This window comes from Salvia splendens, chromosome 14 (assembly GCF_004379255.2).
Source record: "Salvia splendens isolate huo1 chromosome 14, SspV2, whole genome shotgun sequence".
NCBI classification, from domain to species: Eukaryota; Viridiplantae; Streptophyta; class Magnoliopsida; order Lamiales; family Lamiaceae; genus Salvia; species Salvia splendens.
The window spans coordinates 9,656,154-9,714,517 of record NC_056045.1 but is presented as its reverse complement, the minus strand read 5'-3'; the positions used below and the strand labels follow the sequence as shown (position 1 = coordinate 9,714,517).

At 34.5% G+C, this 58,364-nt stretch overlaps 1 protein-coding gene across 1 annotated transcript; it reads right to left on the bottom strand.

Moving 5' to 3' along the window:
- Positions 1-15,841: 15,841 nt before the first annotated feature.
- LOC121764156 (protein FAR1-RELATED SEQUENCE 5-like) lies at positions 15,842-33,719 on the bottom strand. The gene is made up of 6 exons (XM_042160217.1): positions 33,624-33,719; positions 32,814-32,954; positions 32,596-32,702; positions 16,883-17,223; positions 16,735-16,822; positions 15,842-16,448 (listed from the first exon to the last, which is right to left on the bottom strand). The coding sequence occupies exons 1-6, from the start codon at positions 33,717-33,719 to the stop codon at positions 15,842-15,844; spliced, it is 1,380 nt and encodes a 459-aa protein (XP_042016151.1).
- Positions 33,720-58,364: the final 24,645 nt, after the last annotated feature.

Here is a 58,364-nt window from a genome sequence, read left to right as displayed (position 1 = left end):
CCTAAAAATTTTTACTGACCGCTTTGTCCGTCACTAAAGTTACTAACCCACTCAATGACGTATAGCGTAGGCGGCTGCCATGGTAAGTTTCGCATCAGTGACGGACTTATCTGTCACTAATTAGTGACTGACGCTTTCAAGTCATTTATCCGTCACAAGTTCTTGAGCTGTTGGTCGCTATCACTAATTCCATCACTATGAGCGTCTTTTTTTTGTAGTGCAAGAGCCGACGATTCTCGCCAAATGCTCATTGTTCGCGAACATGCCAATTCATTGAATAAATGCCCTCTATTTGGATATTTGGACCAAGCAACGTGAGAAATTACACCCTAAAACAATTGGAGTCGCATTGCTGACTGATTTGAGGACTCGAAGAGAGTTGGGTGTGAGATAGAAGCCTTTAATGTTGGGTAATTTTAGAATTTTAATTATGTAACTTTTTATTTTTACAATATTAAATAATTGTGTATTTTAGTTAACAAAAATAAAAAGTGAAACCTATGGAACAAAATAATTAAGTGAATCAATGATGAAATGTGAGTATTATTTCTTAAACAAAGAAGCGATAAAAACAAGTACTTCCTCCGTTCAATCGAAGATGGCTCAATTTCTTTTTTATTTATTTTAACAAAGATGATCAATTACTAAACAGAAATAGCTTTATTTTTATTTTATTTTATTTCATTGTTCTTACACTTTATTCTATTTATTTAATATATAAATAAAATTGCATAAATAATGTATCGTCTAAGGAAGATATCATTTTTCTTGGAACCAAGATTTATTATAAAAAGGATAAAATCATATGAAAATTTTTTAATTATGGATTACTGATCCGCGGACTTTACACTACCCATTATTTAATGTTAGACGTTCGAAGAAATAATAATTAATTAGAACGCATATCACATCGTATGTCGACATCGAACTTATAACCCCTATCGATTTTGTTTGGACTACAAACAATAAATTATTGCTTTCATTCAACGATAAAAAAAATACAGTAGTAAAAATTTTGTAGCACAAAATACTATTCCGTCCTTTTCGAATAAGATGATACAATTATTTTTTGTTTTTGTCAAATAAAATAATACGTTTCTATTTTTTGAAAATAATAAAACAACTTTTTTTCATTCATTAATACGTTCAACCACTCTTTTTGTTCTCTCTCCAATTAAAATATTCAACTCTTTTTCTCTTTTTATTTAGTTACACTACACATTTACATTTTTCTCTCAGTTTGCTTTAGAAATTTTAGAAATTCTGTATTTAGTTATTTGGACTAAATAGTTAAGAGATTAATTACTTCAGGTTTAACTGAATCGGGAGATTCAATTATACTGGGTCTAACTAAATAAGATTGTTTAAATCAGGTTGTTTAATTTATTGCAGCTTAATTAAACTTAAGAGTTTATTCAATTGGGTTTAATTAAATCCGAAATCAAAGACAAGAGAAATGGGCGGCCCACTCCAGCCCATTAAAAGTTAGAACTCGGCCCAACTCGGATTATCAAGGAAGAGGCACAAGTCTTATTTTGTGAGGACAGACCCGACCCGACCCGACCCACCCATATCTAATTGCCTCATTCTCCTAAATCCACTCTCTTCTCCATCAACTCATTTCAGTTGAGTCGTAATCCTTTTTGTGCACTTGTCAACAAAATTGAATTAGTAGATAATGATTGGTATGTATCTACACCATTTTGTGGTCAAATAAAGTTTGTGCTCGTGGAATTGTGGAACCATGCCACATGGTAATATCTTGATAACAATATCCTCTGTCGACTTTCACATGGATATACCATGTGGATTTCGTTAATTCTTATGTACATTAATTAATCCCTAAAGTTTGGAGAAATTAACTTCACCACATATAACACCTGTACAATGAGACCTTAGACTATCTTCTCAAAAATAACATATATAAACCTCATTAATTTTATAAAACTGTTAAATCTCTATTAAAACCAATTTTAAATTGTTGAATATTTTTCAATATATATCATGTATTATTAATAGAAATGGGTGAGACAGAAATCAACCCATAACATGGGGGAAAAATAGCATAAAAAAAGATTTTTTTTCATTTTTTTAAAAGATAGTAAAATACTAAAGAGAATAATATGACGTAGAAAACATTATGACGTAGTAATGAGTCGAATCATCATAAATTTAAGGGTTATTTGTCTATAAAATTATAATATTTTCGTAATATTTTGATTTTGCATAAAACTTATATAAAAATTACTACTAAATTATTGATTTGTTCTGATTTTACAGTCACTCAATATTTTCGTGATAAAAAGTTTTAGAGGATGTATGCAAAAGTAGAATTCCATAAAAGTCTAGGAATTTAGAAGCCAGTTACTATAAAATTCACGAGTGGAGTGAATCAAAATTAATTTTGAATTACAAGACAGTCTCAGTCAGTTGTCCCTTAATTAGGCAAATTCAGAGATAGTATGACAATGTATAAATGATTTGCTTGCCTATCATTATAGAACATGAACTCACATGCAATCATTTCTTCATGTTGTAGAGAAAAAAATTAATTTGACACTGATTTCTGAGTAATACCGAAAGGCTTACAATAAGCATGTTCCACAAGGGCCCAAGCCCCTATCAAGGTAAATAATTTTTTTTATTCTCTTAAAATTACTACTAAAAATTTAATATAGGAATATTAGTCCTAAAACTATAAACTTTGACCAAAATTTGGTATTTCCCATGAATTTTAAAATTGGTATAGAATATCACAAACTTTGCACTTTGTTTTATATTTCCCACGACATGTCTATCACCATATTTGACTAACTTACGAGGCTTTTTTTTTATCATACTTGACACAATTAAATATCAAACAAAGTGCAAAGTTTGTGAGATTCGAGACCAATTTTAAAGGTCGTGAGAAATACCAAATTTTAACTAAAGTTCATGATTTTAGGGACCAATATCATTTAGTATATTACCGAGTATAAATTATTATGCACAATCTTTCAAAATAAATCATAGTTAAGTTTTTCTTTAAAGATTACGAATACAAATTTCTATTCTACCCAAAAAATGTTTTGTGGCCGCACTAAGTTTGTCTCATTAAAGCATTTACTACTCTCATAGTATGATTTACGCATTTTATCTTTATTCTTATTTTTATAAAAATAAAATTCTTATTTTTATCAGAATAAAGATAGTTGTAGATAAATTATACATTTATATAATATTCTTAAAAATTATGTAACATCTGATGCTCCAGATTTCCTGCATGGAATTTAAATATTTTATAGTTTTTGGTGGAAAATTATATGGCCAATTTTACGGTTTAGTTTGATAGCTGAGCATGTTGAGATAAGATTATGGGCCCAACATTGCTCCCCAATTATTGTGGCCCGATTCATTAAAATGAGGCGAGAATCAGGGTCATGGCTGTTGTAAAATTTATAAATCTAGACAATAATAAATCAATGATAAGTCTATGTCTGGCATTATCCTCAAATTCACAGTCCTTTAATTATAGTATACTCCCTCCGTCCATAAAAAATAATTCTATTTATGAACGATACGAGTTTTGATAAGAAATTAATAAAGTAAATGAAAAGATGAGAAAAAGTAGGTAAAGTAAGAGATACGAGGAGAAAAAATGGGTAAAATATAAGAGAGGAGAAAAAATGGAAAAAGGATGAGAGAGAAACTTTCTATTTTTAAAAATGATACTATTTTCTTATAGACATCCCTAAACGGCAAAATGAAAGGAGTATGTGTATTTCTGTTTTTTTATTTGAAACAATTGCCATGTCAATTACTTCATTCGGTCCCATTGTTCTTTTATAGACCAGTGCAGGTTTAAAAATACACACTATTGTTGATCTGTAAAATTATGGATCTAGTTTTGATATTTCATATGAACTTTAAAATTGATCTAAAATATTACAAATTTTACATTCTATTTATTAGTTTTCAATCAGGCCCATATAAGATTTTTTCAGCAAAATGTCTTCTATCGTTGGTAACAATGATACATTTATGATGCTTTTGGCCTCTTTTTAAATTTGTAGAATGTGGGATAAAAAAACCTCATAGAAAGCCACGTTAATATAGTAGTGCCAAGTAAGATTAAAAAAAAGAGACATGTGTTAGTATGATATGGTTATTGAACTGCCATTAAAAATAACATACATAATGTAAAGTTTATGATATTTTATACAAATTTCATAGTTCGTAATAAATACCAGACTTTGGCTAAAGTTCATGGTTTGACTTTGTAAAAAAAGTGGGAGAAAAACGATAGTGGAATGTAGGTTTTACTCTTATACACTCCCCCCGTCCCACTCTAAGTAACATATTTTCTTTCTTTGGATATATCATTCTAGTTGACATATTTTCTAAAATAAAAATATCGTTATCTCTACGTAATTCTTTCTTCTACTTTATTCTCTCTCTACTAAAATTATAAAACAAAACTACCTAAAATCTGGTGCCAAAGAGGGGTGGGTCGGTACGGTATACCGTGCCGACCGTGCCATACCGCATACCGTACCAAAAATCACGGTATGTCAAAATTCCATGCCGATACCATACCGAATTTTTGGTATATCGGAATTACGGTATACCGGAAATTCGGTATGATAATTTTTGATACCGTTACCATACCGTAATAACGGTATGCGGTATGGTAACAGTATACTGAAAAAAAACCTATTGTATCCAAAATATTTATAAACGTAAAATATATATATATATATATATATATATATATATATATATATATATATTACATTTAAATTTTTTTAAATTTTATTTTATATATATATATATATAGAGGGGTGCGTTATAATGATAACCCCAATTTTCGTAATAACCCTATAACTAAATCTGGAACACACATTTTTATAATCACACGGTCCAGATTCAAACTTAGATTTACTTCATAAAAAAAAGCGCGGGGGTAAATATGTCATTTCGCTCATGATAAAATTTGCGTATACAAATTTCGCTCATTTAATTTCTGAATTTCGCTCATTTTATCATTTTATCAGTCAAAACTATCATTCTATGAATTAAACCCATCATTTTATCACAAAGCAGTAAACGTATCATTTTATCAACTCAGAGTATCATTTTTATAAGCTAACTGTCATTTTATCCGCTTAGATTATCATTTTATAAGGTAAAAGTATCATTTTATTAAACCAAAATGTCATTTTATACACCAAAAATACCTATCATTCTATCGGCTGAAAGTATCATTCTATCGGCTGAAAGTATCATTCTATCTGGCAAAAGTATCATTTTATCAGTTTTATGTCATTTTGTCACGTTAAAGTATCATTTTATCAGCTTATATGCAATTTCTCCAGCTAAACTATCATTTGTATAAGCTAACTATCATTTTATCTGCTTAGATTATCATTTTATAAGGTAAAAGTATCATTTTATTAAACAAAAATGTCATTTTATACACAAAAAATACGTATCATTCTATCGGCTGAAAGTATCATTCTATCCGGCAAAACTATCATTCTATCGGCTGAAAGAATCATTCTATCCGGCAAAACTATCATTTTATCAGTTTTATGTCATTTTGTCACGTTAAAGTATCATTTTATCAGCTTATATGCAATTTCTCTAGCTAAACTATCATTTTTATATGCTAACTGTCATTTTATCCGCTTAGATTATCATTTTATAAGGTAAAAGTATCATTTTATTAAACAAAAATGTCATTTTATACACCAAAAATACCTATCATTCTATCGGCTGAAAGTATCATTCTATACGGCAAAACTATCATTTTATCAGTTTTATGTCATTTTGTCACGTTAAAGTATCATTTTATCAGCTTATATGCAATTTCTCCAGCTAAACTATCATTTTTATAAGCTTACTGTCATTTTATCTGATTACATTATCATTTTATAAGGTAAAAATATCATTTTATTAAACAAAAATGTCATTTATACACAAAAAATAGCTAGCATTCTACCCGGCAAAACTATCATTCTATAGGCTTAAAGTATCATTCTATCGGGCAAAGGTATCATTTTATCAGTTTTATGTCATTTTGTCACGTTAAAGTATCATTTTATCAGCTTATATGCAATTTCTCCAGCTAAACTATCATTTTTATAAGCTTACTGTCATTTTATCCGCTTAGATTATCATTTTATAAGGTAAAAGTATCATTTTATTAAACAAAAATGTCATTTTATACACAAAAAATAGCTAGCATTCTACCCGGCAAAACAATCATTCTATCGGCTGAAAGTATCATTTTATCCGGCAAAAGTAACATTTTATCAGTTTTATGTCATTTTGTCACGTTAAAGTATCATTTTATCAGCTTATATGCAGTTTCTCCAGCTAAACTATAATTTTTATAAGCTTACTGTCATTTTATCCTCTTAGAATATCATTTTATAAGATAAAAGTATCATTTTATTAAACTAAAATGTCATTTTATACACCAAAAATACCTATCATTCTATCGGCTGAAAGTATCATTCTACCCGGCAAAACTATCATTCCATAGGCTTAAAGTATCATTCTATCGGGCAAATGTATCATTTTATCAGTTTTATGTTATTTTGTCACGTTAAAGTATCATTTTATCAGCTTATATGCAATTTCTCCACATAAACTATCATTTTTATAAGCTTACTGTCATTTTATCCGCTTAGATTATCATTTAATAAGGTAAAAGTATCATTTTATTGAACAAAAATGTCATTTTATACACCAAAAATACCTATCATTCTACCCGGCAAAAGTATCATTCTATAGGCTGAAAGTATCATTCTATCGGGCAAAAGTATCATTTTATCAGTTTTATGTCATTTTGTCACGTTAAAGTATCATTTTATCAGCTTATATGCAATTTCTCCAGCTAAACTATCATTTTTATAAGCTAATTGTCATTTTATCTGCTTAGATTATCATTTTATAAGGTAAAAGTATCATTTTATTAAACAAAAATGTCATTTTATACACAAAAAATACGTATCATTCTATCGGCTGAAAGTATCATTCTATCCGGCAAAACTATCATTCTATCGGCTGAAAGAATCATTCTATCCGGCAAAACTATCATTTTATCAGTTTTATGTCATTTTGTCACGTTAAAGTATCATTTTATCAGCTTATATGCAATTTCTCCAGCTAAACTATCATTTTTATAAGCTAACTGTCATTTTATCCGCTTAGATTATCATTTTATAAGGTAAAAGTATCATTTTATTAAACAAAAATGTCATTTTATACACAAAAAATAGCTAGCATTCTACCCGGCAAAACAATCATTCTATCGGCTGAAAGTATCATTTTATCCGGCAAAAGTAACATTTTATCAGTTTTATGTCATTTTGTCACGTTAAAGTATCATTTTATCAGCTTATATGCAGTTTCTCCAGCTAAACTATAATTTTTATAAGCTTACTGTCATTTTATCCTCTTAGAATATCATTTTATAAGATAAAAGTATCATTTTATTAAACTAAAATGTCATTTTATACACCAAAAATACCTATCATTCTATCGGCTGAAAGTATCATTCTACCCGGCAAAACTATCATTCCATAGGCTTAAAGTATCATTCTATCGGGCAAATGTATCATTTTATCAGTTTTATGTTATTTTGTCACGTTAAAGTATCATTTTATCAGCTTATATGCAATTTCTCCACATAAACTATCATTTTTATAAGCTTACTGTCATTTTATCCGCTTAGATTATCATTTAATAAGGTAAAAGTATCATTTTATTGAACAAAAATGTCATTTTATACACCAAAAATACCTATCATTCTACCCGGCAAAAGTATCATTCTATAGGCTGAAAGTATCATTCTATCGGGCAAAAGTATCATTTTATCAGTTTTATGTCATTTTGTCACGTTAAAGTATCATTTTATCAGCTTATATGCAATTTCTCCAGCTAAACTATCATTTTTATAAGCTAAATGTCATTTTATCTGCTTAGATTATCATTTTATAAGGTAAAAGTATCATTTTATTAAACAAAAATGTCATTTTATACACAAAAAATACGTATCATTCTATCGGCTGAAAGTATCATTCTATCCGGCAAAACTATCATTCTATCGGCTGAAAGAATCATTCTATCCGGCAAAACTATCATTTTATCAGTTTTATGTCATTTTGTCACGTTAAAGTATCATTTTATCAGCTTATATGCAATTTCTCCAGCTAAACTATCATTTTTATAAGCTAACTGTCATTTTATCCGCTTAGATTATCATTTTATAAGGTAAAAGTATCATTTTATTAAACAAAAATGTCATTTTATACACCAAAAATACCTATCATTCTATCGGCTGAAAGTATCATTCTATACGGCAAAACTATCATTTTATCAGTTTTATGTCATTTTGTCACGTTAAAGTATCATTTTATCAGCTTATATGCAATTTCTCCAGCTAAACTATCATTTTTATAAGCTTACTGTCATTTTATCCGATTACATTATCATTTTATAAGGTAAAAATATCATTTTATTAAACAAAAATGTCATTTTATACACAAAAAATAGCTAGCATTCTACCCGGCAAAACTATCATTCTATAGGCTTAAAGTATCATTCTATCGGGCAAAGGTATCATTTTATCAGTTTTATGTCATTTTGTCACGTTTAAAGTATCATTTTATCAGCTTATATGCAATTTCTCCAGCTAAACTATCATTTTTATAAGCTTACTGTCATTTTATCCGCTTAGATTATCATTTTATAAGGTAAAAGTATCATTTTATTAAACAAAAATGTCATTTTATACACAAAAAATAGCTAGCATTCTACCCGGCAAAACAATCATTCTATCGGCTGAAAGTATCATTTTATCCGGCAAAAGTAACATTTTATCAGTTTTATGTCATTTTGTCACGTTAAAGTATCATTTTATCAGCTTATATGCAGTTTCTCCAGCTAAACTATAATTTTTATAAGCTTACTGTCATTTTATCCTCTTAGAATATCATTTTATAAGATAAAAGTATCATTTTATTAAACTAAAATGTCATTTTATACACCAAAAATACCTATCATTCTATCGGCTGAAAGTATCATTCTACCCGGCAAAACTATCATTCCATAGGCTTAAAGTATCATTCTATCGGGCAAATGTATCATTTTATCAGTTTTATGTTATTTTGTCACGTTAAAGTATCATTTTATCAGCTTATATGCAATTTCTCCACATAAACTATCATTTTTATAAGCTTACTGTCATTTTATCCGCTTAGATTATCATTTTATAAGGTAAAAGTATCATTTTATTAAACAAAAATGTCATTTTATACACCAAAAATACCTATCATTCTATCGGCTGAAAGTATCATTCTACCCGGCAAAACTATCATTCTATCGGGCAAAGGTATCATTTTATCAGTTTTATGTCATTTTGTCAAGTTAAAGTATCATTTTATCAGCTTATATGCAATTTCTCCAGCTAAACTATCATTTTTATAAGCTTACTGTCATTTTATCCGCTAAGATTATCATTTTATAAGGTAAAAGTATCATTTTATTAAACAAAAATGTCATTTTATACACAAAAAATACATATCTTTCTATCGGCTGAAAGTATCATTCTATCGTCTGAAAGTATCATTCTATACGGCAAAACTATCATTTTATCAGTTTTATGTCATTTTGTAACGTTAAAGTTTAATTTTATCAGCTTATACGCAATTTCTCCAGCTAAACTATCATTTTTTTAAGCTTACTGTCATTTTATCCGCTTAGATTATCATTTTATAAGGTAAAAGTATCATTTTTTTAAACAAAAATGTCATTTTATACACCAAAAATACCTATCATTCTATCGGCTGAAAGTATCATTCTATCGGCTGAAAGTATCATTCTGTCTGGCAAAACTATCATTTTATCAGTTTTATGTCATTTTGTCACGTTATAGTATCATTTTATCAGCTTATACGCAATTTCTCCAGCTAAACTATCATTTTTATAAGCTTAATGTCATTTTATCCGCTTAGATTATCATTTTATAAGGTAAAAGTATCATTTTATTAAAAAAATATCATTTTATTCACCAAAAATACCTATCATTCTATCGGCTGAAAGTATCATTCTATCGGCTGAAAGTATCATTCTATAGGCTGAAAGTATCATTCTATCGGGCAAAACTATCATTTTATCAGTTTTATGTCATTTTGTCACGTTAAAGTATCATTTTATCACTTTATATGCATTTCTCCAGCTAAACTATCATTTTTATAAGCTTATTGTTATTTTATTAGCTTAGATTATCATTTTATAAGGTAAAAGTATCATTTTATTAAATAAAAATGTCATTTTATACACCAAAAATACCTATCATTCTATCGGCTGAAAGTATCATTCTATACGGCAAAACTATCATTATATCGCTAAAAGTACCATTTTATCTACTCAGAGTATCATTCTATCAAGCAAAACTATCATTTTATCAACTCAGACTATCATTTTATCTGCAAAAGTATCATTTTATCAACTCAGAGTATCATTCTATGAAGCAAAACCATCATTTTAAGCAGTAAACCTAAAATGTATAAGCTAAAATTATCATTTTATCAAGTGCAACTATAATTTTATCAATTCTAACTATCATTTTACCTGATTAAACTATCATTTTATCCCCTCAAACTATCATTTTATACCCTGAAACTATCATTTTATCGCCTGAAAATGATATTTTATCAAGTGCAACTATTATTTTAGCCCCTGCAACTATATAAGCTGACACTTTAACCTGATAAAATGATATTCTAAGCGGATAAAATGATAGTAACTTTATAAAATGATATATAAGCTGAAGAAATGACATATAAGCTGATAAACTGATACTTTAACGTGACAAAATGTCTTACAAGTTACTATTACAACTACAACCCATCTTTACGGGATTCAAATTCTCTAATCATCTTTTCAACATTGATTTCCCCCTTTTTCCTATCATTCTGAAACTTGTGCTGTATCATTGAAAATGTCTGAAAAGCCTTCTTGTTAGTCTCTCCAACAAGCAATGCTTCAGTATATTTGGCACGAAGTTTTATGAACGCCTCTGTCCCGTTCTTTGTTAAACCTGAATTCCAGTTACGAACTGGACCACCCATGTAAGTCTCCATGTGGCGCATCACATAAACTCCACAGTCAACTTTATTTTTATCGTTCTGCCATGGTAGAGTCATGTGTCTGATTTTTGAGGTTTTGACAATACTCTCGATTATAGGATTAACACCATTTCCAAGATAATTTCGGAAGAAATTTTTTTATTCAAATAACACAAAACATACACGAGGTTGATTAAAAAAGCTATTATGTTTTGGTACTAAATGATATTGAATGCATTTAACTAAACATACCAGAATAGTTGGTGCACCTCCATATTTCTGCTTTACAATCTCTTCCGTAACCAGAGCATTGTCAATCACATCTAGCATTTGAGTTTTGAGATTGAAGCACATGATATAAAAATGATCGTGCGCCCATATTGGAAAAAATATCTAATTTTCAAAACATTATATACAAATGTCATTTTCAAAAATATAGGTACGTTGTTCTATAATGTATATCTCATTATGACTTACCATGTCATAATTTTCCCGTTTGAAATCTTCAATCTTTGACACAAATTCATTTAATGCTGTGCTGAATTTTCCTCCGCCTCGGGTTGAGTCCAATCAGGTTTCCTTGCAGCAACATTGTATACCTGTCATGTTTACATTTTTGTAAATAAATTTAACTTTTAATGTAACGCTATTACTTATTTACCCGTTTACTGTACCGTAGGGGTGGTGTTAATGAAAAGATGTCTGGGAGATGCATTTGATTTGAATTTTTCATTGTAGTTGAGATACACAGCCCATGTATCTATGATGTTGATACTGACGTACGTACGTGGAGCAAGGGTGTGGAAATCAATCTTGAATATGCTGATCATGTCATTCTCATAAACCATCTCATAACTGATCTCAAAATCATATTTGATGTTAGGTAAAAGAATTTAATAAGAATATAATTATGTAATTCAAAACTTACAGTTCGTCCTCTTCATGTGTCATCAACCAGTACATAATTTCTTTTTCTTCTTTACTCAGTTTTCCTTTTATATTTACCGCCCTGACATTGTAGGGAGAGCACAGTGATTCAACAATTTTCTTTGTTGTCCTGGGCACTTTCCCCCTTTCAACTGCAGGTTCTTGGGAAACCTTCTTCTTCCCTTTGGCCTTTTTCAAAATATCTTCTCTGTCTTTTAAAATTTGATCATCTCCGGTTTCACCATGTATATCCTCCATGACAGTGGATATTATGGCACGTGCTCTTTCGTCCTTTCAATCAAAAATATAAATTGTTATTGACATAAGAGATATTATTTTACCCAATGGAACTCATATTATCATTTTATCAGCCAAAAATCTAAAGCTATCATTATGAAATAAAAATTTGTTTTTATCACTAAACCTATCATTTTACCCACAGAAACTATCATTTTATTCCAAAGAAACTATCATTTTATCATTTCATGCAAAAGTATCATTTTATCATTTGAAACTATCATTTTATGATGCAAAAGTATCATTTTATCAATGAACCCTATGATTTTACCCACTGAAACTATCATTTTATGCAAAAGTATCATTTTATCATTTGAAACTATCATTTTATCCCCTTACACTATCATTTTATGATGCAAAAGTATTATTTTTCAAATAAAACAGAGCAACCAAAAAACATCATCAAACGTATATCATCTTAACCATATAAACAATCATTTTATGTACTTAAACTACCATTTTTTAAAGTTACCTCAAATTGATCATTGAGAGACGACTCAACTTCTTTCTCTGGTACTTTTTCCATCTCTACTTGAGCTGCTATATTAACCATTTCCTCCTCTATATCCTTTTCCATATTAAAATTTGGATTATCATGAGGAGTTTGGTCATATTCGGGAATCAGAGTGAATGTAGGGAACTCATCCCTATTTTTCAGTATATAAGTCCTCTCTGCAGCTTTAGTAAGTTCAATCATGATATCGATAAATTCAGGATCATCAATATCATCATTGCTCAAAGCATCTGACATAGATTTCTGACTTTCTGTGACACTTGGCATACCTTCCTCTCTGATTCCCATTGCATTTCTTGTTGTGTCACAGATAATCTTGAAGCTATTAAAATTCCTGATTTCAACCGGTGCTGCTTCAAGGACATCAACAATTTTCAACATTGAGGCTTGACACTCACTGGCAGCCTCCTTCCATTGATCTATGAAAGTCTTTTGTTGACTTCCACTGGTTGTCCCCTCTTTGGGCTGATCTTTCATCTTCAATGATTGTACATCTTCAGGTACATCATCTTCACATTCAGATTCATCAACTTCATCGTTCTCTTCATGTTTTTGCTTTATATATCGGTCATACTTGTGACCGAGACCAAACTCTGAAGCACTCATTTCTGCTCTTTGCCTTTCCTTCAGCAGTTCGGCAGTCCAACCCTTAACTGTTGGATAGCATCTTGGCACCATCTTTTTTTGAAACACAATTCTATCGACGTAACAGGCCTACATTAACAAAAACTAAATATTAGTTTTTCTGTAAATAGATTCATAGACAATGAAAAATAAATATATTCTTACCACTACAAAGATGACTGGTCCGGTAAGTATCATTCTACCCGACAAAAACTATTATTCTATCGGCTGAAAGTATCATTCTATCCGGCAAAACTATCATTTTATCAGTTTTATGTCATTTTGTCACGTTAAAGTATCATTTTATCAGCTTATATGCAATTTCTCTAGCTAAACTATCATTTTTATAAGCTAACTGTCATTTTATCCGCTTAAATTATCATTTTATAAGGTAAAAGTATCATTTTATTAAACAAAAGTGTCATTTTATACACCAAAAATACCTATCATTTTATCGGCTGAAAGTATCATTCTATCCGGCAAAACTATCATTCTATCGGCTGAAAGTATCATTCTATCGGGCAAAAGTATCATTTTATCAGTTTTAAGTCATTTTGTCAAGTTAAAGTATCATTTTATCAGCTTATATGCAATTTCTCCAGTTAAACTATCATTTTTGTAAGCTTACTGTCATTTTATGCGCTTAGATTATCATTTTATCAGGTAAAATTATCATTTTATTAAACAAAAATGTCATTTTATATACCAAAAATACATATCATTCTATCTGCTGAAAGTATCATTCTACCCGGCAAAACTATCATTCTATCGGGCGAAAGTATCATTTTATCAGTTTTATGTCATTTTGTCACGTTAAAGTATCATTTTATCAGCTTATATGCAATTTCTTCAGCTAAACTATCATTTTTATAAGGTTACTGTTATTTTATCCGCTTAGATTATCATTTTATAAGGTAAAAGTATCATTTTATTAGACAAAAATGTCATTTTATACACGAAAAATACCTATCATTCTATCGGCTAAAAATATCATTCTAACCGGCAAAACTATCATTCTATCGGCTGAAAGTATCATTCTATTCGGCAAAACTATCATTTTATCAGTTTTATGTCATTTTGTCACGTTAAAGTATCATTTTATAAGCTTATATGCAATTTCTTCAGCGAAACTATCATTTTTATAAGGTTGCTGTCATTTTATCCGCTTAGATTATCATTTTATCAGGTAAAAGTATCATTTTATTAAACAAAAATGTCATTTTATACAACAAAAATACCTATAATTCTATCGGCTGAAAGTATCATTCTATCGGGCAAAAATATCACTTTATGCAGTAAACGTAACATTTATAAACTAAAAGTATCATTTCATCAACTCAGAGTATCATTCTATCCGGCAAAACTATCATTTTATACAGTAAACCTATCATTTATACACCAAAAATATCTATCATTTTATTGGCTGAAAGTATCATTTTATCGGCTGAAAGTATCATTTTATATCAAATGGCTTCAATGTGTCTTCTCATTGACTCTACCACAATTTCTTGAATCATGACGTCCCATCTCATGACATTTACCACACCGTCGTAGAGGCTTATTTGCTTTCCTTATTGCACTCTCCCTCTTTGATACTTTGTCACTAGCTGATCCTTTGGTTCTAACAACATCTGGAGGATGTACATCAATTACATCAGGTACTGCCATTCCATAAAATTCCTCAACCATCTTTTTCTTTTCAATGACTGAAGGTATTGCACAATTTCCAAATATATGCTCTTCCAAATCATCAAGACCAGCACATAACAAAGACAGATGATCCATACTTCCCTCAGACTTTTGGACTAATCGATAAAAGTTGGAGAACAACTTTTTCTTAACTTCCTGCTTTTCATCCAAATCTGCAAGGTAAAAGATAACATTATTACAATAAATACTATCATTTCTCTGACTGAAAAAATAGAGTTTTTACAATAAGGTTAAAAATGGAGCACACGTTCAAATGGTTGTATCTCCTCAGATGGTAGACCATGTGCTGCCTTTAGTAAATAGCTCTTCAACCACCTTCGACCAAAATATTTCTCAGGAATGAGATTAGCAGACTTATTCTTCAACAAACAAAATATATGACTGCATAACAAACTAATTCTGGAAAACTTCTTACAACTACACTCGAATGTGTCTTGCTTACAATCATACTTAACATCCCATGTTCTACCATATTGGTCCTTGACCATATGCATCTTGATGTTATCCTCAACAGTTATCGAAACAATCTCACATACCATACTTATTTCCTGTTGTACATGTTTGAAAATATTATCAGTGTAGATTGTAGATGCATGCTTCTCAATAGGCAATTGGGTTGACAAATCAGGAATAGTTGAGTAATCCAAGTAGTTCAATCGTGAATTGGCATTCCTTTGATCTCCAACAGCAGATTAAAGAAATTCATGAACTGTACAAGATTTGCACGAGGCTTTGTGTAGTTTTTAAAAAAGCTATTCTCTGATTCAGACATCGATGTAGTCCTAAGAAGCGACCCCATGGGAAAATCTCGAAAATAAGCAGGAACCCATAATTCTCTATCTTCAAACATCGATCCAAACCAGTGGACGTCTTCTAATCCATACCGTTCCATAATATCATTCCATATTATATCAAACTCATCAGGCTCTAACAAATCAGACCAAACACATGCATTAAACTCTTTTTTGAAATCTTCACTACCAAGCAAGGATTTGGGCAACTTATCTGACACCTTAACCATAATATGCCACATGCACCATCGGTGCCTTGTTTGTAAAAGTACTTGTTGAACAGCAAGTTTCATCCCCCAATCTTGATCAGTGATAATCATTTTGGGTGCAATCCCCATACATCGAACAAAACAACCAAACAACCAAGAATATGAGTCTCTGCCTTCACTTGATAACAATCCAGCTCCAAATGTAACTGCTCTGGAATGGTTATCTTTTCCAGTGAATGGAGCAAAAATCATGCAATACCTTCAAAACATAACATAAAATTGAGTTATATTTTCATGCATACAGAAAAGTATCAGTTTATCAGCTATGACTATCATTTTACAGCAAAAAGTATCATTGTATCCACTGAAATATAATTGTATCAGCAAAAACTATCATTGTATCAGCAAAAAGTATCATTTTAGGTCTTTTAGCAACAAAAGTAATATACCTGTTAGTGTTGTATGTTGAATCAAATGAAATTACATCTCCAAACATATGATAATTTCGTCTTGAAATAGCATCAGCCCAGAAGAGTTTAGTTAACTTTCCATGAGATCCTACCTCAATTTCATAATAGAAGGCATCAGATAATTCCCTTTGAGAACGCATATAATCAAAAATCATTTGAGCATCTGAACCATCAATATTGGACATAATATCACGATAACCATTTCTAATATCAATAATATCACATCCAACATTTTCAGGTCCACCCATTATCTCCTTCAAAAGTTTGAATGTTTGAGTGGGACCAATATTACACCTGCCACAATCCTCCATAAAACTTCGATGGATAGGATCCAGACTGCGATTGGCCGTCATAAAATGCCTATGCTCATCCGCAACCATTAAGTGATTATGATACTCAACAAACTGATAAACCTCATACCCGCTGTTAATACCATCTGAAAAATATCTCAAGTTGAGCTTAGCAAGACATTCACACCTAAACGACCGACACCTACGCCTCTTAACAGACACTTCAGTTGATTTGGATGCATGACCAGGTATAAAACTCTTAGAGCCTTGTCTGCTGCAAGCCAAATACTGCCACTTAATAATACCATTAACTGATTTGTTGCCCAGTTTAGGAATGCCAAAACCAACTGAACGGGCATAGTGTTCATAGAAACCAGATGCTTCTACTAATGTATTGAATTTCATACCAATCTTTGGCTTCAAAGCATCATCACAAACAAGAATGTACAAACCTACAAATCAGTATAATTTTATCAACTCAGAGTATTATTTTATAAGGAAAATCTATCATCAGAAACTATCATTTTATCCGCTTAGATTATCATTTTATAAGGTAAAAGTATCATTTTATTAAACAAAAATGTCATTTTATACACCAAAAATACCTATCATTCTATCGGCTGAAAGTATCATTCTATCGGCTAAAAGTATCATTCCATAGGCTGAAAGTATCATTCTATCGGGCAAAAGTATCATTTTATCAGTTTTATGTCATTTTGTCACGTAAAAGTATCATTTTATCAGCTTATATGCAATTTCTCCAGCTAAACTATCATTTTTGTAAGCTAACTGTCATTTTATCCGCTTAGATTATCATTTTATAAGGTGAAAGTATCATTTTATTAAACCAAAATGTCATTTTATACACCAAAAATACATATCATTCTACCCGGAAAAACTATCATTCTATCGGATGAAAGTATCATTTTATCAGTTTTATATCATTTTGTCACGTTAAAGTATCATTTCATCAGCTTATATGCAATTTCTCCAGCTAAACTATCATTTTTTATAAGCTTACTGTCATTTTATCCGCTTAGATTATCATTTTATAAGGTAAAAGTATCATTTTATTAAACAAAAATATCATTTTATACACCAAAAATACCTATCATTCTATCGGCTGAAAGTATCATTCTATAGGCTGAAAGTATCATTCTATTGGGCAAAAGTATCATTTTATCAGTTTTATGTCATTTTGTCACGTTAAAGTATCATTTTATCAGCTTATATGCAATTTCTCCAGCTAAACTATCATTTTTATAAGCTAAATGTCATTTTATCCGCTTAGATTATCAGTTTATATGGTAAAAGTATCATTTTATTAAACAAAAATGTCATTTTATACACCAAAAATACCTATCATTCTATCGGCTGAAAGTATCATTCTATAGGCTGAAAGTATCATTCTATCGGGCAAAAGTATCATTTTATCAGTTTTATGTCATTTTGTCACGTTAAAGTATCATTTTATCAGCTTATATGCAATTTCTCCAGCTAAACTATCATTTTTATTAGCTAACTGTCATTTTATCCGCTTAGATTATCATTTTATAAGGTAAAAGTATCATTTTATTGAACAAAAATGTCATTTTATACACCAAAAATACCTATCATTCTACCCGGCAAAAGTATCATTCTATAGGCTGAAAGTATCATTCTATCGGGCAAAAGTATCATTTTATCAGTTTTATGTCATTTTGTCACGTTAAAGTATCATTTTATCAGCTTATATGCAATTTCTCCAGCTAAACTATCATTTTTATAAGCTAAATGTCATTTTATCCGCTTAGATTATCAGTTTATAAGGTAAAAGTATCATTTTATTAAACAAAAATGTCATTTTATACACCAAAAATACCTATCATTCTATCGGCTGAAAGTATCATTCTATAGTCTGAAAATATCATTCTATCGGGCAAAAGTATCATTTTATCAGTTTTATGTCATTTTGTCACGTTAAAGTATCATTTTATCAGCTTATATGCAATTTCTCCAACTAAACTATCATTTTTATAAGCTAACTGTCATTTTATCCGCTTAGATTATCATTTTATAAGGTAAAAGTATCATTTTATTGAACAAAAATGTCATTTTATACACCAAAAATACCTATCATTCTATCCGGCAAAAGTATCATTCTATAGGTTGAAAGTATCATTCTATCGGACAAAAGTATCATTTTATCAATTTTATGTCATTTTGTCATGTTAAAGTATCATTTTATCAGCTCATATGCAATTTCTCCAGCTAAACTATCATTTTTATAAGCTAAATGTCATTTTATCTGCTTAGATTATTATTTTTTAAAGAAAAAGTATCATTTTATTAAACAAAATTGTCATTTTATACACCAAAAATACCTATCATTCTATTGGGTGAAAGTATCATTCTAACCGTCAAAACTATCATTCTATAGTCTGAAAGTATCATTCTATCGGCTGAAAGTATCATTTTATACACCAAAAACTATCAACTCAGAATATCATTGTATCCGGCAAAACTATCATTTTATGATGCAAACCTAAAATTTATAAGCCAAAACTATCATCTTAACACAAAAACGGCAAAATATAATTTAATTAGATAAGAATTTCAGTACATCAGAAACATAAACCAATCGACAGATAATATTCATCAAAAATCAAATTCAATACATGAATCAAAACAATCAATAAAATAAAATGATTGTTACCTTCGTTATTTGCTACGTTCTCCATCGAAGCAAATTCTGACAGCTATTGAACAGATAATGAATAAAAATCTGGAGATTATTGAATAATGAACCAAATCGGAAGGAAATCTCTATTGAAATAATCGGAAGGAAATCTCTATTGAAATAATCGGAAGGAAATCTGGAATCTATGGAAATAATCGGAAGGAAATCTGGAGATTATGGAAATCTGGAGATTATGGAAATCTGAAACCAAATCGCGGAGAATAGGAAAGAATCGAACTGAGAGGAGAAAGAATGGAGCGAAATTCAGAAATTTAAATGAGCGAAATGACATATTTTTCCTCGCGCCTTTTTTTTATGAAGTAAATCTAAGTTTGAATCTAGACCGCGTGATTTTAAAAACGTGTGGTCCAGATTTGGTTATAGGGTTATTACGTGATTTAGGAGTTATCATATGATCACAACTCTATATATATATATATATATATATATATATATATATATATATAGAGTTGTGATCATATGATAACTCCTAAATCACGTAATAACCCTATAACCAAATCTGAACCACACATATTTTCTAATCTTGTGGTTGAGATTCAAACTTAGATTTACTTCATAAAAAAAAGCGCGGGGGTAAATATGTCATTTCCCTCATTTAATTTTTGAATTTCGCCAAATATCACGTAAAATGATAAAATGATATATGTCAGGTTTATTGCATAGAATGATAGTTTTGCCGGATAGAATGATACTCTGAGTTGATAAAATGATAATATGTCATTTCCCTCATTTAATTTCTGAATTTCGCCAAATATCACGTAAAATGATAAAATGATATATGTTAGGTTTATTGCATAGAATGATAGTTTTGCCGGATAGAATGATACTCTGAGTTGATAAAATGATACTTTTTGACTGACTAATAAAATGATAAAATGATATATGTTAGGTTTATTGCATAGAATGATAGTTTTGCCGGATAGAATGATACTCTGAGTTGATAAAATGATACTTTTGACTGACTGATAAAATGATAAAATGATATATGTTAGGTTTGTTGAATAGAATGATAGTTTTGCCGGATAGAATGATACTCTAAGTTGGTAAAATGATACTTTTGACTGATTGATAAATGATAAAATGATATATGTTAGGTTTATTGCATAGAATGATAGTTTTGCCGGATAGAATGATACTCTGAGTTGATAAAATGATATTTTTGACTGTCTGATAAAATGATAAAATGATATATGTTAGGTTTATTGCATAGAATGATAGTTTTGCCGGATAGAATGATACTCTGAGTTGATAAAATGATACTTTTGACTGACTGATAAAATGATATATGTTAGGTTTATTGCATAGAATGATAGTTTTGCCGGATAGAATGATACCCTGAGTTGATAAAATGATACTTTTGACTGATAAAATGATAAAATGATAAGATTTTACGTATAACTGAACCTCTTACATACTTGTAACTGAACCTCATATATCAGTATATCATGGGAAATAAGATTTTACATATTTAAATGAGCGAAATTTGGATACGTAAATTTTATCATGAGCGAAATTCAGAAATTAAATAAGCGAAATGACATATTTACCCTCTGCACCTTTTTTATGAAGGAAAGCTAAGTTTGAATCTAGACCACGTGATTTTAAAAATGTGTGGTCCAGATTTAGTTATAGGGTTATTACGAAAATTGGGGTTATCATTATAATGCACCCATATATATATACGTATATGTATATATATATGGTAGTGTTAATCTCCTTTTCTTCCCTTAGATTTATGTTCCTTCTTAATTGGAACCGTTAGATTTGAGGGATGGACGATCCAGATGAGAAGCTTACTAATGATCCCGTCTGTGCATTATTAGGGCCATTTTGTGCATGATATGGGCAAATTAGTAAATGTACAGTACCAAAATCGCCCAAAAACGGAAGGTGCGAAATCTAAGCGCCATATAGCCACGACCTTCCATCTACTCTACCAATTTCTCACTCCAAACGACTCTCCCTCAATCTCTCACCCCATTTCGTCTCCCCAATTTCCTTCCACTATCAAAACCCTAGCCGTCTCTTCAAGGGACTTTCAATCTCCACAGAGCGTCGATTGTTGTATGCTTTACCGTCCAATCGTCATTCCCGTATTGTGCGAGCATCTCCTGAAGTCGAAGAAGAGGTCGGGTTTGAAGAAGGTTAATTTCTGCGTCCAACCACCGTTTATCCACCTACCACACCACCAACTCGACGATTCACAAATTTTTCCCTAGAAAAAACGAGGTTTTCAAAATCTTATTGGACTGGATGTTCTTAAATAATTATTTCGTATTCATTGCGGTTAGGGTTGGGTCTTTAATTGATTTTGTAATTATTTTCTATTTTACAATTGTTTAGTTACCCATTATGTAGATGAAATCCGATAGGGTTCTGATTTTTTGGTTCGTCTCCCAGATTTATCATGACGAAAAGAGGACGTCCTTCCACTTCACAACCATCCCAGTCTGAAGGTGAGCATTCAATTTCATTTGCATGTCCAATTCCTGGAATAATTGCCTACTTCTATACATGAAGTACTGGGTGAATGCAATATTCATGGCCGCATTATTTAACTGAATCTATACATTATTTACCTATTTGTATGCATTAATTATCATGTTTTAGGCATTATAGGCATGCTGTTGTACATGGGTCAATGAGTGAATGCAGTAGTTGTATGTTCATTACTTGATTGAATATGTACATTATATAGCTATTTCTATGCATTATTTATCATGGTTTAGCCATTATGTGACTTGTGTTGTACATGGGTCAAAGAGTGAATGCAATATTTGTATGTTTAGTACTTGATCGAATCTGTACATTATGTAGCTATTTCTATGCATTATTTATCCTGTTTTATGCATCATTTGACTGTTGTTGTACATGAGTCTAAGAGTGAATGCAATATTTATATGTTCATTACTTGAGTGATTCTGTTCATTATTTGGCTATTTGAATGCATTATTTATCCTGTTTTATGCATCATGTGACTGCTGTTGTACATGGGTCAAAGAGTGAATGGAATATTTGTATGTTCATTACTTGACCGGATCTATACATTATTTAGTTATTTTAGTGCATTATTTATCATGGTTTATGCTTTATGTGACTGTTGTTGGACATGGGATAATGTGTGATTGCAATATTCATGGTGCATTTGTTGATTTATTCTGAACATTATTTGATTATTAAAATGCATTATGTATCAATTTTTAGGCATTATTTTGATGCTTCTGTACAAGGGTGTATAAGTGAATGCAGTATAACTGTCCACATTATTTTATTCAGTCTGTACATTATGCAACTAATTGTATGTTATTATTCTGTATGTTGTACAACATCAAAGCAGCTAAGATTGGACATCGACGAGACGGTTGATGATATACTGCCAGTAGGAATTGCCCAGAAATTCCGGGAGCGATTATCAGAGGCCGGGACTAGTACAGCTCCGGAAGAGACGGAGGATAGGAAACCAAGGGGTAGGAACGTCGACGATCTGTATTGTCGACGAACCCCTACAGAGTTTCTGAATTGTATAAAGAGTTTAACTCCACGGCAGAAGGAAGCCGTCACGGAACTTGTACATGAGTCTAAGAGTGAATGCAATATTTGTACATTATTTAGCTATTTCTATGCATTATTTATCCTGTTTTATGCATCATTAGACCGCTGTTGTACATGAGTCTAAGAATGAATGCAATATTTGTATGTTCATTACTTGAGTGATTCTGTACATTATTTGGCTATTTGAATGCATTATTTATCCTGTTTTATGCATCACGTGGTTGCTGTCATACATACTAGACCCTAGCCCCTAGGCTTGTTAAACCCTCAGGGAAAACAAGAAACGTGAGCCAAACATCGAAACACGGCACAACTTAAATTAAACGGGTCAAGATAAATATTCATTTCATATTACAAATAATGTATTACAGAAACTAAACTACGCATTATACTACACTAAAATGTACATTATGTATGTCTGTTTTAAAAAATACCTACGCGCTTTGCATGTGCAACCCGAGATGAATTACTGCAGCTCGTGTATTTGGACAACGCTTTTTAGACTTAAAACATACTACACCCTTGCCCATGGGCTTGTTAGAGCATCCACAACCGTGCTCTTGCCAGCGGCACGGTTGTGGGCCCGGGCGGTACTATTCATGCCTGCTCTCTGGTAAGAGCACAATACCCACAACTGTGCTCTTCCGCAAGGACGAGCACAATTAATATAAAATTCAATTAAACAAAAACATTTCCATAATATTAAAATTCATTTAAAAACCACAATAAATATTACAAATTACAAATAAAATTAAAAATTACATAATTAAAATCCTAAAATTAAAAATTACATAATTAAAATCCTAAAAATTAAAAATTACATAATTAAACTCCTAAAAATTAAAAATTACATAATTAAACTCATAAAAATTGAGATTTAGAGAGTTGTTTAGTATAGTGTCATTTTTGTGTTTGAAATGAGAGTATTTATAGATGAAAGTATGAATTTTGGGGTAAAAATAATGAAAAAAAAATAAATTAAAAGTGTGGAAAAAATGGATATATATTATAAGGAAGTGAGAAAATATTTTTTTTATTAATTTTGAATTTTTCAGATTTTTTCGATTTTATTAAAAAAATAATAATAAAAAATGATAAATCAACGGGCCAATCAGAAGCTGCCACGTCGCCACCTCGTGCTCTTCCCGCTGGCACGGACGTGCTCTTAGCTAAGAGCACCACCCTGCCAGCGGCAGGGCGCATCAACGGACGAGCTCTGTCCTTGCCAGCGGCAAGGACGGCGGTGAGCATGCTGCTCACCGCTGCAGATGGTCTTAAACCCTTAGGGAAAATAAGAAACGTGCGCCAAACATCGAAACACGGCACAACTTAAATGAAACGGGACAGGATAAATGTTCATTAAATATCACAAATAATCCATTACAGAAACTAAAACTATGCATTACACTACATAATATGTACATTATGTATATCTGTTTTAAAATATACCTACACGTTATGCATGTGCTGTAATATCCGAAAGTTTATAATTTTTTTTTTTTTTTTATTTCTTTTTACTTAATGGATGATTTTGTGTAATATATGGTGTGGAAAATCTTAATTGATTTATATTGTTGTTGTGGATGTGATATTATTTACCTAAGCTTTTTGTAAAGGGGGATAATTAATTAAGTCATGGGTTAAATTACTCCTAATTAATTAATTTCTTTTCCTCTCCCTCTCCCTCTCTCTTTTTCGAAAACCCCTCCCCCTCTCCCACAAATTCCTCAACCTCCCCACTCCCACAACAACCGTTACTCTCTCTTTTCTCTCATCTCTCCCTCTCACTATCGGTTTCTCTCATCTCTCCCTCATAATCGTTTTCTCTCCTCTCTCTCTCGCTATCGTCCTCTCGCCGGTAAGTTCTCCCTCCTTCTCCCTCTCGGTTCTCTTTCCCTCTCACTCCCTCTCATTTATTTCTTGGTTTCGTCAAGGTATCTCTCTCGTACCGAATTTGGAAGCGGAGTAGGGAAAGCTTTTGATCTACGTTTGAACTATCCGGGAAAGGTAACCCAAGACCCTAACTCTTAATAATTTCGAAAAAAAACATGCATGTAGGACGTTTTGGATGGTTTAGATGCTGAATAGGTTTTGTGGCTATGTGTTTGTGTTGAACATGTTTTTGGTGATAACTGACAGTGGGTTCCGACCCCTTTTTGACTGAGCAAACGATCTCTTTTTGATACGAATTTTTAACTGTATAAACTTGGATGTGTCTTGGGTGTGGTGTGTAAATTTCAGCTTCTTTGGAGGTCTGGTGATTTTATAATGATTTTTGTAAGTGAACTGCGCTTTTCTGATGGATGTATGTTTTTGGGTGATGTATTTATGTGCAATGGGTGTGAATCTGAGTGTGTGGTCTTTGGGATGTATGTGGGTGTGTTTGGCCAAGAGATGGCTCGGGGAAAACAGCGTTTGGTTCGGGTGGTTTGTGTGTGTTGGCCGAGAGTTTTGGGGTTCGGCCTAGGGCAGTGTTGTGGGGAGTTTTGAAGGTTTGATCTCATGTTTTCGGGTGTGTTTTGGGTTGTGGAATGTGTGTTGTGATTGTCGTATAAGGTTTGAGAATCGTTGGTTGGGGGAAAGTTTGTGTGCATGTGATCGAGCCAGCGGCCGAGACGCCGAGCCAGATGTCGGGCCAGGTGCCGAGCCAGTGCCGAGACAGGTGCCGCGCCAGGTGCCGAGCCAGATGCCGAGACAGGTGCCGAGCCAATGCCGAGACAGGTGCCGCGCCAGGTGCCGAGCCAGATGCCGAGACAGACGCCGAGCCAGTGCCGAGCCAGGCGGCCGAGACGGTCGGCCGAGGTGCCGAGCCAGGCGGCCGAGACGGTCGGCAGAGGTGCCGAGCCAGGCGGCCGAGACGGTCGGCCGAGGTGCCGAGCCAGGCGGCCGAGACGGTCGGCCGAGGTGCCGAGCCAGGCGGCCGAGACGGTCGGCCGAGGTGCCGAGCCAGGCGGCCGAGACAGTCGGCCGAGGTGCCGAGCCAGGCAGCCGAGACGGTCGGCCGAGACACCGAGCCAGGCGGCGAGACAGCCGGCCGAGGTGCCGAGCCAGGCGGCCGAGACACCGAGCCAGGCCGAGACGCCGATCCTTTTTCCGAACCTTTTCCGAGCCAAGTGAGCCGTTTGCACAGTGAGGGTATACCGGGGGAATGAGTGTTGCGTGTGTGTCGTGTGCGCGTCTTGAGTACGTTGTATGCGTGTCGGGTGCGTGCGTGGTGTGTTTCGGACGTGTGTTTTTGTGTGATTGACCTATAAGATGTTGTTAAGTGTGCGTACGTGTAACGTGCTAGATGTCGAAGTCATCCACGTAGGATTCATGCATTGTCGTTTAAACCCCGTCTTTCCTGATTCTAATTATGATATCTATTTATCTTTCAAAAGGGTGATCTTTTACGAGGAAATTGTGGTTGAAGAAGGGAACTATTTAAAAGCTAAGCAATTGAGGTGGGCTTTTCTACCCTACTATTTTGTGGGTTATCTTTAATACGGACGTTGTTCCGGAAATGTTTATGGAGATGAACTGTTTGTCTTGCCAACTGTTTTGTTTTGAAACCTATCTGAAGTGGTTTACCACATATGTTTAATCGAATTCGGGTCTGTTGGGCTGCGAACCCTCAGGCTAGTGTACACGAGATCGGGAGCCATCTGAGAGCAAGTTGGCCGGTCTAGTTGACCTGGGGTGTGGCCACGCCCCTTGTCACCCGTTGGATCAGATAGTGTATGATGGTGGGAATAAGGGTGGCAATAGCTGAAAATGACTGCGCAGTCGAATTTATGAAATATGTTTTAGTGTACTTGGGTTATTTTCTTACACTTAAAACCCCAAGGTTACACTGATATGGCATGACAAACTATGACTTTGGCGTGTGTCCACTGAGTGCAATAAGTACTCAGCCCTGCATGTTGTTTTCTTAATGTGCAGGTTGAGCGACGATGGGGATGACGGATGTTGAGCAATTAAAGTCAAAATTGTGTTTTTACTTTGCCTTTTGGATGGTGTCGTGTCGTCATACCCGGTATTATCTATCTCTTGGTCTGTTCCGCTGCTTTGTAATCCGATACAATGTTTTCATTTAAACTCTGTTTACTTTAACTTTAGAAATGTCGCTACAGTACTTTGTTTTGAAGTGAACTTCCTCTAATTAAACGTTTCGGGTCAAGTATTCTTGTTCTCCCCTTTCTTCCCCGCTTCTTTATTCCTCCCCTAGTCGCGGTCCACCGTACTTCCTATCCTTAGGAAATGCGGGCGTGACATGTGCAACCCCAGACGAATTACTGCAGCTCGTGTATTTGGACAACGTTTTTTAGACTTAGGACATACTACACCCTAGCCACTAGGCTTGTTAAACCCTTAGGGAAAACAAGAAACGTGCGCCAAACATCGAAACACGACACAACTTAAATTAAACGCGTTAGTATAAATGTTCATTACATATCACAAATAATGCATTACAGAAACTAAACTACACATTATACTATACAATATGTACATTATGTGTATATTATGTGGATCGACGACCGAGTTCACATTCACCAGCACTTCAAAGTCCCCGAGTTCAACCATTCAACTCACCAGCGCAACCTCTTCTACCGCCACGTTTCTCTCTACCTCACCTCCCTCCCGTCGCTCGAGGACTCCGATTTCACCAACCTCTACGCCGGTAAAAAATCAAACGACATCGTTTTATCGCTCGACGACAATCAGACGATCCACAACGATTTCCTCGGCGCGAGAGTCTCGTGGCTGAATCGAGGGAGAGAGACGGCGGAAGCCGGAGCTTCGTGCTAAGGATTAGGAAGAAGGATAAGCGGAGGATTCTGAAACCGTATCTCCAGCACACACGCGGTTTCCGATGAAATTGAGGAAAGAGGGAACGAATTGAGGATTTACACGAAAAAAAAGTGCAGAGATGGATTAGGGAGACAATCACGTCTGGAGCTTGTGAAAAAAAAACGCCAAGATCTTCAAAGGAGGAAATCATAGAAGTTTCCATAACCACCAATTTAGTGTTTACCTATTTTGACCTTTTTGGATTTTAATTGAATTAAATTTAATGGTTAAAACCAATAATCTGGGCCATAAGATGGAGGAAATAAACGGCTGAGATCAAGAAAGAAATAGGATAAAATATGGAAAAAGGAATACATCCCTATATATATATATATCTATATAGGGTTCCATTATTCACAAATCCACTCTTAAAGACCGAACCACCGAACCAAACCAAATTAGGGTTTTAGATCTAGTTTTTTATGGATGAGAGACATAAATTTATCAATTATTTTCGCCTTCATCACGAGCCTATTTTAATTCATCCGAAGGTAAATAAGTCATACTAACATGTTACGAAGATTTAACTTCATTCCAGTAGGTTTTTACTTCATTCCAGTAGGTTTTTACTTCATTCCAGTAGGATTATTACTTCATTCCAGTACGTAAATGCGGTTTCACCGTCGCGTGTCGTTCTTTCTCTCTACAATATCTATCACCACCGCCACAACGCTGATATGGTGTAATAAACACATGGAATGATGTAATAAATTATTGGAATGAAGTATGTGTAGAAGCATTTGAAGTCCTACTGGAATGAAGTAAAAACCTTATCCAATGAAGTAATAACGTTTCTGAATGAAGTAATAAACGCACTTGAATAAATTACATTTTTTAATGTAAATAAAGTAAAAACTCAGGTCAATGAATTCAAATGAAACATATGTTGAATCATTTCAAAACCTACTGGAAGAAAGTAAAAACATGTTGTAGTTTCAAGGTATTACGTACGGAATGAAGTAATAAATCTATACAATGAAGTAAAATGGGCTTGTAATGAAGACCGAAAATTTTACACAACAACACATCTCATCAAATAAACTAGATCTAATTGCCCAGATTTGGTCTCTAGTTCGGTCTTTAAAATTGGTTCGACATTGATCACAACTCTATATATATATATATATATATATGGGTGCATTATAATGATAACCCCAATTTGTGTGATAACCTTATAACTAAATCTCCACCACACATTTTTAAAATATGTGGTCTAGATTTAATCTAACAAAACTATCATTTTATCAAATAAAACTATCATATTTCGGTTATATAAAGGCAAAATTGTCATTTCGTTATAAAATTAGGTGCGTAAAAAGAAAACATGAACTAAAAGCTGCATTCAATCTCTCTCACACTCAAACCCTTCGAATATCATTCAAACCCTTGCTTCTTCAGTTTCGAAGGAAAAACCATACAAATTCTGGAATATGACGACGTAAAAGGATCAAACATCATCGAAGAAAGGGTGGATGAAGTTTTTTTACTTATTTCACTTTTGTTGTTGCTCGATTTTATCATTTTGCCAGCGATTCTCGTTTTTTTAGATTCTATAGTTTTTTAGTGTAGATTTAGAGTTACATATGACAGCATGATGAATTTACTTTGAATTTACTACACACTTGGTTTTGTATAATCAATTCATACCTTATTCCATATTATTGTGTACAGCAGTAATGCAGATTTGAAGCAGTTTATTTGAGTGCTGATTTTATGAAGTGTTTTGTTCTACATAAGTGACAGTTATGCTCTCTCTGCTGTTTTAAACTCATTGAAATTTAACAAATGATACTTTCATAAGGTTAAATGATAGTTGAACTTGATAAAAAGATGGTTTCAGGGGATAAAATGATAGTTTCAGGGATAAAATAATAGTTCAATCCTTTAAAAGATTGGATTTGTCAAAAGTTCAATCCTTTGAAAAGTATCATTTTATCAACTCAGAGTATCATTCTATCAAGCAAGACTATCATTTTATGCAGTAAACCTAACATTTATAAGCAATAACTATCATTTTATCAACTCAGAGTATCATTCTATCTGGCAAAGCTATCATTTTATCAACTTAGAATATCTTTCTATCGGCAAAAGTATCATTTTATCAACTCAGAGTATCATTCTATGAAGCAAAACTATCATTTTATGCAGTAAACATAACATTTATAAGCCAAAAGTATCATTTTATCAACTCAGAGTATCATTTTATCCGGCAAAGCTATCATTTTATCAACTCAGAATATCATTCAATCGGAAAAAGTATCATTTTATCAACTCAGAGTATCATTCTATCAAGCAAAACTATCATTTTATGCAGTAAACCTAACATTTATAAGCCAAAAGTATCATCTTAACTACCAATCATTGGGTTCAAAGCATCATCACAAACAGGAATGTACATACCTACAAATCAGTAAAAGTATCATTTTATCAACTCAGAGTATCATTCTATGCGGCAAAACTATCATTTTATGCAGTAAACCTAACATTTATAAACCTAAAGTATCATTTTATTAACTTTGAGTATCATTCTATCCGGCAAAAAGTATCATTTTATCAACTCAGAGTATCATTCTATTCGGCAAAACTATCATTTTATAAACTCCGAGTATCATTCTATCGGCAAAAGTATCATTTTATCAACTCAGATTATCATTCTATCAAGCAAAACTATCATTTTATGCAGTAAACCTAACATTTATAAGCCAAAAGTATCATCTTAACTACCAATCATTGGGTTCAAAACATCATCACAAACAGGAATGTACATACCTACAAATCAGTAAAAATATCATTTTTTCAAGCAAAACACATCACTCTTATTCGTATTTTACTTCACTGTTGTTCACAAAACACTAGTTCCTTATTCAGTGAAGTAAATAGATACAACACAACAGTGAATTAAATAGTAAACAAGATATTAATGTACAATAAGTACTTGCTATTGATTTTAAATGGAGTTTTCTACAATAGTTCATGAACGCTTGAAGTTTACAATCATTTTTTCCACATCTATTTTTTTTGTTTTCCCATATTCTTCATAATGCTTTGATGCTAGTGACAAGATATTCAATGCCTCATGGTTTTTTTTCCGACAATAATAATGCGCTGCAATACTTTGCTCTTAGTATTTGGAGTATTCCCTTGTTTCTTGCAGTTAATCCATACTTCCAATCTTGTTCACGCTCACCATAATAACATTCCAAATGTCACATAAAAAAAACTCCACAATATTCTACATTTGATGTTGTTCTCCAAGGAATTTTGAGCCTTACTATGCTCACATCCTTTATTGATTTGTTTTGGTTGTGATACCCCATTTTTGTCAAAAAATGACAAAAATACAATCTCTGCAATATATCATTATGAATATCAGATGTAGTTCACTATAAAGAGTACTATACTTCACTGTAATCACAAAAATACTTCACTATATATCATGTATACTTACCACATTTGCAGGTATGCTACCATATTTGATTAATACGTCCTCATCGTCATCATTCTTCGAATTGTCAATCACCACTATACTTTAGTACTAAATCTGAAGCATATGGTATAGTAATGTTCTGCAGCACATATTGGAAAGAACACCTACATAGATAATAATAATAATTTTAGAATAAAAACAATTAGTGAATATAACAAAGAATCAATTGTGTTCAGTATTTACCAAATCTACATCGCCCCATTTGAAATACAAAATTTGTTCAACCTCAGTTTGTAAATTGTCACAGAATCTATCAATTAGAGTCATGAGGTTGACCCCATCAGGCCGGTGAACAACTGTATACAGCTGAAAGATGAGACGAGTCAAATCCGGATGGAAATAATTCACTTTGTGTCATGTTTTATAGAACTAATGAACTGTGTATTGTGTACAATAGTGAAGTGAAATCAGAATAAGAGTGAAGTGTTTTGTAAATAAGAAATAAGAGTGAAGTGTTTTGTAAACAAGAGTGAAGTAAAGTCGAAGTAAGAGTGAAGTGAAATCGAAGTAAGAGTGATGTGTTCTGTGAACAAGAGTGAAGTGTTTTCTGAACAAGAGTGATGTATTTTCTAAACAAGAGTGAAGTGAAATCAGAATATAGTGCATATATACTTATGAAGTTTAAATATAATATAGTGAAATGAATATGATTAGTAGTGAAGTAAACATGCTTTATAATGAACATATACCATGCAATAAATTTTTTAAAATTTATTTATTCTTACGGATGGGTATGTAGTGAAAAAGAGGCGCCTTGATGAAGATAGAGCCTTGTATTCTTCCATATTATTCAAATAAGAAGCCCATGCACTGATCACACCCACTTTTATTAGTGTACGTGGCAATAGTGAACATAATTCTCTTTTTGTTACCATTATGACATTATCATCTATGGCGTCCCTGTTCAAATATGTGTGTGTGTTAGCACATCTTTTGTATATTTTTATTCTAAATCAGAACTATAATATAAATCTTACTCATTTGATTCATATGTTGTCATAATCCACAAAAAGATTTGTGACTCCTTCAAGGTAAACTTGGTTTTGGCCTGGACCACCCTTTCATGGAATGGAGATTTCAATGCAGCTGATATTCTCTTCTCAGCATTTGAACGTATCTCTATTTGTTCAGTCCTAGCAGTTGCCTGTCAGGGCAAGAATGATATGAAAACTTCACAATATAAGACATATAGTTCACTTGATGTTTGTTAAAAGTGTTGGTGAATGGATGAGATATATCATTGCTTAACACTTACCATGTCTGGATTGTAAACTACTATTTCGGTTGAAGGATTTTTGCCAGATACATTCAACTCTGATTGAACACAATCATCATCAGCATATATCTCCATGCATGCTTCTATTGCAGATGCAATCTGGGCATCCACAATGTCTTCCTATTTTCATAATAAGAAATGAAAACACATCAATATTAACACGATTTTTACTTCAGAATAAGAGTGATGTGTTTTGTGAAATCAGAATAAGAGTGATGTGTATTGTTCACAAAACACATCACTCTTGTTCAGAAAACACATCACTCTTATCTGATTTCACTTCACTCTTGTAACAAACACATCACTCTTGTTAAGAAAACACTTTACTCTTATTCACAAAACACATCACTCTTATTCTGATTTCACTGTACTCTTGTTCACAAAACACATCACTATACACATGCAACACAGAAACCTCACTTAACAATGGAACACATCACTCGAAGCACTTTTTTATACCTTCATCTGTGTGTTTTGTGATGTTGCTTTAGCTACATCTTCATAAAATTCATTTGTCTCCTGCAAATAGTGAAATGTGATATAACATAAGAATAAAAACTCAAAAAAGTAAATAAATTATTTCCCAAATCTTCAACTTACTGGTTTCTTTCCCAAGTTAATATCAGGCAAAATTGATGTGCCTTAATTCACTAATTTGCATTTTTCATCATGGGCTTCCATCATTTTTTCCATAAGCTGAATCCATTCTGGATCATCTTCTTGATCCTCTTCCATAGCTTGTGTCATGTTTTCAATTGGCTTAGACACAGCTTGGTCCCCTTGATCAACCTCCACACCAACCATCTTTAGTGCATTTATAGCTGCAACTTTGAAGCAGTTGGTGTCATTGGTATTTGCTGGAGCATTCTTTATATACCTCATCATTTTACTAATAGCATCTGCAGCCTCCCTAATTGAACTTTTAATTTCATCAGACGAAGGAACTTGATAAGTTGAAGGGGGGCTTCATCAGTTGAAGGGGGGGCTTCATCAGGTAAAGGAGCTTCCTCAGTTGAAGGGACAGAGGTAGTGACAGTTATTGAATACTTGTTGGCATATCAAGATTCAATGGAGACAGGATCAATGATACTTTCTATGCTTCCTCTTCCAATGGTGCCTCCATTATCGAATTCCATCTGTCCTCTCTCCTTAAGAATGGATTCTGTCCAGTTACGGACAGTTGGGAATCTTCTAACCACCAGTCTTGTTCTGTAGACAACCCTATCTACATAGCATGCCTGCAAAAACAGATCAATAACATTACAATGACTTCACTTTTAATATGATTTTACTTCACTCTTGTTCACAAAACACTTCACTCTTATTCTCATTATACTTCACTCTTGTTCACAAAACACATCACTCTTATTCTGATTTTACTTCACTCTTGTTCACAAAACACATCTGTTCTGATTTTACTTCACTCTTGTTCACAAAACACATCACTCTTGTTCTGATTTTACTTCACTCTTGTACACAAAACACTTCACTCTTATTCACATTTTACTTCACTCTTGTTCACAAAACACATCACTCTTATTCTGATTTTACTTCACTCATGTATAAAAAACACATCACTCTAACCACGCATTTACTACTTAACCGTGTAAAACATCACTCTAAATATGATTTTACTTCACTCTAAGCATGTTATTACTTCACTATAAAGGAGTGGTTAAAATAGAAAACTCACCATGAGGAAAGTGATTGGTCCAGTGAATGGGGTGGATTTTTTCTTGAGTTTCCAACTATCATGTGCTGTGATTAGCGTATCCAACACGTAGCTGCACCAATTGTACTGCCTCACATTTGAAATGTTGCCAATATCGTCCAAGATACGGCCAAGACATTTTCCGTTGGCAGTTGGTGAGATCAGAATATTGTCTAACAGAATAAAAATTATTTTCTTAAACCACTCACCACCTTCTAGATCACTATCAAGCTGCTCTTGCAAATCAGCTGGGGTTATTACTTTGTTCTTCTTAGCCTTGACAATGGTCTTCATCACATCATTCATTTCATGCTTCTTTTCACTTTTAATCATCAACTCTCCTCTTGGCAGTCCCAATGTAGCATACACATCCTCCTCAGTGATGTGTAATGGTTGATCATCAACAATTTTTATTCTGGAGCAGTTGTCATGATTAAAATTTTCAAGTAGTGAAAATGCCATGTCAGCAGGAATACATCGTATCTTCAAATGCACAAGCTGTCCAAAACCTATCTCTTCCAGAGCAGCTATTTGTTTGCAGTTCATTTTCTCAATGGCATCAACCAGAACTTTCACCCCTATCTTTACGACCAATTTAGGTCTTCTAATTTTACAACTAATATCTTTAACACTCTTTCTTTTATCCTGTTTCTTTCTGGCAAGCATTTCTTCTTCATCGTTGGTTTGTGACCTCCCACGCTTTGAGGCTGGAAGACATACAAAAAAAGTGGTGAAATTCATGAATACACACTTAATATAGCACAAAATTATTCACTGAGATACTAAATAATTAAATATTTCAGTTGTACTAAATATTTCAGCAATTTGTTGCGGTCTATCCTCACGCATCTTAGACCTTATTTCGGATGCAACAGCTTCATGGATATGAGAAAAAAAATCAATATAGCAAAAAACGAAAGTGAAATAAGTAAAAAACTTCATCCAACCATTCTTCGATGATACTAGAGCGTTTTTCGTCGTCATATTTCAGAAGTTGAATGGTTTTTCCTTCGAAACTGAAGAAGCAAGGGTTTGAATGCGATTCGGAGGGTTTGGATGCGATTCGGAGGGTTTGAGTGTGAGAGAAATTGAATTCAGCGTCTAGTTTACGTGTTCTTTCGACGCGCCAATTTTATAACGAAATGATAATTTTGCCCTTATATAAACGAAATATGATAGTTTTATTTGATAAAATGATAGTTTTGTTTGATTAAAATGATACTCTGAGTTGATAAAATGATAGTTTTGTCGGATAGAATGATACTCTGAGTTTATAAAATGATAGTTTTGCCAAATAGAATTATACTCTGAGTTGATAAAATGATAGTTTTGCCGGATAGAATGATACTCTGGGTTGATAAAATGATACTTTTGGCTTATAAATGTTAGGTTTACTGCATAATGTATTGAATTTCATACCAATCATTGGCTTCAAAGCATCATCATAAACAGGAATGTACATACCTACAAATCAGTAAAACTATCATTTTATCAACTCAAAGTATCATTCTATCCGGCAAAACAATCATTTTATTTATGCAGTAAACCTAACATTTATAAGCCAAAAGTATCATTTTATTAACTCATAGTATCATTCTATCTGGCAAAAAGTTATCATTTTATCAACTTAGAGTATCATTCTAACCGGAAAAACTATCATTTTATCAACTCAGAGTATCATTGTATGCAGGAATGTACATACCTATAAATCAGTATAAGTATCATTTTATCAACTCATAGTATCATTCTATCCGGCAAAACTATCATTTTAGTTATGCAGTAAACCTAACATTTATAAGCCAAAACTATCATTTTATCAAGTGCAACTATCATTTTACCTTCTGAAACTATCATTTTATCCCCTCAAACTATCATTTTATCAAGTGCAACTATCATTTTACCTTCTGAAATTATCATTTTATCCCCTGAAACTATCATTTTATCCCCTTAAACCATCATTTTATCAAGTGCAACTATCATTTCACCCTCTGAAACTATATAAGCTGACACTTTAACCTGATAAAATGATAATGTAAACGGATCAAATGACAGTAACCTTAAAAAATGATATATAAGCTGAAGAAATGACATATAAGCTGATAAAATGATACTTTAACGTGACAAAATGTCTTACAAGTTACTATTACAACTACTAGCTCTCTTTAGGGGGTTCAAATTCTCTAATCATCTTTTCAAAATCGATTTCCCCTTTTTTTGCTATCATTATGAAACTTCTGCTATATCATTCTAAATGTCTCAAGAGCCTTCTTGTTAGTATCTCCAATAAGCAATGCTTCAGTATATTTGGCACGAAGTTTTGTGAAAGTGTCTGTCGCCTTCTTCGTTAAGCCCGAATTCCAGTTACGAACAGCACCACCCATATGGCGCATCACATAAACTCCACAGTCAACTTTGTTTGTATCGTTCTGCCATGGCATAGTCATGTGTCTGATTTTTGACATTTTGACAATTCTCCCCATGAATTGATTAACTCCATCACCAAGATAAATTTGGAAGAAATGTTTCTATTCAAATAACACAAAACATACATGAGGTTGATTAAAAATGATATTATGTTCCGTACTAAATGATATTCAATGCATTTTAACTAATAAATATTGAATGCATTTGACTAAACATACCAGCATACTTGGTGCAGCTCCATATTTCTTCTTAATCAACTCTTCACTAATCAGAGCATTGTCAATCACATCCATCATTTGCATTTTGAGATTGAAGCACATGATATAAAATGTTCGTGTGCCCAGATCGAAAAGAATATCTAATTTTCAAAACATTATATAAAAATGTCATTTTAAAAAATATAGGTACGTTGTTCTGTAATGTATATATCATTATGACTTACCATGTCATAATTTTCCCATTTGAAATTTTCAATCTTTGACACAAATTCATTTAACACTGTGCAGAATTTTTCTTGAGCCTCGGCTTGAGTCCATTCAGATCTCCTTGCAGTAATATTGTATACCTGTCATGTTTACATTTTTGTAAATAAATTTAACTTTTAATGTAATACTATTATTTATTTACTCGTTTACTGTACCGTAGGTGTGGTGTTGATGAAAAGACGACTTGGTGATGCCTTTTATTTGAATTTTTCATGGTGGTTGAGGTACACAACCCATGCATCTATGATGTTGATACTGACGTATGTACGTGGAGCAAGGCTGTGGAAATCAATCTTGAACATGCTCATCATGTTGTTCTCATAAACCATCTCATAACTGATTTCAAAATCATATTTAATGTTAGTTAAAAGAATTTAATAAGAATATAATTATGTAATTCAAAACTTACTATTCACTTTCTTCATGTGTCATCAACCAGTACATTATTTCTTTCTCTTCTTTATTCAGTTTTCCTTTTATATTTACTGCTCTGACATTGTAGGGAGAGCACAGTGCTTCAACAATTTTCTTTGTTGTTCTGGCCACTTTCTCCTTTTCAACTGGAGGTTCTTGGGAAACCATCTTCTTCCCTTTGGTCTTTTTCAAAATTTTTTCTCTCTCTTTTAAAACTTCATCATCTCCTATTTCACCATGTATATCCTCCATAACAGTGGATATTATGGTATATGCTCTGTCATGCTTTCATTCAAAAATATAAATTGTTATTGACATAAGGGATATTATTTTACCCAATGGAACTCATATTATCAGCCAAAAGTATCATTTTATCAGCCAAAAATCTAAAACTATCATTATGAAACAAAAAATTCATTTTATCACTGAACCTATCATTTTACCCACTGAAACTATCATTTTATTCCCCGAAACTATCATTTTATCATTTTATGCAAAAGTATCATTTTATCATTTGAAACTATCATTTTATGATGCAAAAGTATCATTTTATCACTGAACCTATCATTTTACCCACTGAAACTATAATTTTACCCACTGAAACTATCATTTTATCATTTTATGCAAAAGTATCATTTTATCATTTGAAACTATCATTTTATCCCCTTACACTATCATTTTATGATGCAAAAGTATCATTTTTTAAATAAAACAGAACAACCAAAAAAACATCATCAAACCTATATCATCTTAACCATATAAACAATCATTTTATGTACTTAAACTATCATTTTTAAAAGTTACCTCATATTCATCATTGTGAAAGAATTCAACTTCTTTCTCTAGAAATTTTTCCTTCTCTTCTCGAGCTGCTTTATTAGCCTTTTCCTTTTCGCTTTCATTCTGTTTCTCTTGCTGTTTTTCCACCTCAACATCTTTTTCCTTTTCCATATCTCTTTCCCGATTAAAATTTTGATTCTCATCAGGAGTGTGGTCATATTCCGGTATGAGAGTGAAGGTAGGGAACTCATTCCTATTTTTCAGTATAAATATCCTCTCAGCAGCTTTAGTTAGCTCAATCATGATATCGATCCATTCAGGATCATCAATTTCATCATTGCTCATAGCATGTGACATTGTTTTCTGACTTTCTGTAACATTCTGCACACCTTCCTCTCTCAATCCCATTGCATTTGTTGTTGTATCACATATTATCTTAAAGCTATCAAGGTTCTTGAGTTCATCCGGTGCTGCTTCAAGGACATCAAGCATCTTCGACATTGACGCTTTACAATCCCTGACAGCTTCCTTCCATTGATCTATGAAAGTCTTTTCTTGACTTCCACTGGTTGTCCCCTCTTCATCATGATCTTTCATGTTCAAAATCTTCAGGATCATCATCTTCATCTTCAGATTCATTATCTTCATCATTCTCTTCATGTGGTTGCTTTTTATATCGGTCATACTTATGACCGAGACCAAAATCTGAATCATTCATTTCTGCTCTTTGTCTTTCTTTCAACAGTTCGGCAGTCCATCCCTTAACTGTTGGATAACATCTTGGCACCATTTTTTTTTCAAAGACAATCCTGTCCACGTAACAAGCCTACATTAACAAAAAATAAATATTAGTTTTTCTATAAATAGATTCATAGACTATGGAAAACAAATATATTCTTACCACTACAAAGATAACTGGTCCGATAAATATCTTTGCTGTGTTTCTTTGCCATCTCTTTTGCGTTTCAAGCAATTTAGTTATGACATAGCTACACCAATTGTATTGTTTGATCTTCTCAACATCAGCTATGTAATCCAAAATTTGTGGACTCAAATTTCCATCAGCAGGAGTGTTAATCAAGGCATACTCCACGAGAACCATAAAACACCATTTGAACCACTCACCACCTTCTTCGTCTTTCATCATCTGCTCTACAACATACGCTGGCACCATTTTTTTCTCTCCACCTTTACAGAATGTAGCAATTTGAGTTTTGATGTCGATATTTTTCTAAAATTTTATCCTATTCATAGGTAAAGATCCAATGGGGAACCCAAGAGTTATATGAACATCTTCATCATCTAAAAATAGTTATTCCCCACTGTTCAATTTAATTGATGAATTTTTATGGTTAAAGTTGTAAATCAGATAATATGCCAATGATCTTGGGAAACTTCTTATATTGAAGTTTAGGAGTGTGTCTAACCCAATCTCTCGAACACCTCTTCTTTGATTCTTGTTTAGAGATTTGAGCATGTCAACGAAGAAGTCAGTATTCCTTCTTCCTGCCAAAGTCGGTGACTGAATGGCTATATCATCTTGAACAACTATTTTCTTGCCCTTCTTTGAAGCTGCCTTACTATTACTTGCATCATCATTCTTTCTTTTCTTGTTATTTCTTATACGTTCTACTTCATCTGCCAATAGTATATCATCATCAGCAGCAACAGCAGCATCACCAGTGTTCTTTCCTAATACACAAAAGATCCAATGTGTTAAACGGTTTATGTCATTATATAAACTCGAAGTATCATTTTATCCCCTGAAACTATCATTTTACCCACTGAAACTATCATTTTATACCCTGAAACTATCATTTTATACCCTGAAACTATCATTTTACCTTCTGAAACTATCATTTTATCCCCTGAAACCATCATTTTATCAAGTGCAACTATCATTTTACCTTCTGAAACTATCATTTTATTCCCTGAAACTATCATTTTATCTCCTGAGAGCATCATTGTATCAAGTGCAACTATCATTTTACCTTGTGAAAATATCATTTTCAATTTAAAGATTTATCATTAATACACATGAGATTTATCATTTTACCTTATGAAACCATCATTAATTGTCTATCATCATCAGCAGCAGAAGCATCACGAGTATTCTTTCCTAATACACAAAAGATTTCAGTGTGTTAAACGGTTTATGCTATTATATAAAGTAAATTCAAAGTAAATTCATCATGCTGTCATATGTAACTCTAAATCTACACTAAAAAACTATAGAATCTAAAAAAAACGAGAATCGCAGGCAAAATGATAAAATCGATCAAAAACAAAAGTGAAATAAGTAAAAAACTTCATCCAACCATTCTTCGATGATACTAGAGCGTTTTCTGTCGTCATATTTCAGAAGTTGAATGGTTTTTCCTTCGAAACTGAAGAAGCAAGGGTTTGAATGCGATTCGGAGGGTTTGAATGAGATTCGAAGGATTTGAGTGTGAGAGAAATTGAATTCGAAGGGTTTGAGTCTGAGAGAAATTGAATTCGAAGCGTCTAGTTCACGTTTTCTTTCGACGCGCCAATTTTATAACGAAATGACAATTTTGCCCTTATATAGACGAAATATGATGGTTTTATTTGATAAAACGATAGTTTTGTTTGATTATAATGATACTCTGAGTTGATAAAACGATAGTTTTCCCGGATAGAATGATACTCTGAGTTGATAAAATGATAGTTTTGCCGAATAGAATTATACTCTGAGTTGACAAAATGATAATTTTATTGATTTGTAGGTATGCACATTCCTGCATACAATGATACTCTGAGTTGATAAAATGATAGTTTTGCCGGATAGAATGATAGTCTGGGTTGATAAAATGATGGTTTCATGGGATAAAATGATAGTTTCAGGGTATAAAATGATAGTTTCAGGGGATAAAATGATAATTTTAGGGGATAAAATGATAGTTGCACTTGACAAAATGATAGTTTCAGGGGATAAAATGATAGTGTCAAGTGATAAAATGATAGTTTCAGGGTATAAAATGATAGTTTTATGGGATAAAATGATAGTTTCAGGGTATAAAATGCAAGAAAAAAGTTGTTCAAGATGATAAAATGATAGTTTCATGGGACAAAACACATCACTCTTGTTCAGAAAATACTTCACTCTTGTTCACAAAACACATCACTTTTATTATGATTTCACTTCACTCTTATTTGCAAAACAACTATAAATATAACCATGTAAACATAATACAAAGGCCATACGATATTCATAATCAGTTAACATCAGTGAAACAACTATAAATCTAACCACAGAAACTACGGTTTTCATAATCACTTAACATCAGTGAAACAACTATAAATCTAAACACAGAAACTATCATTTTACCTTCTGAAACTATCATTTTATCCCCTGAAACCATAATTTTATCAAGTGCAACCATCATTTTACCTTCTGAAACTATCATTTTATCCCACAAAATGTCATTTAATACACCAAAAATACCTATAATTTTATCTGCTAAATGTATCATTTTATCTCCTGAAAGTGTCATTTTATATCAAATGGCTTCAATCTGCCTTCTCATTGAATCTACCAAAATTTCTTGAATCATGACGACCCATCTCATGACATTTACCACACCGACGTAGAGGCTTAATTGCTTTCCTTATTGCACTCTCCCTCTTTGATACTTTGTCACTAGCTGATCCTTTGGTTCTAACAACATCTGGAGGATGTACATCAATTAAATTAGGTACTGCCACTCCATAAAATTCCTCAACCATCTTTTTCTTTTCAATGACTGAAGGTATTGCACAATTTCCAAATATATGCTCTTCCAAATCATCAAGACCAGCACATAACAAAGACAGATGATCCATACTTCCCTCAGACTTTTGGACTAATCGATAAAAGTTGGAGAACAACTTTTTCTTAACTTCTTGCTTTTCATCCAAATCTGCAAGGTAAAAGATAACATTATTACAATAAATACTATCATTTATCTGACTGAAAAACAGAGTTTTTACAAATAAGGTTAAAAATGGAGCACACGTTCAAATGGTTGTATCTCCTCAGATGGTAGACCATGGGCTTCCTTTACTAAAGAGCTCTTCAACCACCTTCGACCAAAATATTTCTCAGGAATGAGATTAGCAGACTTATTCTTCAACAAACAAAATACATGACAGCATAACAAACCAATTCTGAAAAACTTCTTACATCTACAGTCGAACGTGTCTTGCTTACAATCATACTTAACATCCCATGTTCTACCATATTGGTCCTTGACCGTATGCATCTTGATGTTATCCTCAACAGTTATCGAAACAATCTCACATACCATACTTATTTCCTGTTGTACATGTTTGAAAATAGAATCAGTGTAGATTGTAGATGCATGCTTCTCGATAGGCAATTGGGTTGACAAATCAGGAATAGTTGAGTAATCCAAGTAGTTCAATCGTGAATTGGCATTCCTTTGATCTCCCACAGCACAGTTAAAGAAATTGATGAACTGTACAAGATTTGTACGAGGCTTTGTGTAGTTTTTAAAAAAGCTATTCTCTGATTCAGACATCGATGTAGTCCTAAGAAGCGACCCCATGGGAAAATCTCGAAAATAAGCAGGAACCCAGAATTCTCTATCTTCAAACATCGATCCAAACCAGTGCACGTCTTCTAATCCATACCGTTCCATTATATCATTCCACATTATATCAAACTCATCAGGCTCTAACAAATCAAACCAAACACATGCATTCAACTCTTTTTTGATATCTTCATTACCAAGCAAGGATTTGGGCAACTTATTTGACACCTTAACCATAATATGCCACATGCACCATCGGTGCCTTGTTTATAAAAGTACTTGTTGAACAGCAAGTTTCATCCCCCAATCTTGATCAGTGATAATCAATTTGGGTGCTACCCCCATACATCGAACAAAACAACCAAACAACCAAGCATATGAGTCTCTACCTTCACTTGATAACAATCTAGCTCCAAATATAACTGTTCTGGAATGGTTATCTTTTCCAGTGAATGGAGCAAAAATCATGCAATACCTTCAGAACATAACATAAAAATGAATTATATTTTCATACATACAGAAAAGTATCATTTTATCAGCTAAGAATATCATCTTATCAGCCGAAAGTATCATTTTATGTCTTTTAGCAACAAAAGTAATATACCTGTTAGTGTTGTATGTTGAGTCAAATGAAATTACATCTCCAAACATATGATAATTTCGTCTTGAAATAGCATCAGCCCAGAAGAGTTTAGTCAACTTTCCATGAGATCCTATCTCAATTTCAAAATTGAAGGCATCAGATGATTCCTTTTGAGAACGCATATAATCAAAAATCATTTGAGGATCTGAACCATCAATATTGGACATAATATCGTGATAACCATTTCTAATATCAATAATATCACATCCAACATTTCCAGGTCCACCCATTATCTCCTTCAGAAGTTTGAATGTGAGTGTGGGACCAATATTACACCTGCCACAATCCTCCATAAACCTCCGATGGATAGGATCCAAACTGCGATTGGCCGTCATAAAATGCCTATGCTCATCCGCAACCATTAAGTGATTATGATACTCAACAAACTGATAAACCTCATACCCTTTGCTCATGCCATCTGAAAAATATCTCAAGTTGAGCTTAGCAAGACATTCACACCTAAATGACCGACACCTACGCTTCTTAACAGACACTTCAGTTGATTTGGATGCATCACAAGGTATAAAATTCTTAGAGCCTTGTCTGCTGCAAGCCAAATACTGCCACTTAATAATACCATGAACTGATTTGTTGCCCAGTTTACGAATGCCAAAACCAACTGAATGAGCATAATGTTCATAGAAATCGGATGCTTCTACTTTTGTATTGAATTTCATACCAATCATTGGCTTCAAAGCATCATCACAAACAGGAATGTACACACCTACAAATCAATAAAACTATCATTTTATCAACTCAGAGTATCATTCTATCGGGTAAAACTATCATTTTATTTATGCAGTAAACCTAACATTTATAAGCCAAAAGTATCATTTTATCAACTCAGACTATCATTCTATCCGGTAAAAGTATCATTTTATCAACTCAGAGTATCATTCTATCCGGCATACTATCATTTTATCAACTCAGAGTATCATTCTATGAAGCAAAACTATCATTTTATGCAGTACACCTAACATTTATAAGCCAAAAGTATCATCTTAACTGCCAATCATTGGCTTCAAAGCATCATCACAAACAGGAATGTACATACCTACAAATCAGTAAAAGTATCATTTTATCAACTCAGAGTATCATTCTATGCGGCAAAACTATCATTTTATAAACCATAACTATCATTTTATCAACTCAGAGTATCATTCTATCCGACAAAACTATCATTTTATCAACTCAGAGTATCATTCTAACCGGTAAAACTATCATTTATTAACTCAGAGTATCTTTCTATCCGGCTAAACTATCATTTTATCAACTCAGAGTATCATCTATCTGACAAAAGTATCATTTTATCAACTCAGAGTATCATTCTATCCGGCAAAACTATCATTTTATACAACACACCTAACATTTATAAGCCAAAAGTATCATCTTAACACTACATAATATAATTAAATATGAAGTTCAATACATCAGAAACATAAACCAATTGACAGCTAATATTATTCTAAAATCAAATTCAATACATGAAGCAAAACAATCAATAAATTAAAATATGAACACAATCAATAAGCTAAATAATAGATGATGATTGTTACCTTCGTTATTTGCTACAAACTCCATCGAAGCGAATTCTGACAACAATTGAACAGGTAATCAATGAAACTAAGAACGCAAAATTGAAAACATCACACCGATCACAATTCACAATTATGCGAGAAATATGGAAACAAAATCTGGAGATTATGGAATAATGAACCAAATCGAATTCAAATCTGGGAACAAAATCGACGAGAAGAGGAATATGGAAACAAAATCGCTAAGAAAGAGGAGAGAATCGAACTGAGAGAGAATGAAAGAATGGAGCGAAATTCAGAAATTAAATGAGGGAAATGACATATTTACCCTATGCACCTTGTATAGAATACTGGGGGAGGGGGGGTGGTGTAGGGTGGGGGAAGCAATGCCGCGTTGTATAGAATGCTGCGAAATAATATACAGTGCATATGTATTGTGACTATTGTCCACATTATTAATTAGAGGTAATGAGTTGTGGAAAACGTTTTCGACGAATGAAAATAATAGTACTTTTAAGAAATGAAAGGAATAATACTGATCTTCAATTTTTGATTTGGAGATTTTAGCTTGTTAATAAAATCGCAACAAATTGAAAGTTGTATTGAATCAGAAGGTAAAATGGTAGTTGCACTTGATAAAATGATATATTCAAGGGATAAAATGATAGTTTCAGAAGGTAAAATGATAGTTTCACTTAATAAAATGATGGTTTCAGGGGATAAAATGATAGTTTCAGGAGATAAAATGATAGTTTCAGTGGATAAAATGATAGATTCAAATGATAAAATGATAGTTTCAAATGATAAAATGATACTTTTGCATAAAATGATAAAATGACAGTTTCAAATGATAGCTTCAGTGGATAAAATGATAGTTTGAAATGATAAAATGATAATTTCAATTACAAATCGTGCTTTGTCGTGTCCTCTGTTGTGTCCTTTGCAATCGTGTTTCAATCACGCATCTTATACCTTATTTCAGCTGCAGCACCTTCATGGATATGAAAAAAAACAATCTAGCAAAAAATCAAAGACACATCATTCTTGTTCAAAAAACACTTCACTCTTGTTCACAAAACACATCACTCTTATTCTGATTTTACTTCACTCTTATTCACAAAACACATCACTCTTGTTCAAAAAACACATCACTCTTATTCTTATTTTATTTCACTCTTGTCAACAAAACACATCACTCTTGTTCAGAATATACTTCACTCTTGTTCACAATACACATCACTCTTGTTCAGAAAACACTTCACTCTTTTTCACAAAACACATCACTCTTGTTCACAAAACACTCCACTCTTTTTCACAAAACACATCACTCTTGTTCAGAAAACACTTCACTATTGTTCACGAAATACATCACTCTTATTCTGATTTGACTTCACTCTTGTTCACAAAACACATCACTCTTGTTCAGAAAACACATCACTCTTATTCTGATTTTACTTCACTCTTGTTCACCAAACACATCACTCTTGTTCAAAAAATACTTCACTCTTGTTCACAAAACACATCACTCTTATTCTGATTTTACTTCACTCTTGTTCACAAAACACATCACCCTTGTTCAAAAAACACTTCACTCTTGTTCACGAAATACATCACTCTTATTCTGATTTTACTTCACTCTTGTTCACAAAACACATCACTCTTGTTCAAAAAACACATCACTCTTATTCTTATTTTATTTCACTCTTGTCAACAAAACACATCACTCTTGTTCAGAAAACACTTCACTCTTGTTCAAAATACACATCACTCTTGTTCAGAAAACACTTCATTCTTTTTCACAAAACACATCACTCTTGTTCACAAAACACTCCACTCTTTTTCACAAAACGCATCACTCTTGTTCAGAAAACACTTCATTCTTGTTCACGAAACACATCACTCTTATTCTGATTTTACTTCACTCTTGTTCACAAAACACATCACTCTTGTTCAGAAAACACATCACTCTTATTCTGATTTTACTTCACTCTTGTTCACAAAACACATCACTCTTGTTCAGAAAACACTTCACTCTTATTCTGATTTACTTCACTCTTGTTCACAAAACACATGACTCTTGTTCGGAAAACACTTCACTCTTGTTCACCAACCATGATGCCAACGTTCAAGAAATACGTAATCCTATTTATTGCTAAATATAGATATATGAATTTGTTTATTCCACTTTCGTTGCCTTCCTTCAATATTTCAATTTCATACATTCTTAAAATTTCCTCCATATAAATATCTTATACTCTTATTTTAGAATATTTTTAATAAATATTTAATCATTCATATTTATTTTTCGATTAATCACTTACTATAAAATTAATTACTAGTAACAATTAAAGGATATATTGACAAAATCAATTTTTGGTGAAGAAAAATATTATGTATCAATAAAAAAATAAATTAATGATAACACGCATTCCAACATATGCGAACAACTATGCTCATCTAGTAAATTATCTTCGGTTTATTCGCATTTCAAATACTAGTAAATGTAGTACTATTACTACTACCAAGTAATTAATACTTTGAACAGAGTAGTTTTGTGGTGATTATAATCAGTACTGCATTATAAATTGTTTGGTATTATGTGTGATATCCAACGGTATGATCAATAAATTACTTACGTGTGATTGGTTAGTTGTAAATATTTGGTATTATGTCGAAGATTAAACTTTGAGGGTAAAGATCTAGCAACAAATTAATAACATCCAACTTTTTTTCGTAGAAGAGCAATATCTTGCATCTCTTTACTTTGAGAACAAGTCCTTTTTCGAAAGAGTCCTAGTATATTTATTTAATCATTCAAATCAGTAAAACTATCATTTTATCAACTCAGAGTATCATTCTATCGGGCAAAACTATCATTTTATTTATGCTGTAAACCTAACATTTATAAGCCAAAAGTACCATTTTATCAACTCAGACTATCATTCTATTCAGCAAAAGTATCATTTTATCAACTCAGAGTATCATTCTATCCGGCAAAACTATCATTTTATCAACTCAGAGTATCATTCTATCGGGCAAAACTATCATTTTATTTATGCTGTAAACCTAACATTTATAAGCCAAAAGTACCATTTTATCAACTCAGACTATCATTCTATTCAGCAAAAGTATCATTTTATCAACTCAGAGTATCATTCTATCCGGCAAAACTATCATTTTATCAACTCAGAGTATCATTCTATCGGCAAAAGTATCATTTTATCAACACAGAGTATCATTCTATGAAGCAAAACTATCATTTATGCAGTAAACCTAACATTTATAAGCCAAAAGTATCATCTTACCACTTCACTCTTATTCACGAAACACATCACTCTTATTCTGATTTTACTTTACTCTTGTTCACAAAACACATCACTCTTGTTCAGAAAACACTTCACTCTTATTCTGATTTTACTTCACTCTTGTTCACAAAACACATCACTCTTGTTCGGAAAACACTTCACTCTTATTCTGATTTTACTTCACTCTTGTTCACAAAACACATCACTCTTGTTCGGAAAACACTTCACTCTTGTTTACAAAACACATCACTCTTGTTCAGAAAACACTTCACTCTTTTTCACAAAACACATCACTCTTGTTCAGAAAACACTTCACTCTTGTTCACAAAACACATCACTCTTATTCTGATTTTACTTCAATCTTATTTGCAAAACAATTTTACAACAACGCTATATAAAAAAACATTACTCTAAATAAGATGTGATTTCAAGAAATTATAATGCACGAAAATAAAAAAATTATCGAAGAAACAACAACAATTATGAAGAAGCTTGAATCCCATCCCACAATATGCAGTAATAAAACATATAGTTGTTGGAAATCATAAACGATTACCAAAACATGGAGTATTAGTGTTGTGTGAGTTGGGCTAGTGGGTGTGGTGTTGAATTGGTTGTTGAGTTGAGAAAGAGGCAGGCCACTGCACAGTCATCAACCTCTGAAGTTGGATACTTATTCATCCATGCAATTCAACTATCATTTCAGGGGATAAAATGATAGTTTCAAGGGATAAAATGATAGTTTCAGAGGATAAAATGATAGTTTCAGAAGGTAACATGATAGTTGCACTTGATAAAATGATGGTTTCAGGGGATAAAATGATAGTTTCAGGGGATAAAATGATAGTTTCAGAAGGTAAAATGATAGTTGCAATGGATAAAATGATAGTTTCAGGGGATAAAATGATAGTTTCAGAAGGTAAAATGATAGTTGCACTTGATAAAATGATGGTTTCAGGGGATAAAATGATAGTTTCAGGGGATAAAATGATAGTTTCGGGGGATAAAAGTAAAAGTATCATTTTATCAACTCAGAGTATCATTTTATCCGGCAAAACTATCATTTTATCAACTCAGAGTATCATTCTATCCGGCAAAACTATCATTTTAGCATCACTAAAATGAAGAACATGTATACAACTATGTATTGGATAGCTCATCAAATATACAAAAAATGATTTTTTATGTTTAACTACTAGGCAAGATTACAGATAAAAAAGACACTAAAACCTCTTTCAAAATTTTTTTTACTGAACAAATAAAGAAGATCTCACCCATTCGAATAAAATCATCATCAAATTAATTATAAAACTGAGTTGATGCTGAGTTTAGTTTCAGCTGATATTACAAAAGAAAGATATATATAGAGTTTTGAGGTGTACCAATCAAGCGATTCTGTTCCAGATCTGGCGTCGTCTGCCGCTTCAGAAGCTTCATCAACCAGAATTCTTCCCTCAACACCATCAAATCTGGGAACAAAATCGATGAGAAGAGGAATATGGAAACAAAATCGCTGAGAAAGAGGAGAGAATCGAACTGAGAGAGAATGAAAGAATGGAGCAAAATTCAGAAATTAAATGAGAGAAATGACATATTTACCCCCTGCGCCTTTTTTATGAAGTAAATCTAAGTTTGAATCTCAGCCACAAGATTAGAAAATATGTGTGGTCCATATTTGGTTATAGGGTTATCACACAAATTGGGGGTTATCATATGATTACAAAAGCAAAAAGCATCTAAAAAGCAAAGTGGTCCCCAACATTAGACATGGACATCTTCTTCTTCAACAACACAAACTAAAATCAGAAAATAATTCCAGATTCAACACGGAAACACAGTTTATCAATTCTCGAACACAGATCCACAAATAAGAACACCAAATCTGAAATCAAAACACAGAAACTGCAACTCCGCGTACTGGTCAGCATGAAACGAAACGCACTCAAACTAAACTTCACATGCAGCGATTCACTCACGATCGAACAGTTCCACGTTTAACTAAAGGAAAATTGCGACGGAAACAAGGAAAGAAAAGATTCAGCACTTAAAACACCAAGGAACCTTAGATCTAAGCTAACTAGGCGGACAAGGAAGGAAAAGAAATCATCACAATAACCGAAACGGAAATCAACTTCATGGCATAAACACGTTCAGATCTTCAACAAGTACTTCAAAAGCAGAAAACATCCAAAAGCAACAAAGATCCAACGTAAAGAAAGCAAGTAAATTAAACTACGAAAGCGAATAAAAGTGTTTTGCCACTCCGGGCGATGGAATCTCTAACTACGATTCTGCTGGCTGGAGCGGACGATTTGGAACTCCGGGAACATCTAGATCTTCAAGTGACCATGGCAGTGGCGAGGAATGAGATTCTGGACTGGGCTGAAAGACTAAACTCCGAGAGAACTCTCCTAAAAGTGATGATGATGAACGATGTTATTCTTCTCTTTCTCTCCAAGTGGCTTCCTTTTATAGGGAGGCTTACCCTTGATTTTTAGGGTAAGACCTTGCGGTGAAATGATTTCTTTGCCCTTAATTGTGATTGAGCAGTCCCAGCTATCCTCCTTCTCCATCTCGAGCCATTTTTGCAAGTATACTGGTCAGTACGTAATCGTCATGACGCCCTTTTCACTTGAAGTGTCTGAAACTCTGCCTACTGGCTAGAACGCTTACCCTGCACGCTTAAGCAACTAGTTTTGCAGATATAATTCAATTATGCACATCATACTGACCCGTAACCTAGGCCTAGAATACGACTTATAAAACTACTCACACTTACCACATGCTTGTCCTCAAGCGTGAAGAAAAAACTAAAAGGAATAAGTCGAATTCTAGCCTGGTTACTCCCCTGACCGACTCTACCTAAACTAGACTCTATACTACAACGACGCAAAGAAAAACACTTGGTCAAACACAGAAAAAACACACAAACACACAAACACAAATAAAACTAAAACACAAAGATTGGGCTATATTTTCTACCATCCCTTACCTCGGGATCTGGTACAATCCGGCCTTAGACAACCTTGAACATCTGCCACCCCCCATTCCTTCCTGGTCAGTATATCCGGTTGTCAAGATCGCCCAAACTCTCGGCCAAACACTAGATTCACTCGGTCTCTCATACCTCACCAGGAATGTTAGGACCGCATTCTCTCAATATGCTCAACCACACTTGCTTCAGACTTAGATCTCACGTGCAGCTACTGAAGGGCTTAAAGGCTTGTAATGGGGCTATTGGGTTGCAGTGTTTTGGGGTAGATGTTCCTAAGGCTCTAAGTCTTCAAAATTTCTATTTTATTGATGTGGGGGGGGGGGGAGAGACTGTGTGCATTAGGCTTCTGATCAGTTGCTTCTTAGCTGGCGCTTCTGGCTTGGGTTTCCAACTGGTTAGTATCATCTTGTGGCTTTGCCACCCTTATTCTTTCTCTTCTTTTTTTATATTCTTCTCTCTTTTATTTTCCCTTTGTGGCTTCGCCACCCTTATACCTTCTTCTTCTCCCCCCTTTTTTTCTTTTTTTTGTGGAACTGGGATAACTCCCTGATCGATTTTCTTCCAAACTTTCTTGCCCAGCTGGAGTCTGCTCTCTTTCACATCTTTCTGGCCAGTAAGCTTCATTTGCCTCATGCCTCGCACACACACAGCCCCAGTGGCTAGGGGTATTTATCTGGGTAAAAGAGTTAAAAAAAAAGGTTCTAAAGGTGGTTTTTTTTTAACGGAGGGGGGTTTCCTACTGCCTTCAGTGTTTGCTACCCGTGGTCACTTCATCCTAGGCAAATTGTGGCAGCCTCTCCTTCTTTTCAATATTGGTGGAAAGTGGTTCCACTTTAAGCTTATAACTCACATTTGAAGAGGGCTTTCGCGTTTGGCTCTAAGTATGGGCTTTTCTCTCATACTCACATCATCTATCCTGACTAGGAGGTACTAGGGAGGGTGGTTTCGGTTTTCCAGCATGTCTTATTTCCCTCAGTTCCCTTCATCGTCAGCTCAAGACGGTTGAGTTTTAAGCCCAATCAACACACAAATTAAAAAAAAAACTAAACTTAACAAGACACTAACACAAGCACGAACATAAAAACTACACATATACACATATACACATACTCATCATACTGGTCATTGCGTCCCCCCTCCCACTTCACAAGTGTCTGCCCTCAGATAAGGCTATGAAGTGGAAAAGGTAATGACCAGTATGATGGACACATAGACAAACATACAAAAACAACAAATTAAAACTAAAACTTCTCACACTTAGACTATGGAATAGGCTAAGTGGGAGAGTTTGAAAACCTAAACAGATCAACAAAACACACATATATATAAAACTCCTCACACTTAGGCCGTGCAACGGACTAAGTGTGAGTCAACATGCGTACGAAACAAGAAAAAGAAAAAAAACAAAAACATGCTACACAGAAACAAACACAGAAGTTTACCTATCACAACAAAAACTAACACCAACAATTATGAAAAAAAAAACTTAAAAACAAACAGAAAGCTAAAAATAAAACTAACTTGTCAGGGTGGGGGGTGGTCTAGCGAAGTCTCCTGCTCCTCCGTGGGGCAGGTGGTGTAGGCTGCTTTTCCAGGGGTTCCTCTTCCGTTCCAGTGTGATCCTCATTTTCCTTCGCCGGTTCCTCGGCCTCTGCCGGCACCTCGGCGTTCTCTTCCTCGGGCTCTTCTATCATTGTCTCTGGTGGGTGGGTCTCATCGTCCTGGCCTCCATGGCCGCTTGTTCCTGTAGCTGGTTCCTTCTTCCGGCTGGTCACTTCCTTCAACAACTCATCTATCACGGATGCCATTCGGCCCATCTCCGTGATCAATCGATGGTTCTCCTCTCCTAAAGTAGTCACTAACGTCTCCATAGCATCTTGCCTCTAAGCCAATGTCCTCTGGTCTGCAGACCCTTCCAACATCCGTTCCACTACTCCCGCTAGCTTGACCATCTCTGCCTTCAACTGCTTATTCTCCTCTCTAACTTCGTCCATTGCCTTCTCCATTCTGGCTTGACGCTGTTCCTGGTCTGATGCCAATCCGATCATTTCTGCCCTTATCTGTCTGCTTTCCTCCGCTATTCCCTCCACAGCTTTTTCCATCCCCTCTTGCCTCTGGTCGTGTGCCGGTGCTTCATGAGCTGCTGCTAACCGAGCAGTGGGTATAGCTTCCTCTCCCATCGCATAGAAGTGTGGCACGCCTTGCCTCATGTATACCGCATTCGTCCGGACGAACAGGGGGGGTATCAAACAATCCTGGGGCGTCCACCATTGTCAAGGGGGTTAAGTCTTCGTCCTCCAAAACGGTGATGTTGTTTCTCACAAAGATTCCCAATATATGGCAGAGGGAAATATTCCGTGCTGGGTGGGTAGCGATGAGGTGACATGTGTATGCAGTCCAGAACCCTAAGTGCAACTTCCTGCCCTTCTTGGCATACCACATAAGATACAACTCCGTCATCGATGTCCGGACTGCCGAATTTGACTGTCCTAAAAGGTTGTAATCCAAGAAGAGTTGAACCAGGCGTAGATTAGGATCGTTGAGATGGATAGATCGGGAGATAGTGGACTGAAACTGTCCTGCCCCGGGGTGAGTAAGCTCTTCCCAAGCTACCTGGGGCTCAAAGTCCACATGCCTGCGGGGAATCCCCCGCTCCCTATCTCTCCACTCAGGCCCTATGGCCTCTTCCAAACTGCATATTCCTAGCCGAACAGTCCATTCAATCAAATTCATCCTAATCTCACCTCCAAATACTCTGAAACTGATACACTCTACATCCAAATCAGTTGTGACCTTGAATCGAAAGGTCGCGAAAAATTCTTTGGCCAAATCGACCGGAACATTCAAATTCTCATTTCTTAACAGCCATTCAAAACCCAACTCATGCACAAGGGCGAGAAACGATTCCCGAACCTTCAATTCATCTAAAGAGGGGAGATGAATTACCTTTCTACACTTAACCTTCTTGCCTTTTGCGTTCTTGGTGCGATAGATGGACTGGAGCTCCTTGGAGTAAAAAAATTTCATCCCCTCCACCACGTCATCTGTGAGCTCCACCGTCCAACGCTTATATCGGAGTGGTTCTGCAGGTGGATGCAATAGTTCCCGATGATCGTTAGGGAGTTGCTGCTCCTTGTACTCCTCATCTTCCATGGTCGTATCGCTATCGGATTCAGATTCTTCACTTATCTCATATTCACTATCACTCTGTGTTTGCCGGTTTGATGGGGTCCTCGGGTCAGCCTCAGTGATCACTATGCCTGTGTTCACAGTACGCGGTTTTTTGGTACTCGGCTTGTTTTTCACAACGGTTTTTCCTTTCCTTTTCCTTTCTATCTGGTACCTGGCTTCCTCCTCAGCTTGGAGTAAGGCCTCGTCCTTCTCAGATCCATCAGACCTTCCTGACGCTGATGTTCGGTTCGGTTCCCCAGCCATTCATTCCGTTGTCGTGCCCGGTTCGTTCTGTACTTGAGACACCCCTGTGTCTTCCTGATCAGTAGCTTGAACAGGTTCACCTTCAGCCTTTTTCGGAGTGGCTCGCTCTTCCTCGCTTGCGATCTCTATGGGGTCCTCCGCCGTGTTCGGTTTTGCCCTGCTGGAGGCCCACTTACCCAAACAACGTTGCGACACCCTCTGCGGCTTGGGCGAGTCTGCCTTGGGGTCTGCTTTCACCACCAGTTTTCGCCTGACCGGAATCGGCTTTACAACCTGAGGTGCCACTGGGGTGGGTACTTCTACTTCTGGCTCTGCTGTCTCTGTTCCTGTGTCCTTGACTTCCGTAGACGCAGTACCTTCCTCTCTTACTTGTATTCTATCATCCCCGGCTTTCACTTGGGGGTCTACTGGTTCTTTTTCTTTACTCGGTACTTCTCCTTCCCCTCCTACCAACTGGAAAGGTCGGCCTTCCGGTATGTTTCCTGATGTGGCTTTCTCCCTGTTTCCTACTGCCCCCAATGCGAGGTCTAGACCCTCAGCCATTGGTGCAGTGTCCTCTTCTCTCCGGTTGACCATGTTCAGAATCGAGTCAAATTCTTCGTCTGTCATGAGGCCTTGTTTTCTGGCCGATTCATTCAAATCTATTTCCAGCCTTCTCACTTCTTGAAATACCGGCTCCGCTTCGGGCGTTTTCTCTGTACCTTCGCTCCCCTCCGGAGTTGTCTTGCCTTGACTCGACTTTTTTTTACGCTCCTCAGAGTCGGAGTCGTAATGTGCGGCGATAGCGTCGAGTTCTGCCGAATCCGGTACTGAAACTGCTGCATGACTGACCGGCGCAGGCGGAGCTTCGCTAGATGTGGTTCCGACGCCCCCCGTTTGGCCGAAACTGGTCAGAGTCGTCGTCCAGTCCCTAGTTGGGTCCTGTTGGCGAAGAAATGCCATCATGGCATCCAAGGAAACCATGGGCGATGGCTGAGCGACGGGTGCTGGTGGGGTTGGCTGTGGTCGTGCCTCCGGGGTTTCTCGGCGGCTGGGTTTGGTTTTCTTGGCGAATGCTTTCTTACCCATGAGCGGAAATTACGATCTGGAAATTAGGGTTGGGAGTCGGCGGAAATGAAAGAGGAATTTTTCGAGAGAGAGTGTAATTGCAAAATGAGGGTTTGTGAGGTAAAGCGGTATGGTTATGTGGGAGAGAGAATGCAGTTCCAGGTGGTTGTAACCGGTTATCAGGGGTAGCCGGTCGCGACGTTTCAGACGGGAAGGGCGGTTGAGGTTTCTGGCCTCTGATTGGTCCGCGCGTCTTTTCCCTCTGCTCACGCGCCATTTTTCCTGCTGTCACCCTGCAAAAGCTGCACAAGCTTTAATTCAAATTTTCGTCATCTCCATAATTTCCCCTATACTTACCTAAAAAAGAAACTAATTCAAATGGGCACTTAAATAAAATTTTGAAATAGTAGCAGATAAGTAATCCCTTGGTCAATGTGCACTCCAAATTAAAATTAAGGCCCAAAAATATTTTTGGATTTTTAGGAATTATCTAGCGTGCAAAGGTTAATTACGTATTCACAATATTTACAACTTCCTTAGGCAATTTGGAATTCAACTTGGCCAGTATATGCAAACTATTTTCAAAAGGAAACTGGCCGCACGGAACTCCAAATTCCTATCTTACTGATCAGTATGAAACCGATGTAAGTGGCTGAAGTGGAATTTCATCCACCACACCCACCTCGCTTTTATCCCTGAATATTTTCAACCTATGCCCATTTACTATGAAAGGTTCAGAGTTAGAAAAACTCCCTGAAATTTCTACTGCCCCATTAGATCGGAGTGCAGTTATGATGTAAGGTCCTGTCCACTTGGACTTGAGTTTCCCTGGCATAAGCTTCAATCTTGATTGGAAGAGTAGTACTTTCTGGCCAACATGGAGCTCCTTAGTCCTCAGATTTCGAACATGCCATAATTTAGTTCGTTCTTTGTACCACATGGCGGAGTCGAATGACTCCAATCTAAGTTCCTCAAGCTCCTGCAGTTGCAACTTCCTTTCCTCTTCACAGGCTGTAGCATCCATATTCACTTTCTGTACTGCCCAGTATGCTCGATGCTCGATCCCAACTGGTAAGTGGCACATCTTCCCAAAAACAATCCGGTAAGGGGACATGCCTATGGGGGTCTTGTAGGCTGTTCGATACGCCCAGAGAGCATCCTCTAACCTTACACTCCAATCCTTCCTAGAAGTGTTCACCGTCTTCTCCAAAATTTTCTTTATCTCGCGGTTAGAGATTTCTGCTTGACCATTTGCTTGCGGATGGTAAGGGCTGGATAGTCTATGGTGCACACCGTATTTCTTCATCAAGGCTTCAATTGTGCGATTACAGAAGTGTGTACCTTGATCGGATATGATCGCTCTGGGTACACCGAATCGGCTGAAGATATGACTCTTTAAGAACTTGGCCACTTCCTTGGCTTCACACGTGCCTGTGGCTTTGGCTTCTACCCATTTGGAGACGTAGTCTACAGCAACTAGGATATACAGATTCCCATAGGATGAAGGAAAAGGCCCCATGAAATCCATTCCCCATATGTCGAATAGCTCGCAAACTATTACGGGTACCTGCGGCATTTCATCCCGGGCAGATATTCCACCGGTCAGTTGGCAACGCTCGCAACTTCTGCAAAACTCGTACGCATCTTTGTTGAGGGTTGGCCAATAAAAGCCGCTATCCAAAATCTTCCTTGCCGTCTTCTTGGACCCGAAATGTCCTCCGCATGCTAATGAATGGCAGTGGGTTAAAACATGCCGCTGCTCCCAGTTAGGAATGCACCTCCTTATCACTTGATCGGACCCTACCCTCCACAAATAGGGGTCGTCCCAAAAGTAGTATTTCGCTTCACTCTTGGTCTTCATTCTTTGGGCTTTGATAACACTCGGCACTTCTGGAAGCTCTCCAGTCACTAGGTAGTTGGCCAGGTCCGCATACCATGGTTCCTGCCCTACCCTCTCTTTTCCTTTTGCTGTATCATTCTGACCAGTAAGCTTGAACACTTCTTCCCAATCAATTCTTCTGGGCGCAAAAATCACCTTACACAAATGTTCCTCTGGAAATTTATCGTGCACTTCGTCACCGTTTCCATCTTGCACTATTCTGCTCAAATGGTCCGCCACCTTGTTCTCGACTCCTCGCTTATCTTCTACCTCCCAGTCAAATTCTTGTAACAAGAGTACCCATCGGAACAAGCGTGGTTTGGA

What these genes read in the sequence shown, in the direction of transcription:
- LOC121764156 (XM_042160217.1), bottom strand. Translation starts at nt 33,719, where the DNA reads ATGATGAGGTATATAAAGAATGCTCCAGCAAATACCAATGACACCAAC. An exon ending in GTGGTCCAGGCCAAAACCAA is followed by an intron (nt 17,224 to 32,595) that starts GTTTACCTTGAA and finishes TTTGGCTTGCAG; the next exon opens with CAGACAAGGCTCTAAGAGTT. An exon ending in GAGGTAGGATCTCATGGAAA is followed by an intron (nt 16,449 to 16,734) that starts GTTAACTAAACT and finishes TATGTTTTGAAG; the next exon opens with GTATTGCATGATTTTTGCTC.